General features: G+C 42.4%; 2 protein-coding genes across 3 annotated transcripts in view; both read right to left on the bottom strand.

The window, feature by feature from the left end:
- ADSL (adenylosuccinate lyase) overlaps positions 1-398 on the bottom strand; it is a 16,154-nt gene extending 15,756 nt beyond the window's left edge. For both annotated transcript variants that reach the window (XM_026038308.1, XM_026038309.1), the window contains exon 1: positions 242-398. In XM_026038308.1, the coding sequence (XP_025894093.1) occupies positions 242-397 (156 nt within the window). In that variant the 5' untranslated portion in view covers position 398. The remainder of the gene's footprint in view (positions 1-241) is intronic.
- A 15,053-nt stretch (positions 399-15,451) lies between these two features.
- Positions 15,452-59,257, bottom strand: TNRC6B (trinucleotide repeat containing 6B). Its single transcript, XM_026038264.1, has 22 exons — positions 59,176-59,257; positions 56,249-56,270; positions 53,921-54,268; positions 46,430-48,757; positions 45,319-45,477; positions 41,387-41,565; positions 40,137-40,211; positions 38,871-38,916; positions 32,386-32,534; positions 31,038-31,208; positions 29,127-29,252; positions 27,956-28,087; positions 27,346-27,447; positions 26,834-27,020; positions 26,367-26,501; positions 25,973-26,149; positions 23,649-23,795; positions 23,282-23,377; positions 21,004-21,273; positions 20,492-20,562; positions 18,762-18,901; positions 15,452-17,289 (listed from the first exon to the last, which is right to left on the bottom strand). The coding sequence occupies exons 1-22, from the start codon at positions 59,230-59,232 to the stop codon at positions 16,899-16,901; spliced, it is 5,508 nt and encodes a 1,835-aa protein (XP_025894049.1). The 5' UTR covers positions 59,233-59,257; the 3' UTR covers positions 15,452-16,898.
- Between the last annotated feature and the right edge of the window lie 12,832 nt (positions 59,258-72,089).

The raw sequence follows: 72,089 nt of genomic DNA, 5'->3' as shown, positions 1-72,089 counted from the left end.
GCGGTGAGRGTGATGTATCAAGGACTGTGCAAACTGAGCCTTCCAACCCCCTCATTTTTCCCCCTTTCTTTCTTTTTGAAGGTTATTTCGGTGAGCTCTCCTTCCACCCAACCCGGACACACCTAAGGCACGGCTAACCCTCCCTCTTCCCGAGCGAGGGCCTCAGGGAGGCGCCGCTCAGGGAGCTGCCGCGGCCGGTGAGGGGGGGCAGCGCCCAAGGCCCTGCCACGGGGGCCGTTACCTTCTCCGCCTGGGCGAGGTAGAGCCAGAGGCGGCGCCAGGTGCCGAACTTCTTCCTCTCGCTGAAGTTGAACGCCATCTCGGCGCTGGCGTAGCGCGACACGAGCGGCGAGCGGTACCGCGCGAGCGCGTCCTCCTCGGCGCCGGGGGCAGCCATGGCGGCGAAAGCGGCGCGTAACGTGCGCGGCGCGTAACGTGCGCGGCGCGTAACGTGCGCGGCGCGTAACGTGCGCGGCGCGTAACGKSCGCSGCGCGTAACGGCCGCCGCGCGTAACGGCCGCCGCGCGTAACGGCCGCCGCGCGTAACGGCCGCCGCGCGTAACGGCCGCCGAGAAACCGCAGCGGCGCCCGAGCCGGGAGGAAAAGGCGGGCTCCGGCCCCGCCCCCCGCCGCCGCGCCCCCTGGCGGGCGGGAGGGGGCAGCGCAGAGGCCAAGCCCCGCCCCCCGCCCCAGAGGTGCAGGAGGGCACCAGGCCTACACGCATACATGTATTACGCGTATATATGTATATATGTTTGTATACATACACATGTGCATACATATATGTATAAACACATTCATTGGCATGATATAAACATGTATGTGTGCATATAGTTGCATGTATGCACACGGGTATGTATGTATGTATATTTACACACGCTAGGAGTGCTCTCAGCATCAGCTATCACTGCCCCATGGGAGCTGAAGGGCGGGACCCTCAGGACCCGCCTCGCTACCCCTYGGGCTCACTTTCCCTCATGTGCCTTTCCACTGCCCACCTTGTCCTCCATGCAGGACATGAGCTGTGGTATTTCTATAAATCCCAGCAAGGAGCAGGCCAGGATGGGGGCTCTGGCATGGAAACTCCATAAAATGCAGCTTTCAAGGGCAAAACATAAATGTATACATTATATATATATATTTTTTTCAAGTAGTATGTCTTTTAACACACAAAATGAATCAATGAGGCAAATCTCATTTGCCTTTCCAAGGTGCATGGAATGGGATCTTTTGCAGCAGCAAAGAGCTTGGATTTGGGACCTTCCAAATTATCACAGAATCACAGAATGTTCAAGGTTGGAAGGGACCTCTAAAAATCATCTAGCCCAACCCCCTGCTCCAGCAGGGACACCCTGAGCACGGGGCACAGGGCGGCATCCAGGCGGGTTTGGAAGATCTCCAGAGAAGGAGACTSCACASCCTCCCTGGGCAGCCTGTGMCAGGGCTCTGGCACCCTCACAGWGAAGAAGTTCCTCCTCACATGGAGATGGAACCTCCTGTGTTTCAGCTTGCACCCATTGCCCCTTGTCCCTTCTCTGGCCACCAATGAGAAGAGCTTGGCCCTTTCCTCTCTACATTCCCCCTTCATGAACTTATACATGTTAATCAGATCCCCTCTGAGCCTTCTCTTCTCCAAGCTAAACAGGCCCAGTTCACTCAGTCTCTCCTCATACGAGAGATGTCCCAGTCCCTTAATCATCTTGGTTGCCTTCCGCTGGACCCTCTCGAGAAGCTCCACATCCCTCTTACACTGGGGAGCCCAGAACTGCCCCCAATACTCCAGGTGCAGCCTCACCAGGGCTGAGCAGAGGGGCAGGATCCCCTCCCCTGACCTGCTGGCAACACTCCTCCTGAGGCAGCCAGGATCCCATTGGCCTTCTTGGCCACGAGGGCACTGCTGCCTCATGGTTAACTTRGTGTCAACCAGGACTCCCAGGTCCCTCTCCGTGGAGCTGCTCTCCAGCAGGTCAACCCCTAATCTGTAYGGAGGCCTGGGGTTATTCCTGCCCAGGTGCAGGACCCTGGACTTGTCCTTATTGAACCTCATGAGGTTCCTCTCTGCCCAGCTCTCCAGCCTGTCCAGGTCCCTCTGGATGGCAGCACAGCCCTCCGGAGTGTCGGCCACYCCACCCAGCTTGGTGTCATCTGCAAACTTGCTCAGGGTGCATTCTGTGCCCTCGTCCAGGTCATTGATGAACAAACTGAACAGCACCGGGACCAGTACTGACCCCTGGGGGACACCACTGGCCACAGGCCTCCAATTGGACTCGGCCCCATTTATCACCACCCTCGGAGCTCTGCCRTCCAGCCAGTCCTCGATCCACCTCACTGTGCACTCGTCCAGACCACTCTCCCGGAGTTTCCGTATGAGGATACTATGGGAGACGGTGTCAAAAGCTGTGCTGAAGTCAAGGTAGACAACATCCACGGCTCTCCCCTCGTCCAGCCGGCCAGTCATCCCATCATAGAAGGTTCGTCAGATGTGACTTCCCCTTGGTGAATCCATGCTGACTACTCCTCAACACCTTCTTCTCCTTCGTATGCCCGGAGATGCTCTCTAGGATGAACCGCTCCATCACCTTTCCAGGGACGCAGGTGAGGCCGACYGGCCTGTAGTTGCTCAGCTTCTCCCTCTTGCCCTTTTTGTAGACTGGAGTGACATTGGCTCTCTTCCAGTCCTCCGGCACCTCCCCTGCTCTCCAGGACCTCTTGAAGAYGATGGAGTGCGGCTGAGCAAGAACCTCGGCCAGTTCCCTCAGCACTCTTGGGTGCATCCCATCGGGGCGCATAGATTTTTGGGTGGCCAGTTTGTCTAAGCGATCCCTTAAATTATGTTAACAGGATGCATGGCCCAGCTGTGAAGGAGGCCATGGCCTTCAATCTGCTCAAGCAGCAGCCCAGAGAGGTTCCCAAAAGTACAAGGTGTCCGAGGCCTCTTCCCTCTTAAACATCCGAGCTTGGACTTACCAGCAGGAGTCTGATCTCAAAACTGGGACTAGACGTGGCAAAGAGAGATCAGAGTCCCCAGGAGGATGCAAGTCCGTGYGTGGGGCCGAATGAACGTGCAAAAACCAGACATATTAAATGCTTAGCAGCCAAACACATTTATTAGTCTTTTTTTTTCTTTTTTTTTCCAGGAACCCAAAAATATTTTGTAGTTATAATGTAAGCAACTGAGTTGCACATAATACAATCATATCTTTCAAAAAATAAAAATAAAATAAAAACAAAAAGCTGTTTAAAAGCCCAAAAAAACCTTCAGAAAACTTATATATGTATTACACCATCTCTCAGTTTCAATGAAATGACGACGACTTAATTCCTTGTTACTCTTAACTTTTCACACTCCAATAAAACATCACCCTTTTGTTTGTTTTTTTTTCTTTTCTTTTTTTTTTTTTTTTTTTTTTTTTTTTTTTTTTTTCTAAATCCAGCATGAGAAATACAGTACCTGCTATGGCAAAAATACACATAAAATGCAACATTTCAGCTTATTTGTACATTAGTAGAGTTTAAACATTTTTTTTCTTTTTAAGTGAACCAGTGATTTTAAGTACCACTATACTAAAAGTAAAATAAAAATATAGAAAAGGAGGAGAAGGGGGGAGAGGGCAGCCAGCCATACAAGAGCACCTTCTAAAGTGCTGAGTTTCTGTGTCCATGGAAAACCCAGAGGAAAGGAAGCAAGTTCAAACATGTGAGAGAGGATGGGATGGACATTAAGATGAAACCTGGATATGCAAGACACTGTGTCATCTCTGCCTTCTCCCCGTTTGTCCTGTATCTGCTTTTTCTACTGCACACTGGAGAAGGAGGGGAGAAAGCAGAACTACAATAAAAGTTTAGCAAAGAAGGCGATTTCAAGTATGAGAAAAAAAAAAAAAACAAAAACACTTAAAGGTAACTTGCAATTAGCATCAATATATGCAGCCACTATTTGTATTATTACAATGTCTGCTTCTGGGGGACAGTGTTTCAGGCAAGAGGACTTTTGCTGTACCTTCCTGTTACCTATTTATGTGCAAAGTAGAAAAGCTGCCTTTTCTATTCCAGCCATTTTGGACATCACTGATTTTCTGCTCTGCAATCTCCTCCCTTTATTTTTTTATTTTTATTTAAGAACGGAGAAAGGTGKCAATATATTACCAAGAAGATCCAATGAGATGATCCCATTTCTCCATTCCTCTTCAAGAYCCACCTTCTCCCACTCCTTGCTAGTAATAAAGAGAAATTCGCCCAACTTTTGATGCCCACCATTAGCCAGTTTCCTGAACAGGTAGAAGGCATTTACCTTTGTAAACATAATCCCTTGTGTTTGTGGAACTCAAAGCAGCATTTCCTATCTCCATCCAAGCGGTGGAGACGAGGATAGATCAGAACCCTTCCCCTCACTGCTTTTCCTCCTATTCTCCCTGCCTCCCCACGAGAAAGATTGCATTTGGTTACTCCTGTTAGGAAAGAAAATTTTTGGTTCTTTGGGGGAAAATACCTAACGTTGAATTCAAAGTAAACATTACCGAGTTGACATCAGCAGAGTCACACTGCTGTTTGTTCTGTTTTCTGTAAGCAAAAAAAAAAAAAAAACCAAAAAAGCCCACCAAACACCCAACGCTGTGCCTCAGATGCTCTGCGTGTTTCAAACAGGGTATGGCAGAAATCTAAGGTAGATAAAGATACCTAGATGTGTGTACGTGAATCATACAGGTGCACACGCATCACTTCAGCCTCATTCTCTGCAGAATCCCTGTAGATGTTTCCCCCGGGGGGTAGCAGAGGTGCAGAGGGTGGCACATGGCAATCTTGGATCCATGTTCCTAAGGCCACATGGAGCAACGCAGAAGGACGGAGAGGAGCGGAGCGTGTGAAGACAGGGGCGGTTTCAAATCCGCAACTGAAACCACATCTCAAGATTTCCAAGGCCAAATTCCAAAAGGCATGGGCTCATATGCACATCCCTGAGACACACATCCAAGAAAGAAGGAACAGAACCATGCGATGGGAGAGAGGCGGACGTAGCAGARGTTCCCTGACAGCTGTGGGATTTACCCAGCGAAGACGTCTTCCCCCACCACCCTCTCAGAGGTTCTGGGAGAGCTGTAAGGCATTTACACGAGCAGCATCTATTAGCATTCCCTCTGTTCCTACGTTTCATTAGCAGGTGATGGCTTCTGTGTATTGTGGACACTTCATCTTAAGTGCCTCTGGTAAAACACTTCCAGAAATCACTTCAGGGAAGGAGACAGAAAGTTACAYGGCCCTTCGCTCCTGGAGTGGCGTAAAGCAGCAAGCTTCTTCATATTACAGTCCCGAAGCGACGAAACACCATCTCCCTCCGTTCCCGACGGCAGGAGAAGATGTGTCCACTTGGAGGATGACATTACTAAGACCTATTTAATGCCAGGGAAAAGCATACRAACGGATTCCAATTTGGAGATCTGTTGAAAGCAGCAGCATGTTCCAGGTATTCCACTTATTGAAGTTCAAAGTCTATCAGAAAGCCTATCTAGAGAAGTGTGACTTGCGTAACTATGAGGAAGAGGAGGAGACTGGCATCAAGAGAAATGAGTATGAGTAACTGAATCTCCAGTAACTTCTGTTATGTTCCTTAGGATCTGAATGATGGCTTAACTGCTGAAAAGTCCTAGGATCTCTCCTTCCATGCAAGCAAAAATATAWAAAAAAAAGAGCTTCCTTGCTGTAAAAACTCATGTAATACTTCTGTCATGCTTTTCATCTTTAAAGCACTTTATAAACATGAACTGGTTGATCCTCACAAAACCCCTGTGAGGTAGGTATTATCACCCCATTCTACAGGAAAAAAAAAAAAAAAAAAAAAAAGAAAAAAAAAAGGCAAAGGCAAAGAAGTTAAATGACTTGCCCAAGGCCAGAGAGGGAAGAGCAAGGGCCAAGGTTAAAATTCAGGAGTTCCAGGCTTCTGGTCCTGTGCTCAAAAATCACTAGTTCTGTTTTTAGAAAGGAAAATAGTATCTGGAAATAAGAATCCATTAAGTTTAGAAGATAAGATTCAAATGGTTACATCAAAAGGGGAAATGTACCACGAGGTATCTTTGTGAAAGAGATTAAACTTCAGATTTTTTTTTTCTTTTCCTTTTTTTTTAAAAGGCAATCTGACAGAGTGGAACCCTGATAAGATCACATCTGCAAGGCAGGCACAGATGCGAGAGTGATCATCAAGTCTATTACTTATTACAGTACTGTGAACGTCAACAAAAATAAAACTGCTGAATGCAAACACTGAACGCAGGCAGGATAATCTCTCAGTTTMTGATATTGTATCTAAGATAATGCCAAAATAATGCAGGTACCATGGTAGTCCATGGACAAAGAAAAAGTCAAGTCAACAAAGGGTCCCTAGGAAGATGAAGAGGGCACTGATGCCTGTGTCTTTGAGGAGATGGCTCCTGGAAGCTCAGCAAGCTCCAAGGAGCACATGGAAATCATGACGACTGCATAYTGGAGGTGTGAGAAAACAGATCCTTTCTTGCCCTTTACGGCACCAACCACTTTAAAGTGGATGAGGATCATTGCTTGTGACAGGAGAGCCTCACCTACACATCAGCCTCATTTCCTAAAATCTCAAGCACTGCCAACATTAATGCTTAGTCTTCAGTAGCAACACCAGGGGACAAAGCGCTGTTAGCTGTTGATGCTGAAACAAGTTCTCCCAGACTTGGCTTTGATCAGGACTAGAACGGTAAGCACCCCCTCCATCGTCTTGTCCATAGCTGTGCTGCCACTACTGAGCTGTGCCAGAAACAGCAGCAATGAAGACTTTAGGGAAAGGAATGTGTAGACATCAAAGACTTGCTGTGTTCCAGTTCTCCTGGGAGAGCGCGAGACTGCTGTAACGGACAGCGAGGAGTAAATCCCAAAAAGACGGTGCCTACGGACGGCACTGTGGTTCCTGAGCTTGACGGGGGCCCGAACCCAGGAGGTGGTAGATAATTTCCCTGGTAGAGCTGGTGTCTCATTCACCCTATGGGACCCGGGTTAACACTGCATGTCTAGGATACACGATCCCACAGAAGTTTTAGAGCCAATTTTGTTTTGCAGTCGACCTTAGTTTTCCAAAACTCTGCCTAGTTACCAAGTAGCAAACTTCCAAAAAGAGAAGTTCCTATGAATCTTCAAAGTCATCATCTCCCCACTTCCCCAGACCATAAGTGGATATACCATGGACACAGAAACTCCTGAACAATTTAGCAAAACTATCTTCGTCCCCTACGCCCCCTTTGCAGAATGCATAGTTTACAATTCACTTACAAAATAAAGAAGCGATGCTGACCACATATGGGACCTTTTTTTTTTTTTTTTTTTTGAAAAAAGAACAAACAACCTCTTCTTAAGTTCAGTATCAAAATTCACATTTGCATAATAATACATTTCAAGGCCATTAGAGAGGAATGAGAGCGAAGCAAAGAAAACCGCAGAGTCTCCCCTCTCTTTGTCTTCCTGAATAGAGCTGAGGGGTTCCCCTTGGAGCTTCTTTTCAGGGTGGGAATTACAAGGGGCTACAGCAACAGCTCTTGATCTTGTACACCTCATGTTTTGCGTAAGATGAAGAGGTGAATTATTAGGAAAAAAAAACAAAGGGAAGGAGACACTGCAGATTCTCATGTTTAGCTACAAACAGCTTTGAAGAAACAAAAGATTACTTCAGATATTTTTCTCCTTTAAAACACTTCTACCTCACCATTTCAAAAACTTTTTTTTCTTCTGTGTAATACCCTGTTCATTTACATGGCAACATTTAAGTGTGCTGGAAGTTGAAGGGTTGAAAAAAAAAAAAAAACCAAACATTATTTTTTCCTGTTTCTCTTATCAGGACATGGACAGAGGGTAAAAGTGTGCCTGCACCCGCTATATAACAGAAGCTACGAAACATCTTCTCTACATGTATAAATTTGTCGCAAACATCACTGTGTTTCAATTCTCCAGTGCTTACAAAAAATAAAGCCACATGCGCTCACACTCATGCACACGCAAACGCAAAGAGAAGCCACGCAGTACGTACACAAAACTCAACCCGCGGCTGCAGACTACCCTAAAACTATCGAGAGCTTCTGTGCATCACACGACGGCCCTTCTCCCCCACTCACCTCCATCTCTACCACATATGAATACGTATTGTGCAGCGGAGAGCCCAGCCCCAAGGTGCCACTTGCCAAAAGGGACCAGCAGGCTGGCACCTCCACGTGTGACCTCTTGAAAGAATAATTTGACCACTGTCTCCCCTYCAGCCCAAGCGGTCTCCTCCATTAGACAGTCACTATACTCACAAAGGCACATTCATAAATACCACATTTAACTTACTGCTTGTAAAAACACAGAAGGAGGAACACATTAAGCGCTTACACCCCAACCCATCCCTACTGACCCAGCAAGAAGCATCACAAGGACGTGTCACTTGGTGAGACTTCATACCTTTAGAAGGTACATATTAAAGAAGTCTTCCAACACCTCTTTTTATTTTTATTTTTTGCATAAATGAATGCTTTTTTTTTTTGTTTTGTTTTTGGCTTACATATTTTGGAATACAGCACACTCACTATAAAGCTCTGTTGTAAGGCTACCCCCTAACGTAAGGCTGTTCTACCTTGGCTTGCATTTTCACTTCATTTTTGCTCCTTCTCAATACATTCCCCAGACAAAACACCCTCCCCACCCCGAGTCAGCGCCTTATAGAGAAAGGGTTAGCCAAATCCGGCCGGGAGAGGGAGGGGAAAAACGCACGTAGCATCATAACCATGTCACTAAAATAGATATTCTACCAAGCTATGCAACCTGCTCTCACTGCTCAACAGTAAAATGATGAAATATATTCACTTATGGTTGTGTTTCATCTGAAAGAAAAGTTTCCACCTTGACTCAAAAAAAAAAAAAAAAAAACAACTAGAAGAAACAAAAAATACACATTAAAAAAGTGAGGAATTTAGTTCTGCACATGCAATGTGCAATGATGCACGCTAATACCCAAGATGAGGCACGTACTCTCAAAAAGCATCTCTTCCTAAGCACTGCCTCCTTGTACTGGGCATCCATGCAAACTTCTCCAATCTCTTTTCTTCTCCTCTGTCCACCATAGTGAAGGTTTGCTGCAAAAATACTTAATGCTGGCTGGCACAATATGGTCCTTTTTTTTTCTTTTTTTTTTTAAATTTCTTTCTTTTTTTTTTTTTTTTCTTTCCCCCCCCCCCCCCCCCCCCCCCCCTTAAGAGTGCTCTGTATTCATTTACAGAAAGGCTACTGGAGTCGCATCAAAAAACTCCCTTTCTCACTTCCAAAAGTTAACAGGAGCCCTAACACTGCTCAACGTCACCAGACCCGGCTGTCACACGCGCAGGGTGAAAACGGCTCTTTGTGGAGGGCGCTTCATTTGCTGGGTGCTCACTCCCCTAACACAGGATTGCGGGAGATTCGGGAGAGGGAGGAACCTTCCTGCATAGCTCGACGGAGGCGACACGCCGCGCATGGCAACAGATGCTGCCTGCTGTGTGCCACGGGTGAAGCTGCCTCGATCCCGGCCTGAACCACAACCTGAAATAAAGGCTTCAAAGCCAATCAACCCCATTAGGAGTTGTGGGCACTTTTTGTAGCGTAGATGAAACCTTTAGTCCATTCGCCTATCACAACTGCAAGCTGTAATTACTACATGGTTTAGAGCCGCAGATATACCACAAAAGAGAGCTGTGTTTTGAACAGGGCCCTGACTCGGTTTTAACAGCAATGTGGACAGACTCTTCAATCCTACACAGCTCTGCTTGGCCAAACACTACGGAATGCACCTGACTGGCTCTTACTACCCACTGCAAGGAAGCTTTGGTAAAACTTCAGCAACACTGGAACTTACAGTGCCCGGACATGTAGGCAAAACATTGTGAGGGACCTAACAAAACAATGCTAAAAACTGATTTCTAAGTTAGGCTCCTGCTGTTCAGCGCAACCAGCAACTCTGCTCCAGCATAATTTAAGCTCTGTGATTTAAGTTTGGATGTAAATTCAGCACAACTGGGAAACATGCACATTTCCCTCACTACTGTTAACACCTTTCAGCAACACGGGGCAAACTAGTACTGGAAGTGAAGGAAGAGAAAGARAACTTCTGTTTTAGACTGCTGTATTTCCATCACAGCAGGAACAGGTTATATAACCTAACAGTATCAGGCAATGGGGTTCTTAGCTCTGCAAAAATAGCAGGAAAAAAACTGTACAGAACTGAAATGGTATTTTGTGGACAATGAATTCAGACAACACAACAGATTTGGTAATTTTTGGTTTGGGTTCAGGATCAAAGTTGCACTTCAACATTTTTTTTTTTATTTTTTTACAACTCACATCAACTTAGTTTTCTTGATATTATTTTCCTGCCCATAAACATGTGCATGCATATTTACAGTAAAGAAAGCTGCTTCGGCTGTAAGTGAACCTCACCTCTTTACAAGGTGAAGAAAATACTCTGCTCCATCAGGACTTGTGCCCTGAAAGGCTAACCATCTACCACAAAAACAGCAATCTGGAACACTTGAGAAACCTGGATGCTAAGGCTGCATAATTTACAGTGAATGTGATATATGCAACAGAGATCTGCGTGTTGCATTGAAAATAAAAACAGGTCCTCAGCTACTGCCCGAGGCACTAACCCAGTTAGGGTTTCCTTGCACAAACAGCCCTTACCCGAGCAGCACTTGTTTATAAGGTGAGCAGGACTAAGTTATGTGAGGATTACTCCTGATTTCTTGGACCAGACTTGGCCAAATTTGGCCATTTCAGATACATGTAGACTATTCCCACTAAATGTTAACAGGAAATGCACGCACGTTCATGGGAGTATCAATCAGAGGAAGGAGAGGAAAAAAAAGCCAACTGAATATGAAGGTTTTATTGTTATTTAAACTTTGAGGTGATTATTTCACTCAAAGTTTGTTGAAAATATCCTGAAGAGGAAAAAAAACACATTTGGCTTAATATTCTTGCTCATTACACAAACCTTTAGGCCACTTAACATAAAGCAAAATACAAAAAGCCTGAGGAAAAAGGAAAAAAAAACCTGACACCTTGTGACTGTAAAGAAAACTTCTCAGGACTGCTGGGAAAGTGTCCAGGTCAAACATTAGAAAACACTGGGAAAAGATGGCAAGTCTTCTAACGCATATGATACTGAAACTACTTTCCAAAGTAAATTTTACAGGTCTCAAAATAGGTTTTCTGTCCTGCAGGGAAGGCGACTTCATTTTTTTTCTTGGACTTCTTCTGCTAAAATACTCAAATGGAACAGAAAAACAAGCAAACCTATTAAAAATCAGACAGCTGAATATACACTGTGTGGGTGTAGGCTGATAAAGTGGTTGATAACAAAATACTACCTTAGAAGACAGATAAAAAGTATGTTACAAATTAAATAATGATTAAAAATGAGGAAAAGCGCAGGAAAGCAGAAAGCAACTAGAGAGCATGCATAAATTTATATTGTATACTGTATAAATTTGAGAATCAGAAACAAGAACACAATTATGACAAACTGTTCTATGTTTGTGGCTTGGGAAAGTAAAAGTGTTTTTTTCTCTTTTTTTAGTGAACGATGGGATGTTTGATTTTCATCTAGGAAGAGAAGAACACCGTCTGCTCCAAGATGCATCTTACCCAGCCTCTTTTCCCTACCTTCTTTTCAACATCATTTTTAAACAAGGTGCTGCCACTTATTCCCTCCCATGAACAGTTTTCTAAAAGCCCTAGTACCCTAATATCAATTCCTGCTCTCCTTTTTTGCTCATTAGGAGCTCAAACAGTAGCATACTACTTATTAAAATCAAGAAACAGCTGTCCTGATAGGAAGAGTCCAGTTAGTGCAATGTTCAGAAGTTGTTTGCGATGGTTAGGAATGCCACGACCGTGAAATACGGTCAACAACCACGTACCATACCATGATTAAATACACTTTGGAGAAGAACAGAACTACCAACTATTCTGTTTTTCTGACTTGAAATGGGAAGCAACAAGATTAATGTGGCTTTGCATCAACAATTTAGGAAAACTATCACCGAGGAGACAAAATCCCTACATTCACAGGCCTGCTTACTTAGAGAAAGGAGGAGCAGAGTGTTTCAGACAGAGGTTTGGACCAAGTAGGTTCCTGAAGTTTCAGACCACCAATACCTCAGCAGTCAGTCACTGCTAACTTCCAAATGACACCAAAGCTCCTGGGCTCTTTCTTTCCACTGAATTGTACTATTTCCTCCTTTATAGGACACTGGTGATTGACAGGACACAAGCTCTGGCAAAGCACGGATAATTAACAAAGCATTAAAATTAACTAAAATATTTAAAACCAAACCCCAAAYTCCTTAAACAAATCCTCCTCTACTGGCCCATTATAGGATTATTTTTTCTCTTCAAATTAGCATCGGTTTTCAACACACGTATACGCTCAGACATACACGCAGTGCAACACGAAAACACTGAGCAACTGATATGAAAAGGACAGAAACTTGGCATTTCATTACTTTTTTTGTTTAAATAACAAAAAGTTACCTCARCTACTGTTACATAGCTCACTGCATGACGCGCCTCTGCAGCATGTTCTTTTTAAAGAACTGGTACATTCATTTCCATTAAGCRACTATACTGCCTCCTTGCCTGGCCTTATCTTCCTTCCCTCCTCCGTCGTGTAGGGCATGTGGGTGCATGTAACAAGGCACTAAAGCGGTTTTTGTGGTTTTAGCCTCACCATTGCAGGCAGGGTAAGCCCCTATCCCTTAGTGCTGGGAGACAGAAGTCAGCCACGCCAATACTGAACTCTGCAGTTCAAGGCTACGAGCCCCGAGAGCCAGCAGCAATAGGGTGAACAGAGGAGTTTAACAGATATTCCTCTCGGAAAACAAAATGGAAAACTTGTGAGGAGCGAAAAATGAAGAGGAGCAAGCAGCAAATCTCCAAGTGGGGAACAAATCTGATCAAATAGCTGGAAACATGGAAGTTGTTTGATAATGTACATTTCAGTCTTTCCTTATTCTCACTTTTTTTTCTGTACTGAAAAAAACAGGATAAAACTACTTCATTATTGGGTTTTGTATTAGCACTGGTTTTCTTTAGTACTACTTYAAAGTCATATAAAGCACCATCCTGTATTTCCCACTACACCTCCTCGCTGAGGACTCACTCAGTTCAGCTAGACTGCGTTTTTGTTACATTTACAATTTCGTTCCGCTGTTAAAAAGGTGCTTGGAAGTTTTAGTTTGGAAGGGAACAAAGTGATAGATCTCCATTCACACACTTCTCTCTTCTCCATGCAACTGCACGCATCTGCATGAGTAACAGTGCACTGACAACCCTCTTCTCCCACAACTTGTTTAGCATTACAATGAAATTCTGTCACTGATATTGAGAAGGTTTCTTAATGTGTTTTAATTCATACAGTCTTTAAAATTCTTGATCCCCACTCTGACAGTAACATTTGGAGATTTTTTCTTTTTTTTTAATTTTTTTAGCTTTTTTATTTTAAAGTAAAAACTTTCAAACATTTTGAAGATTCAGGAACTTGTAAAAGTTTATCAACAAGAAACAGCCATCTATCTAGGATAAGATAAGGTTAAATTAACCATCTTCAAAAACTGGCTTCCTACCCTAGAATTCCTGAGAATGCTTGCAAATTTAAAGCAGGAAAATAAAATGTTAAAATAAAAACACTGTTAAATGCTCCCAGAGTTAGTCTTCATCTAAAATATATATATGCACTTTTTGGTCTTTTTTTTTTTTTTTTTTGTACGTTTTAATTTTTTTTTCCCTTTAAGCTTACAATGGAAGAACAATTTAGCTTTTCTTTTTTTTTCTTTTTTTTTTTTCTTTTTTTTTTTGTTTTATATATTTCAAATCCCTCATTATGTCTTGTAAACAAGAGGGGCTCTAGCACCCGGCTTTCACCGTAGTATCGCAATGAACTCAACTAACCCAAAGTGCAGGAAAAGGGACCTTAGGGCAGGTTGGGAGAGAGAAGTGAGGGTGGAACACAGCGAGGAACCAGCAGGTTTTAGCGAACCACGCGACAGAACGGATACTGGCTTCACTCGGGCCAAAGGTGCTTCCCTAGGAAGTACTGCTGGCACAGGGCTTAATAAAACCTACTCTGCGGATCGGAGCTCGGCTGGTCTTCAAGCAGAGGTTACCAGAAACGGAGCTGCACGGATGTGCACGTGGCAGGGGAGCGAGCTAGCAGGAGCTGGAAGAGCACGTTTTGTTTCACTGTGCGCGGCGGGATGAAAGGGGGAGACATGGTAGAAAAGTATATTCCCAAACGGAGCCATAGCATGCTGCGCGCTCCAGTTTACTAAACAAAATACAAACCTACTCGTACTTTTTTGTCACGTAACACTTTGCATACAAATCTACAGGCATGTGTAAATGCAGCATTTCCCCCAGTCAGCCTTCCTTGTGACGTTGGGTTTTACAATAGATAAGATGAATTTAAAAAAAAAAAAGAGCCATGGGCTCCCTCGCCCGTCCCCCCACCCCGACACACACTCCCACACACTCGGCACACACTCCCACTCAACCTGCCTCGGCTTCTCCCCTYGCAGCCCACGCTTAGCGTTACATGTTTCAGACATCACTGCATCCTTCAACGGGGATGCTGAAGGGAGGGCCCCGTGCCCATCCTGCCTCCCCTGGAGCTCATGCAGACGCAGAGCTGCTCCCGCCACGGCTCGGAATGGACAAGGTCTTTGCTGGTACGGAATCACCTCGGAGAGTGGAACCGCCAGACGCCGCTACGGGGAAGTGCTAGCACTTGGGGGGAAAAATGTACCGGCATCTCTTTGCCCTCTTCTTCCAGCCCCCCCTTCCAAGAAAAAAAAAAAAAAAAATCACAAAATTAAACATTGCCCTGCTTCGTGTAAATGGATGTCCCTTCAAGTCTGCTACAACTCTGTTCACAACAAGCAGTGTCCAAAGTTTTGTTCCCAGCGCACACAGGCACGCACACACTGGCTGTCACTGTGGATTACAGGTCATCCCTATCCTGCCCAGAGTACTACTACACTGACGCTAAAAAAATAAAAGAAAAAAAAAGAAAAATAAATCAAAAAACATAAACAACCCCCCCTACCCCCAAGACCTTTCCTTAAATACAGAAATTAAAAAGCAACAGTAAAAAAAAAAAAAAAAAAAAAAAAAAAAAAAAAAAAACAAAAGGTGCAATACTTTTTTTAAAAAAAGTCTTTGCTAGTTATATACCTGCCTAAGCAAAAAAATCACGTACACAGGAAAAAAACACAACACAGAAACAAAAGGAAACGTTTTTGAAGTACACACTGGTTTAAGAACATTCGTAAGTAAACGTTTCTGTCAGTGATGGTCTGGTGCTGTAATACACCGAGGCCTGGCACAGGTAACGCTCACCGTGAAGGACGCGGAAAGGAGTTTGCTGCATGTGCTTTCAGGAGATGAGGCAGGCAGGCCGGCCAGCAACTCGCTGACACCTCTGAGTTTTGTCAGTTTTAATACGAGCGATACATCAACTGAAAGGCTAACTGAGCTGGGCTGGAATCTCAGGCTTTTGATGGATTCTTCAAGAGTGAACATGGGTGCCTATACATAGGTTTAGGGGAGAAATGAGATACTTTTTTTTTTTTTTGTCTTAAAAGGTACTGAAGCTTGGAAGAGACTGAGTAAGAACATTTGTCTTAGCCGCACAAAAATGGCAATGTCTTCCATTCTCCTCTTTTCCCCTCTTCCAAAGAAAAAAGAAATGGCTTGCATTATATAACAAACATTCTAGGGTTCACTCAGTACAAAACCCCCACATGCAGACATAAATAAATAAATACACTGCTACTCAAAAGACAACATTGGCTCCCCTCTCACCAAATCCTTTGGATATGGCAGTGTTCTGCTCTACCACAGGGTTAGAACGAGGGCTAGGAAGCAACTACCCACGCAGTATGATCTGCAAACTTGAGATAGCACCCTGCTAAAATGAATTTAAAAAAAAAACCCTACTGACAAATTTTAATCCAGCCCAACTGGATACTGCTTCAGCCACAGGGACTCCACCGTGCCTGTCTTGCTGGCAGAGTCAAGACACGCAGATGGCCAGCCAGCCCGTAGACCATCAGCAATGCAGCGTTTCAAGATTATATATATAGAGAAAAAAATGCACACACACAAACATGTGCACACGCACTCACACAGAAACAAGCACACGTGGGCAGTTACATGTGCCAGAACACACTGGTACTTTTCAACCAGCCAATCACAAAGTGTTGGTTTTTTTGTTTTTTGTTTTTTTTTTTTTCATTTTGTCTTTTTTATGTTTTTTTTTTAATTTTTTTTTTGTTTTTTAAAGTGAGGCTCCGTCAAGTCTTCCCCTCCCCCCACCCCTTTTTTTTTCTTTTGTACCCCACCCCTTGCCCCAGCCCAACATGGTAGACCTAAGGACGGAAACACACCCAGTGCAAACAAAGTTAAAAAGCTATTTTTTTTCAGTATATATGTTTCTTAGCAACAACTTCCGTATAACATGAAAAAGTGAAAAACTAGAAACTAATTTTTTTAATTTTTTGTGTTTAAATTTAAATGGTATGTGTACTTGCTTCACATTGTCTTTCTAAGTTGGCGTTCATGATTCAAGTATTTCAAGAGTGATATGTTCTCTTTTTGGATTCATATTCCAAACGAAAAAACTGAAGATATATAAGGGAGGCAACTATGTGCTCAGACAGTCTGTCAATGACCCACCTTTTTTTTTTTTTTTTTTTTTTCTCTCCGTGTTCTTTTTTTTCATTTTATAATTGTATTTATTGCAAGTTGAATAAAACGAAAAGGTCAAGTTAGTGCTGCTGCTGTTCCAAAAAAAGGTCACGAGGTCAGAGTTGAAAGTTCTAAGTTCAGATTGAATCCGACCCTCCTCCCAGAAGGTCTCCAGGTAGTAAGGGAGCAGGGCTGCCCATTCTGTGTGGATCCTCTACACTCGGGACCCCCCACAAGCTTGAAGAATAGTTTGGGGGCCCCCACAACGAAGCGCCAGTGAGATCACCCCCACTGCTGCCGCCGCCGCCACCACTGCTCCACTGCCCAAGCCCTGTTGACCCACCAAAGAGATTCAAAGCAGGTCCAACTGGATCTGTCTGGTTCTGTCCCGTCTCCAGGGATTGCCAGCCTGCCGTGGGTGCACTTGGGGTTGCTGCAGGTGTAGGGGGCTGAGCTTGTGCCAGAAAGCGACTAACCTCTTCATCTGTGGCAAACTCAGCCAGGATGGTAGTGTTTCCCAACACACACCTAGGGGACGAAACACACAGGAATTAGACAAGAGTCAAAAGGTTTCCAGGCCCTGTGGCCTTGAAAAGTGACTAAGGGCTAAAACCAGAGCAGAAATTAGCCTGAAAAATCAACAAAAAAGCCTGCCATTTTTGAAAGTGAAGCCAATTTTGCAGAGCAGAAATACTTTCCCTTTCTAAGGGGAAACCCTCCAGTCTTCTGCTGTTATGGCTGAAGCAAAAACTTTCTGAATTTAAACTAATGACCTGACCAAACATAAAGGCAATAAAGGGGTATAGAGAGTGTAGCTAAAATGGGAGATGCACATATGCCACCTTTCAAACAGAAGAGATCTCAAGGAAAGGTTTAAAAGTCCATGTAATGCAAGGCAAAAGATCTCTCTAGTTAAAAAAACCCTAAAATTTAAGTGTTAAAACTCAATAAAAAGAGTAAYAGGAAAAGAGGTAGGGAATTCCTGTGTCATAAATTCACACTTTTTCAAAAGAAGCCAGAGGAGGCTGCCAACTTCAAGAGGCTTAGAACAGGAAACCTAAGATTTGCASCCTCTCCAGAAAGCCATTTCAGGTGTAACTCAATTGTAACTACAGCAGATTCCCTCACACGTGGATTACGTGCCTATCTGCAATGCGGCAAGGCCTCTGTGAATCAACATTAGCCCTAAAAGAAGTGTTACACATGGGCAAAACATAGTGAGTTGTGCAAAAACAAGGGAGTTTTCAACTAGATGTATTTTAATTAAAAGAATGTAAATGTTTCAGTATTTACATAGGGCAAAATTAATTTTGCATTAAAGGTGCTTAAACCATGACCCACAAGGCACTTTGTTCAGGGTGCAGATTAAGTGAATAGTTCCTGGGATGGTATCCCACTCATTACTCCCAGTTAAGRCAGATTATATTTAATAGTTTAAAAAACCTGCATCCTTTCTTACAAAGATATTTACTGCTACAGCTAGGAAAGCTGCATGACATAATGAACTGAAGCTGGAGATCCATCCAGCGGTCAAAAGGGGCATTTGGTTTGTGAAAACACGTCTTGAAGAATGATCCACATTTTGGGGCTTGAGAGTATCTTCCCTTTCATATAATGAGTATTTTTTCAGAAAACATTGCCCCCTTCCTAACAAAAGGGAATCAATATTTTATCATCATTCACATTCTGATTCACAGTRGTGGAGGGGAAGACTGCTTCAAAAATGGCTGTTACGCGAAACAACTCACAAGCTTTGATAAAATGGCCAAAAAGGTGCAGCCACTTGCACACTGGTAACAACCCTGACAACTGCAACTTCTTAGCTCTGTATCTGCTCGTTTAACCTAACAGAGGACACCTTTGTTTCTCAGATTCCTCTACTGACGAAGGAAGGACTCCCTTTCCAACAATGACACTTGGAAGTGGTTTCCACAGCATAGCTCTGGAGAGGCATCTCGCACTTCATCTAGCAAGGAAGGAGAGAGGAGGGGATTGCTCACATGTGCAGTGCAGTCTGGGCCTTGGCCGCCTCCTGTTTGGTGTTGTATCGGATAAGGGCCGTGCCCTGGGTCAGGTTCAGATGGAATGTCAGCAGTGGGCCATGCTGCATGCAGATCGTCCTCAAGGTTGACCCATCGATCTGAGGAAGAACAGCCAAGGACAGAACACAGGTTTGTAACCATTTCTCCAAATCTCCCTCCATCTTAGCTCAAAACACCCGCAGCAATTAAGAGATAACTTCCTCTCTGAGAGGCAAATGGGTGAAGGGATTTGCACCAAAACAAACACATTTGTTCCTCTATCTCCAGCACTCTGCTTTCAGTAGAATTGAGATCAGCCAATAGTTGGAATTCTTTTGGTAAAAAAGGAAATCTCACKTCTAAAATGAGGGCTTTTTTTTTGGTCTTTGCGTTCTACAAAACAGTAAGTCATCGAAACAGTCAGTGATTTGTCTGCCAAACCCAGCAATGCTCATTCCTCCTAAACTAATGTTTTCATAGCAGCTGTAGCCTAGATTCCTTCTGCAGCAGTAACAGCTTGTTACCTCCAGTACCTGCTGTTCTCCAGTACCTGCTGTTCTCCCAGGGCTCTTGTATGGGCTCTCCTCTTGGTGTGCCACGGGAACACGCACTCATGAATACAGGGCATGAGTGCGGATACTTAAGGAAGTGCCCCCTTCCCTTTATCCCTCGAGTAGTATAACGCCTCAGTGAGGAAGGAGCAACTTGTTTGTGGGTACAGACATGGCCATGTTAAAACAGAGAAACCAAAATGAAGACACTATCCCTGAACTCACCTTCACTTTTAGTTTTCCTCCTTTCCAGTGGACTGTCCCCACAAGTTATGTTATGGAAGAGGCATAATCTAACTATATTCCATTTCCTTATCAACCTAAATGCCTGCAAAATACATTCCTCTTCCATTAAATGATCCCCAAAGAAGTATTAAATCATCCTGAACAGGCAGAGTCTTCAGAATATGTTTCTACATCACACACTGCTCTTTCCTTCACATCAGAGGACCAGTCTTTCTTAAAGGGAAAGCAGGTTGCCATTTTGTGTCATCCAAGCATAACATGGATATCTTAGTCCTTCCCTTCATAGTGATATTTTCCTAGACTGTTCTAGAAGCATAGCATATTATCCATCCGAACAAGGAACTCTCTGTCTAGACCTCAGGGCGCTGCTAATAATCATATAAGGCTTTTCCTAAGCCTTGAATACAGACTAATTGGGATGGTTGAAACCAGGATCTCCATAGAATTCATTCTGAATGGAAGTAAAGTCTGAGAATACTTGTTACAATAATCTAACTAAGCTGCTTTTGGCAGGAGCTCTGGAAACATTCTGTGGTTTCACTATGGAAACACCAAAGTGAAAACCGGCAGTTACGTTAGCTTTCTTCAGGACTATTTACTTGGGGATGTTGTCAATAACAGCTATAAGCCATTCTACATTACCCTCACTTCTAAGAAAAATAAGCTTGGTGTTTCAAGTAATTTCTTGCAGTTCTACATAATGAAAGGTTGTGATGGTCATACAGCAAAAAAATGAACATCATCTTCGAGTTAGCTGACATGATTACAACAGAAAAGCAGACTACAGTCCAGTTTAATCAAGAATTACATCAATTTGCTTTTGTTAAATTTAATTCAGATAGGAGCAGCTACATCTCTCCATCTCTCAGCAATTGGAGCAAACGGGTTCCTGGAGACAATAATAGAAAATACCTGTGGAGTGAGATTGTGAAGAACCAACCAGTAGCTAGGACGAACTGAGCCACCATCACTCCAAGTAGAAGCTACAAGCAGAAGAGAGAATAATCAATAAAAACTTGATAGAAAGAAAAATCTTCTCCATTGCAGTTAGGTTTTCCAGTCTTGGACAAATCCAGCTTAGCAGCCATGCAAACAAGGTCCATTTTTTAGTTCTGAAAACAAAAACACATCTTCACATTTCAAATCAAGATTCATTTTTTACTAGATTTTATCCTCTAGGAACTTCCCACCCAGAGCAAGCACCTGCCCAACCCCCTTGAACCCTGAGAGGCCAATGCAGCAGAAGCTCCCTCCCAGGAGTTCCCAGCCCTCTTCACCCATCACCCCCAACAGATCCTGGGACCTCCTCCCCCCAGCCCCATCACTGATCRTAAATATCCATTTTGAGAAGTACTTATTTTGTTTCCTTTTACCAGGCAACTGTAACCTTCTTTCATCCAAACCATGAGTGCTGTAAAACGTACACTCCTCAGCTCTGATCAATGGTGATAGCAGGTGATTCTTCTCACCAGAGGCAAGCCTTGAGTCCTGTGCCCCCCAGCCCCTGACCGACCGGGCTGCTGTGCTGTTCCATGGAGATGATGGTTTGGGGTTGGTCAGGCCAGGAGGCGGGCGGGTCAGCCCTGTAGTGTTCCTTGAGGAAATATGGTTTTTCCACATCTTGTTGGAGAGATGAGTGGGATTGTGTCCTATGGGGTCTGGGGACCATGTTGATTTGTAATCACTGAATTTTGCTAGAAGATGAAATAAATGGGACGAGTTAGTGAAACTAGAGATTCAAGTAGCCTTCAGCTGTAACTATTATTGTAAATCTAAGCACATTCCTGTCAGATACAAGCACAAAGCACAGAATCATGCAGCAGTTAAAACCTGCCATACCAAAAGGAAGCCAAACAAGCCAAGTCACATACGGTTAATCTTTGGTCATCTGAAACAGATCATCTAGTTTTTGGGCAGCTTTATGATAACATATCAGATCATAGTATATTCAAACACTAAGAATAATCACAGTAACTTCTATGGACATATTATCTTTCTTCTTAGAACCTCATGATTCATTTGAGAATTCCCTACAAGACTGGGCAATACTAAATTAATCAAACTAACCTTTTCCAAGTCCCATACTTGCAGAAATCTGGAGACCACTCTTGGCCTACAAAGCTCATGTCTGCCTCATGACACATACTTTGTTACAGGATGAACTCTTGTAACAGGGTTACATATTATATACAAAACATGTAAAGAAGGCTATTCAACTGTGGCAGCTAAGTAATATRTGAACTTTAAACAATCTTGATGGGATATACTCAATTTACATGAGAAAACATTACTGGATACCTACTGGCCACACAGCTTGTATCAAGAAATGAGCATATGCTTCATTTTATGTTTGGATGACTACATTTCATAGTGGCTCAAGTATAGATGGATAAGAGTAATCATCAATGGCAAATAGGCTTTAAGCACTAATGTATGAATAACATAGTCAGAAGTGCTTCAAAATTTTCTTTTAGTAGACCCAAACAGTTTTATGGATATGTTAATTCCAAATCCCTACTTTAAGATGAACTGTTTTCCAGCTGTAAAGTGCTTTTATGCAGTTTATCTAAATGAGAAACAAACAGGATCTGTGCAAGACAACAATCTGTTCGTCGTATTCAACTATGACTTTAATCACTTCTAATCTTTCCACTTTTGCTTTTGTGCTAGACATAGTTTAGCAGAGGTAAGAACCTGAAATAACGGTGCTCCTCTGCCTGGGATGTCAAAGAAATCTTATATGCCATTATAACACTGGATAACATAGATGCTGCTTCAAACCAAAGTCACCCTAAAAAGTGGTAGCTTGGACGCTGTGCTCGAGGGCTAAATCAGACTTTCAGCACATTTTGTGTAGATACTTGTTCAACATGTGAACACAGCYGTTAGCCAGTAAGATGGAAAATAAAACACACAGCTCAGAGCTGATTCTGTCCCAGCCGATATTTCCTGTTTTTTCTACCTACACACAACTTTTCAGTTTGAAGTACCTGCCAAAGACAACCATGTCTCAAGAGAAAACTGGCATTTCCAAAAGGTTGGAAATCCAGTGGATTGTCTGCAGCAAATATTTCCAGCTTCCTAGTCAGAAGTGTGTGCAGAGCCYATTTTTCAATATAAAGTTTTGGAGATCTCCTTACCAAAGATGCAAGGCAGACATCTAAGTTACTGTTTACAGGCCACCCGCCAAAAGCAAAAAGACTCCCTAAAACTCATCAAGTTTTAGGGAATGATGAGCGCTACAAAAAGGGAGGCAAAATCAGCCCCTTCACAGCACTCCAGTATTCTAAAGTTTGAAGATAAATACGGAATTGAGTGATAAGGCAAGAGATTTTAACTCACACATACAGTAGCAGGCATACTAAAAAAAAACTTATGACTGTTTTCTGACATACTGAGATTTCTTTTCTTGTTTCATCTGCTGCTTGCTACTATCGTGTTCTTTAATCTGCAAAGCCAAGAACTTCGTATCATGGTAGTGAGTGGGATCTTAGCTTGGCTTTTTAACACAGCTACAGCAGAGTATTTTACCATCAGGAGATGGTAACTTACGGGATTAGATACTCAAACTTTTACATCAGAGCTGCCTTAGAAATCAAYGCAAGATTAAAATATCCAAGGTGAAACAGGAATGAGAAGAAAGAGTAACTAGTGAACAAATGGAAAATGTTTTTGTCCAGGTAAATCTAGGAGGCCGCATACCTGAAGTGCTATGAACGTTGGTGAAGGAATTGTCAGAGGCACTGTAGGGCCAGGCACCAGGTGAAGGCAGCGAGGTGTTGAGGGAAGAATTAGACCCTATCGAAGGGAAAGGGAGAGAGAAAGAAAAAAGTATGCGAATGTTGCAGAGTCTCAACAGCAGAGTAACACTGCTGAATCTCCAGAAAGCCATGATTGGTACCAATATCATCCTTTCATGTGCCGCACAACTCCTGTGCCAAAGGGCACAGGCTTCCTTTGTAGTTAAAGRCAACTCATTCCTTGTTCTCCTTCTGTTACGACAGGAGCATTGGAATATTCTTGAGCATGAGAATGACTTAAACGATGGCATGCCGGTTTGCTGCGTTACCTGTGGTGTTGTCCCGCAGAAGTTGGTGGTCAGTATCTACAATGGGAGATGTGGCTGTCCCCCCCAGCACACTTCCAGGGGTCACATAGGGGTCAGACTCAGGGTCAATGTTTTGTATACCTTTCCATGGCACTCCTGGTTGGAACTCTGGGACAGGTAGGAAAAAACAATTAGACGCAGACAGGGGAATGCCTTCTCCTGGGGGTTAATTGCTGAGGAGATTTTAGAAGGGCAAAAAAATTGTCTACTACTTTCACAAACAAATAATAATAAGAAGAATAAGAATAGCTGTACATTTGGTTCAAATAATTGGCACAGTAAGAGCAATGCTGGGATTGTGGTATTGCATCACCAGAAGAACCTCAGAGGAAATGTAAGAAATGCCCTACTGGGTCAGAACTGCGGTCCTTCCAGCCTACTATGATGTCTCCAACAGTGACAAGAGAGAGAATTCAAACCTAGCCATTTATTGGCAGGCTTCTTCTCTCAAATCCTCCTAGCATCTGCAGGGATGCAGATGACAGGATGTCAGAAGTACCCTGGATCTGCCAGCATGTGCTTCTGGGCCTACTCTCCATCAATTTATCTAAGTCCTTTTTGAGCCAGCTAGTACTATCTGCTTCCACAGGCTCTAGAAGGAACACAGTGCCGAACTGCACCACTCCCTGTGGGGAAAGAAAATGCTCTCATCTATTTTAAACATACACTCTTTTACTTAGAGGATTTGCACCACAGTTCTAGTGTTGCAAAATTTGGGGAGTAACAATTCTGCACTCCCCTTATCCACTGCTTCTATAACTTTGTAAACCTTACTCACAACTCCCAGCCTTTAGTAATACTAGAAAATAATCTAGGATAATAGGTGTCAACACTCCCCACAGTATGAAGCACCAGCACTGCACCAAGACTGCGATCTGCTCAGCTACTGTCAAAATGCTGCAATTCCTGGAAAAACAGGATTATGACACAGCTCGAGTTCTAAGATCTTTTCTGTTCTGAGATCAAGAATACACAAACACAGCAAGATGCCCCAAATTGGAACTGTTTGCCAGAAAAGAAGTTATCAAGATTGTTTTGAGTCCTGCCTTTGTGAAGAATTCTAGAAGCTGGTGACACTGAAGTGTCTAGCAATACCTTACCCAAAGAGCAGTCAAACTGACTACAAATGCAACTGCTTCCTATCCTGGATATAAAAGACAGGGCTCCTGGTCTCCACTTGCCATTGAAATAAGTCTCACTGTTTAGGCTGCGTAAGGAAAAAAATCTTTCCTGTGAGGGTGACTGAGCACTGAAACAGGTTGCCCAGAGAGGTTGTGGTGTCTCCATTCTTGGAGATACTCAAAAACTGTATGAACACAAGCCTGGGCATTGTGCTCTAGGTGACTGCTTGAGTGGGGAGGGGGTTGGACCCAGTGATCTCCAGAGRTCCCTCCAACCTCAGCTATTATGTTTGTGTGATTCTGTGCCTCGTCCCATGGAAAGAAAAAAGTCACAGTGCACATTCATGCACTTTCAAGGACATCACTCTGGATTTAAGGAATGTTTATATATAAAGTTATGTGCATGTTCAGATATAAATATGCTTTCCTAGATACTCAGTTTTTTAGTAGACAGAAAAAACTCTGCCAGCGAAACTCAAGAAGAGGAGAAGAATGTGCTACTGTCTGTAACCCAAAAGCAAGAAACTTCTAGCCAAGCCACAAGATTGTTGAGAGGTATTAAAACGTGGTAATGTTCTTCTATCCTTTATGTAACCAGCATGAACCACAGCAAACAGCACGGCACAAATATTGTACTGATAATGCTGGCCAAAAAAATCTTGTGCTTGCAATGGATCATATATCTGGACAATGCTCAGAGGAAAAGTTCAAGCTACACCAAATACAAAAGGTCAAAATAGAAAAATTCTGTTCCCGGCTCTCTCTCTCTCACACACATACTTACACCTTTTGCTTTCTTATTCTATGTTAATCAATCTAATTTTTTGCACCCCATGTCAGTGAAACACAAGTGAGGTATGCTATACAAAAGCATTCTCATGTAAATTTTGCTAAGTGTAAGTCACAAAACTGCAGAAAATGTGTTCATTGAACAAAAAAAAAAGTCAAATGCTATGCAGGCAATTCAGCAGTTAGTTTGTATTTAGTTTAGCAAATTTTTAATGGAAACATAACCTTTAAGTCCTAAGGTAACATGCAAGAACTTTAACAAATGAGCTAGGCCCACCAAATATTCTCCTTGCCGTGATTATCTGAAGAGCAGGGAATAAGAGCTCCCAAGGCATCTACTGTAGAGCTGGGATACAGTTTCCCCTTATGYAATACCTGGAGGCCAGCTGGCGTTGCTGGATTTGCTTCCAATCTTGTTTGTTGGTGGAGATTTGGCAGGTAACCAGCTATCGCCAGCAGGGCCTGCGTGGCCGCCGAGCGGGTCGCCCTGGATTATGTCGAACTGGTTGTAGGGCGATCCTCCGCGAGCCTTTCCAGGGGGCACTATTGCACCTGGGCCACAGAGAGAGAGACACCCACTTGCAGGAAACAGAGGGAAACATTCGGGAAAGATCATTCTAAAAGCACAACTCAGATGAGTAGAAGCAAGGAAAGGCAGTAACTAGCTCAAAGCAGTTTCACCCAAGCCTTTTCACCTCTTGTGAGGTGATATGGCAAGAGCACCCTTATCAAGGCTCCACTCCCAAAAGAGCCAACCCCCTCCTCTCACCATTTTTGTGCATATTGGCATCTTGTGAAGCCACAGAGGGCAGCCCTTCCATCATAGTCCACTGTTTGAAGCGGGATTCTGTTCCAGCCTCTTTCCCTCCCACCATGCCATAATCCATGCCACTCGAGCCAAAGCCTGTGAAACACAAACAGAGACCCATTATCGTTTGTTCTTCTTCSTTCAATTGTCCTCAAAGATGGAGGCACCATGAACTCTAAATCGGGTAAATGTAACAATAGCAACTTTCATACATGCTTGTTAAATCAGAACGAACCCTTTACTTCATTAACAGTTTTGGTTTCATCCCACATAATTTTAAAAAATCCTTTTTTTTTTTCAAGAGTTGACATATTTACTGCAACTTTCCCTCTAGTACTCACACATAAATTACATGTTTGTGGACAGAACTGGCTAATACAGCAATACTAAGAGCAATGCAGGAAATGTCGTTCCACAGTTACACTTACCTGAACCGTATCCAGGTATTTGCCCTTTGGTCTGTAAATCTGAGAGACCCACATTCAAAGGATTGGGTACCATGCTGTCTAAATGTGGCTTAGGCCCAACAGGGTGGGATGGGGAATGCTTCATTCCAGGCTGTCTCTGCTGCTGCTGCTGCTGCTGCTGTTGGAGGGCACTCACCATACGAGCAATCTGCAAAGAATCACAGAAGGGTTAAGGTTGGAAGGGACCTCTAGAGATCATCTAGTCCAACTCCCCTGCTCCAGCAGGGACAGGAAAGGAAGAATGGGAGCAGAAGAAAGGAGCAAGGAAAGCAAAGAAACAAATGGATCTTTATCCTATAGTRGAACAAAGAATTCCAGTGAAAATGTGAAGATACAGTCCTGTAAGAGAGATTCAGTAGTGCAACTGAGCACCAAAGAGACTGTGTGGCATGACTAAGCCTATCACAGTGTTTACAGCAGAGTTTTCCTAGCACACTTTACACTTCACAGGGCTGACAGAAACAGTGGCATACCTGTTGCTCTTGCTGTTGTCGCACAGCTTGAGATAACTTCCTCTGGCTCTGTAACAGCTGCTGCTGCTGCTGTTGCTGCTGCTGAAGGAGGAGCTGACATGCCTGTGAGATAAGTGGGTTGGAAGGGTGAAAATACAGAGCTCGTCAGGTGAAAAATAATCATCAGGAGCTAGTCACAGCAAGTGCTTTATTCAGAACTTAGGTAAAGATGAACTGCTYGGCATTCTTCATAATGAAATAAAATTAAAACATCAGGAAATTACACTATCCATTACCTTTTTCTAATTGCATATCATGTAACAGTACTGCCATACCATGTGATAATGTTACTGCAGTCACTAAGACTACAACTGGAAACTTCATTAAAAAAAAAAGAGGCAAACAACTATTCTTCATACAAAAGCATTGCTGATGATCATTACCAATCCACTCCAACATTTACAATAATTACATGGGCCTGTTTACATTATCTGCTTGYTTCTAATAATTTTCCATTAAAATGAATAGGACTTGTACAAAAATAACACAAGTTCAGCAGAACAAACCAGAATTACAACAAATGCCAAAAGGAAGCAGACACTTCTGCCTCACAAGATCCCTAGCTACTTACTAATTGAAACTGGGGAATCTGTGGAAGCTGGCTCAGCATGGCAATCTGTTGTGGAGAAAGCTGCGGCCCCATATTGAAAAGACCTGGATTCAAGCCACTGTTGGGAAACTGCTTGAGCATGGAGGCCGAAACCTGCATGGAGAACAATTACATTTCCTCAAGGAAAGCACTACTATGAGAAAGAAAGATAAAACACAAGTATTTGTATAAAGGAACAGGTATGGCACCGTTCTTAGATGGTAATCTGGGAAAGACATTACAGACTTCCTAACACGTCACATTTACACATGCACAGTCTACGACTCGAACAGAATGGATACCTTGATTGACAATACACAGCACTATGTGTGCAGATACAGACGCATACACACAGAAACGCCTCTTCCCCAAGCAGTCAGTTGCTAGAGACTGGACTGAATTAAAATCTTGATAAATCTGTGACTAAAGAGTAATCACAGTACTGCCTTAGCACATTAAAAGTGCACTGCTTGACAAGGAAAAGAAAGGCATTCAGGCAGTCCCTGTAGCAAAGACAGAATGCCTAGCAGAAAAAGTTAATCTCTGTATGCTTGTGAATAGCTAAGTAAAAGATAGGAGTAGGTGAAGAAAAATCCCCATTTTCTCCTCTATACTTRAAAGTTACACAAGCAGAATATTCAGGTGTATCTCCAAGTCTTTGCCAAGTCCAAAGCAAAAGACAGAGCAGAGGAAACTTGTGCATTTGGAGAGCCTGATCTTAAAATCTGGAATATAAATACAACATGCAGCCCTTCATCAAGCCTCTCATTCAGGGGGCAGGAAACACAGGACAAGATTGCTTGAAAGAAATAAAGCAATCTGTCGCCCTTCAGAAGAATGTTCAGCTTTTACATCATTTTCTTTTTTTTTTTAAATTATTTTTCTTTTTAATATTGTGTAAAAGCCTAGCTAGGACACAGATTCCTGGGTCTAYTTTGAGGAAAAATAGTTGTGGTGAGCATTTATAATTAACCGCTTCGGAATGAGAAAGAGGCAGCTCACCTTTCCGAGTCAGTTAAAAAAGAAAAGCTCTAAATGAGTTTTAAGCAGTATCTACGCTTTCAACCTGTAAACACAGAAGCAACTTTGAGAGCATCCTCTGAAAGCTTCAGCTCTGTATTTTACGAGTAACCAGTTACTTTTAATTCCTTACCTGGGGGGAAAGAAACTGGGGAGGCACTTGCGCCCGGATATTGGGGGAAGGATTTAGTGGCTGCACTGGGGTGTGCATGCCTCTCGATTGTGCTGTGCTGTTTCCAAACAAACCGTGATTGCCACCCTATAAAATCAAAGCAGTAGTGAGAAGTCACATCCTTCAGGATAATGGATTTCTATGCTATTAACTACATGCAAATAACAGTAAGGCAATATTGACAGAATATCCTTGTGACTACCAAGATGTCTGTCCTGTCTTAAGGGTCCTGGAYTACGTTTCCGAAACGTGGGCTGCTCTTCCTTCACATTTAAAGAGTTATGTTTATCCATATATTTCAAAGCACACTATGAAGTGGCTTATGTTTTGTGTCTTGCGCTTTACAGGTTGGGAGATAGAGACAGAGAGCACAAACAACACGCTCAAAAGTATTTTACTTCTTTAAAGGTATGCGCGGTAAAGACYGTGTCAACTGAAGTTTCTGACCATAGCTTTGGGAAAAAGTTAGGCACCAGTTTAGGTTGCCAAGACGTAATTCAAGTGCCTGGTACTTTTCTCCTGCAAGGCCACTCAGTCTCTAACTAAAATCAGAATTCAACATTTTCATTAAACAGGACAATTCCTCTTCAACCCTTGTGCTGTGAAATCTTATGTGTTCCAGTATTCTATGTATGCTACCCTAGAATCATTGCCCCCAACATAAATTGATCTTTCTCCCAAATTACGATTCTGTGACAGTCTCCTCCGGAATATTTCCTATTCTTGCATGGCAGAATTTCATTAACTTCACCATCCTTCCACTATAGAACTGTATTATGCTTCACTATCCTTCTTCAACAGAAAACTTCCATTCTGCTTCCATATGGGCAGCCTTACGGATTCTTCATTCACCTCCTTTGCATCTCTTTTCCACAACAGTTAATTTACACCTTCTCTTTCAGAAGCAGATGAAGATGTCATATCAAAAAACGCAGGAGGAGAGATAAAGCAAAACCACCAAAAATCCAAGAGACAAAATCTAGAAAGAGCTGATTGGAGTCAACTCAATTTTCAGTTTTTTTTGAGAGGCTTGAAGCTGTGGCTACATTTTGAGTACTCCCTAAAATCCTRCGTACCAAACCCTAGAATAGGTCTGTAAACTTCAGTCTTGATCTGATGTTCAACACTTACTATGTCACATAGAAACAGAGAGACAACACAAAGAAACACCACCATGTTAGGCATGCAACTGTACTAGCTAGCCTACTTGTAATATTTGGGTTCTATTCTTTCATTTCTTTGCATTCCTGTAATGTTTTCTCAATGCAAAATATAATAGCGAGGCAGCGATACTTCCAAACTACAAATTAATGTCTCYGTTTCTTCCCCTCTCCATACAGAGGTAAAAAAAAAAAATATTGCTAATTCAAGAAATTTTAAATACTGTTAACTTAATCTCTCTGTTTGAGGTGTGGTAAAAGCAGAAGAGAATAGGAACAATACAAAAGGAGTGCACAGTTTTAAAAGCACATTTCTACATATAAGGTCACTAAGTAGTGTCTGGGAACATTCAGCTTTTGGTGGTGGCAGTATGAAACAATAGCCCTTAACTAAATTTTTAAACATGGAATTAGGATATAATTATAGTTCTCCACTAAGGAGTTGCCTGAGTTCTACTGACCAGCAGATAAAAGCATTCCTAAAATCTTCCATTGCACTGTGATTCTGGAAGTAAGAGGCCAACAAAAATCGATGAAATACATTTTCACAATACCAAAGTGGACTAATTCTCCGTGGCCTGATATATCTGAAACTTTCCTTAACGTTACTCTCGTTCATTTTGCAGGAAAAGAAACGCAAGCAACCAACTAACCGGGATTAAGCTCAGGTTGCAGCCATATAACAATGCATCTTACAAGGTGGCCTGCTTACTTGTCTAGCAGCGAAGTTTTGGGGACTGAGCCCTGAGCCGATTGCCCCAAGGCCGACGTTGGATAGTGTGGAACCAGAGGGAGACAGCTTGTAGCTGGGAGAAGGGGAGAAGGGAGAGCAGGGAGCCTCATCCCCAAGGCACCCATCTTGATTGGAGAAAGGCAAAGTCAGCTGAAGCAGCAGTTAGCCAACAGCAGGAGGTGGTTAGTGAAGCAACAGAACGTAAGAGGAGAGAAAGAGGGACGGTGAGTGACTAGGAAGAAGCAAAGTTAACCTGTAATAGCAATTACAAGGACAAAATGCCCGACTCGACCGATCACTCGACAGTTAAGCTTCTCGGATTTTGGTCCAAGGAGATTGTTTCTTTTCAAAAAACACAAGATTTTGAAAAGTTTGTTTCACTAATAATGTTCACTTCTGACAGTGGTTATTACTACTTCACAAATAACCAAATATTGAGTTCCTATTGTTTGCATGCACCTACCAACATAATGTATGTTAAGAGTGCACTAGCTCTGCTAGTAGTATGTACTCATTAAACCAGCAGAGGGAGTTCACAAAACTTGTTTTGGTCTGTTATACCAAAATGGAGGAGTTAAAAGGGTTTTTTTTTTTTTTTAATTAAACTTATTAAAATTTTACATTATTGAAGATATTTTTTTTTATGTAAGGCACTTAAATTATATTGGAAAAAAAACCAACATTTTGAAAGCATTAAGACACTCTCCAATTCATACTGTGAAGCAATTAATATCTGATAGTAGTAAGGAAAGCTTCTATTTAAAATAGCAAGAATGTGAAGGAGATGCTACCATAACATACAACAAATGTCACAGAGAAACAGATGTCATACAGAAGCTAACAGTGCATGGACATACAGCATAAGGAGTTGCACAATTCAGGAAAGCTGYTTCCAATAAATCACAGACATGAAAGCAGAAAAAGCTTGGAAGACTGTGATTACAAATGTTTATTTAGATCTAAACCAGTCTTCAGAGCACATAACTATRATCAGTAGCCATAAGGACCATTATGATGGCCTCTATACTAGATTTCATTTCTACTGTTTACCTTTCCAAGGAAGGGAAAGAAATTTCAACCTCTCCATATTAGAGAAATCTGCTCTAGAATAAAAAGCCTTATTCTCTCCAGATATTCCGATTGACTTATGTGCATTTGACAGCTGTGTTTCACATACATTCCTTCTACAAATATAACCTCCATCCCCCTCGGTTGCTGGATTTGTTCAAAGTTATTGCATTTTTAGCACTTCCAGAGGAAATATGGTAAAAGCTGGGACTTTGAATGCAGAGGTTGATTTTCATTTATCCCTAGGTATTTCTCTCACCTTCTCAAAATAAGGCCCACTATCTGTGGTTCCCATGTCTTTGGAATTAGGTGGACGGAACCCAGATCGATCCTTTCTCATTATGTCATTAAAATCTCCCAGATTCATGGCTCGTTTATCTACATCAAACTTCTTATCTGGGAGACCACCTACAAAGAAAACAGAAGAGAAGGTCAAATTAGTGTCAATCACTGCTGCCATCTTCATGCCAACAGGTTTGGAGCCAGAAAAAAATATTCTTAAAATCAGGGTACAAATCAGATTTGGCTTACAACTTAGCATAGCTGCAGGTGCTGAAAGAATAGAACAGGAATTTTCATTTCTAAAGGCTGAACAAGCTAATTTACTTTAGAAAACTTAATAATGAAGTATTTATCACAACTTATTTATGTTTAAATATAAACATGTGCATTTCTACAATAGCCTTGTTGAACTACTGAGATTCATTCATGATAAATTCTTGATGCCTTCCAAAACTTCACTATTMTAGGGAGACCATTATTTAAGCTCTCTACACATGATGCTTAACCTTTACTAGGCTTGGTGTTAAGAAAGAATTTTGAGCTATGAAGTGCCATACAGTTGATCACCACTATCCTACAGTCACRAGACCCCAATTCCTGAACACCAGCAGATTTAACAGCAATAACAAAAATTCCCTCCAGCAAGAAACCAATTTTTTCCCTCAAACTATAAATAATGATTATACAACAACAGAGAGCCTTTTCAGACAGCTTAAATAATTGCTTAACATTGTTCAGCAAGAAACCCGCTGAAACATAAAGTGGAGATGTTAATAAGAGACTCTGAACAGGAAATCAACTGTCTTTGTAAGCATAACATCAATGAAGTCCTGACTGAGGAAATTTTCTACCTCACACGCTGAACTGCTGCCAGGAAACAATTGCTTTGCAAGATATGGCTGTTAAAAGAGGGCAGAAGTGTTATGTTGTTCTGGTGAAATAGATGAGGACACCTTCATTTCAAGTAAGAATCACATGGGAGAAGTCAGCTTGATTTATTTCTTAAAAAAGAAACATGACTGGGCCTAGCAGCCCAAATGGTCAGTCCAAAACCAGCATGGAAAACACATCACAACACGGAACCAAGACCGATGAGTTTTGCAGTAAAACTAGTTAGTGATGGGTATGCTACCCTACTGCTGACAAACCATTAAAATCCTCATCAAATGGAGCAGACAACTCATCACTCCAGAATCTCCCAAACACTGATTTTCTCAGAAAAACTGCTCAAATGCAGCTTCTCTTGTTAATGACCAATCATATCATACCTTAAGTTATTCATGTCATTAGGTCATGTATTCACGTAATCATGTCATGACTATTCATTGTCATACCTTAAGTTATTGCGGTGGTCCTATGAAATCAACCATGAAATATATGTGTGTGTATTTGTGTGTATATATATTTATAAAAGAATATGTATCTCTATATAAAGTTGATGCAGCTTCATCCTCTCAGATGCCTTCAAACTGTTCATCACAAAAACGACGACAGATCACCTACATATCTTGGCTTGTAACACACTGGAGTCACCTGGATGTGCTCATCCCGCCCTAACAAGCTAGAACAGGCTCTGCAAAAGCGGCCACACAAACTACCCAGCAGGTCTCAGTCCTGCATCTAACCATCACATATTGCAATATTTACATCAAACCACTACACACAACGCCAACAATGCACTACCGAAAGGCTTGTCCACTTTTATTTTAGACTGGCAGACTTGTCTTTCAGTAGCTTGAAAAGAAAGCAAAAGGGAGAAAAAATTGCATCACCATTTCATAGGAAACTGGGTCAGTGCCAAAACACAATGACTAAGCACCAGAAATATCCTTTTCTCTCTTTAGTTATCCCAACGACCCAATTGACTCCTCAGACACTACTGAATGACGCCTTTAAAATGGCTTGTTAAATTATACACGAAGCTTTAAATATCACCTTTAGAAGCTTCAAGAGCAGAAAGACCACTTGGAGCGGAGGCAGCTGCTTATATTCCAATACAGCAGGGCWTTTTAGGCAGAGAGATGATGGCATTCTTTTACTCTGCTCACAGAAAACTCTAAAGCAACCTGGAAAATCATAGTGCAATCTGTCTTCTGGACTTGCTAAAAAAAMCTCAAATGAAGGTGGCGTGAAGACCAACTTTATCTTACATAATACAAGGARTCTATTAAAAACACCAAAGTTTGGATCTGCCCTCTGCAGTAGACAGGAACATTTGTGCATGAACAAGTACACTGGAAACTTAAGTGCTCTACATGCAGAGACGTATAAGAGCTTAAAAGAGCAACTGTCTTTGTAAGAGATGACGACCAGTTCTTAATTATTTCCCCTCACTACTAACAACCACGAGGACTATCACATACACAAATAGGCAAAATAAACAAGACCATCTCAAATGTTTTCTGCACAAAATTAAGACAGGTTAAATGCTTGACTTTTTTTTTTTTTTGTACATTTGTCATAAAGTTACATTGGTAATATGAGCTTAGACATTGACATGCTACATCTGAATGCTAAATGGGATTATGACTTTTTAATGAATCTATAATAGGCAGCAGTATAAATTAGACTTGAATCAGTAAAATCTGGAAAGGAATTTCCCAGTCCTTGTGGAGGACTTTGTGAATTCAGTCATCTGCAGAAGTTGCAGTTAATACATTAAAAACAAARATGGTTGTCAAACAATGAAGGAAATGCGTATGAAATATGGAGTGGTCCTGACAGACTACTTACTGTTTTATCAGACTTTGTGCCTCTGGACTTTTATATTGAGAGTTTTCATTTGAGAGATAGAGAGAGAAAAAAAAGTATCCTATTTTTGTAGTAAAACAAGCTACAGGCTAAAAGGATTTGATAGAAAGCGGAAGCAGACCCCCTTTCTCCCTTTCTCTAGCATGCTATTGATCCAGTTGCTTTCTTCTCTTGCTCCAGAAACAAAACTGTCACCTTGCAATAAAAGCACCATTAATGTTTTTGAACAAAGAGCCTGAGACCAACAGAGCAAGAACTACTTGTTGCCAACTGGACCTATTCTAGGATGCTTGGAACAAGGTGCTCTGTGTATACCAAAGCACAAGTATTCTTTGATTTGCATGGTCTCTAAACATAGATTTAACTTCAATGTGCATATATCTTTGCACTGGAAAAATATCACATTGGAGTTATTTSGTCAGCAGAGTCTCATATCGTGCAGTCCTAACCAGATGAATGACCTGCTTTGCAAGCAAATACAACTTTGGACCTTTAAAAGTAGATATAGTAGAAAAGTTGTAAAACTTTCATAAGCAGCAGCCAAGAGCCAAAAAAAACCCCATAACCTGCAAATAGAGAAAATAACAGTAAAGCCTTAGGAAGATCTCAGTTGCCTTCCTGTGCTTTTTAAATGGAATAAAGATAAGAGCCATCTCTATATAGAATCAGGGATGTCCCTGTAAAAGGTAATGGAAGAACAACATATCAAAATGATTGATGCAATCTTTCAGCACCACTTCACAGGGTCTTCTGGAGTGTCGGCCAGCTTCCTCCAGAAGGTCCAGTAGCCCTAAGCCCCTTAGAGCAGACAGGTCTAAAGGATCCAAAAGCTTCATTCAGAGATAAAGAACTGAGAGTCCTATAATCAGTATAACCCAAACTACCATCCTCTTCATTCTACTACCTACCTTACTACCATCCTTTATTCTTACTAGCAGCAGTATCTGAAGGCAGATGAGAACCAAACATCCAAACAGGAGTTTTACCTCCACCTAAAAGACCCTTAGGGACGTGACATGAACAGAGTCTAAATTCTAGAGAGGCTCTATGAGGTCAAAGTGGAGAGATCCAAGAATTCTGATGCTTTCCCCAAACTATGCTGCATTACAGAACAGCATGCTTTTACATCTCACTGGCATCCTTAACTATTTTAGAGAAAGAAAGCAAATTTTAGAATAGTGAACCTCTACAGGAGTGATACAGCAAAACAGGGACAGCACTGACTAGATTTTTGCCGTTGCCTCTTTTTTTAAGAGCACAATATTGAAATGATTCAACTAACAGCACTAGAATGGCAGAAGCATGGCAGAAGCATGGCAGAAGCAGAATGCCATGGAAACAGCAATTACAGCACAACTGCTAGTTTTAGAGCAACTGCTTCCCACAGTTCCTAAAAATCTAGTACTCAAATAAAAAAAATTACTAACTACGATTCATGTTGCCTGCAGTTGCAGGACATGAACTTGTATCATCTAATTTTTTCAATACTAGTGCAGACCAGGTTCCAGTTTGGTARAACAGCCCTAGGAAATACACAGTCTTCAGTGTCTCTAAACACAACTGGCAACATAACAGACCTACACACAGCTGTTTCAAAGAATGTTATATGAAAGGTCTCTCTTCAGAAGGCTGAACTATATCATTAAGGTCACTTGTTATCTGAATGAACTGCAGCAACAGGAGTTGCTGTACGAATTGCCGTTCAAGTTGCTGCACAAATACAAAAGTATTTGTATAAAAATATAAAAGCTCAACATGAAGATTTCAAATTCCAATACAAGCTGACCATATTAGTTACCTTGTTTATTATGTAAAGGGTACATACACCAACAAGCACATTTGAGGCAAGGACCTGCATTTTCTTTTAAAGTAATGGTCTCAGTGACAGGGAACGTAAAGGCAGACAGGTTATCTCAGATATACTTGCACTCACACACAAAACTGGACTTATTTCAACTAAACTAAGGAGCTGAAGGATTCAACTAAACTAAGGAGTGAAGGAGTCATGAGATAAAACTTATTTACCAGTAATTTTAAATTTTCCACAATAAACCTGTGAATATTTAGACTTAAACTCAAGTGAACTAGATACCTGCACTGCAAATTTCAGGAACTTGTATGAGAAACATCCCTTAAAAATATCTTTTCTCTTCACTACCCATGCAGAAAAAGGAGACTATTATCATTTCAGATTTTTTCACTAATTTGGAAAAAGTCCAACTCAAAATATCAAAGAAGCTGGCAAAATAGTCAGACTATAAAGCTATCCCAAAGCATGCTCAGTACAAGGGGTGAAACAATCTTCAAATTGCTAGAAAGACAGGATACATTGCACCAAACTGTAGGTGCCTACGACAGTGGAAATAGATGACTTGTGGTGAGCCTATGGCCAGTCAAACCCAAACACCATGATTTCTTAGGCAGGTAACACCTCAGAAGTAAAGAGGTTCAATTCCTGGTGTTGGCTACAGTAATCTTGTATCATAAGACCCTGTTACTGTTCTAACTTACCAAAACATGGTACCAATTTTGGCACTGACTTTGCAACTAACTGTGCTTGGCCTTAAAACACCAGTTTAGAGGGACCCGGGCAGATTCCACAGGTCACCAGAACTACTTCTGTTGGTTCTTCCTACATGACAACACAGGATCATGTGCAATTAATTCGATGGGGAATACAGAAATGTTTGGAAGTGCCGACACTACCACCACCCGAATAAACACTGATTCTATCAGCCACCTCTGAGAGTCCCTTGCATGAACAGGAAGAAAAGCCCCATGCTCTTTGCAAGTATCAAAGACTATGCTGTACAATTAGGTYGCCTGCATCTTCAGGGCAATAAACAAAAAATCTGAGCTGAAGAGCAGATATGGATCATCTCTTTTTTAATATATACCTTTGGGATCCTGCAGGGAAACAAGTAGCTCAGCTGGCAGAAGATTTCCAAAATTTGTAGTATTTCTATTTCAATATAACAAGACAGAATATTCAGAGAAAGTTTGGAGAAGAACAGAATGCAAAACTAAGACTGATTTCAAGATCAAAAATGTATTTCTCTAACAGAACTGCCTCTAATAGGGGCAGGCCAAAGAAGTTAGCACAAACTGACAGGTGATTAACAGGGACCAAGCAACACAAAGAGGAAGCTAGACCAGATAATCCAAGTGGTCACTTCCAGCTTTCCTTAGGGGACGTTCCACGCCATCCATCTTACTAAAACTCCGCACTGTTTGCAGTGAGGCTGTCACGAGTGCAGCACGTAGCCCTACCCAGCAGTAACTCGTACTAGGCCGAGGCAAGTAGTTAAATAAATCAACAACAGAAGACRCTCCTCTCCCTTGCTTCACCCCCAGGATGCTGTGATCATCAGGTGTCCTACCAGCTACCYAAATCAGTCTTTCTCTTCCTATCATGTAAGAATGGACCCTCGTTTCCTTGAAACAGATGGGACAGATATAAACTACATGGATCAAAACAGTCTCAGAGGATGTCTCTTCCTCAGTATCTCTATTTTATCCAGGTATACTCYAATCTTGCATATCAGCATCAACTGCGTATCTTTTCAAAGCTTGCAGCAAAGACTTTTCTGCTTTTATGAGTAGCATCAAAACAGTAAGGATCAAGCCTTTCCAAAGCACAGTATGTCATCTACACTGAGCGCTCCATACATGGTCTCATACGTGAAATGCATTAAATTATATTGCACGCACCTACAGACAAGTCCATCTTACTGCCTGGAATGTCCTCAGTTTGACTCTGAAAGAAAGAAAAAAAAAATCAGTTCTGGCTTCTGTGCAAAGCTTAGGAGCGTTTCAGAAAACAGCCCTTGAAGGATAAAGGAGAATAAGGGAAGAACATGCTTGTATCAATGCAAATTTCACTTTAAATTAAACCGGAGTCCTGACTTTACCCTGGACAAACCTCACCTTAAAACTGAGTGGCAAATCTTCTGAAATACAACTGGACATATGGACTCATGCAACAGACAGAGAAAGATAGGCAGACAGCTGCTCTGTGAAATGAACCTCTGTCCTCATGTCCCAGTGGTCAAGGGATGAAACACTGAGAATAGCGGCCAAAACGACAGCTCATCCTCATGACCCGTCAAGTCGTCAAATCTTGAAACGCGCTGCCAAGTTATTCTTCAGCTGGCAGCTGAGGACAGGGTGTTCCCATAGCTTTCAGAAGCAGCCATGGTCTAGCAGACTGAACTTGAGCCAGTCGGCCAACAGCCACTAGAAACTAATCCTAGCCATGTTGGTGACAGCTTGTCTGGCCCCAGAGCTCTTTACAGAACCTCTGCATTACTCTCTTTTGCGAGCCTGCGTTACACAGAACTAACTCCTGCTCTACAGGATTAAGGTTGGTATAGTATTTTGAAAGTATGCTGTTTTCATGACATTTCAGAAATCTTTATTTTTATACACAAATATCTTTAAGGGACTGCCTTGCAGATGGCTTTTTCCTCTCTGTGATGTGTCATTTATTTATTCAGCTTACCAATAAATCCTCAAGTGTCAGTTAATAGAAGGCCCTGTTCATTCTAAAAAGGGCCCCACAACACATCACTTAAAACATACGGAGACAAGACTCAGGGCTGTAACTCTCCTTTATTGACAGGTGACAAACTCAAATATACACGGAGTGCCTTGGACAAGTCACAGACCTCTGCAGAGCAGCCTGGAGGACAGTGGGACAGTGCTCCAAAAAGCACTTCGAGAAGAGAAGAAGGTTGGAAATAGAGAGGAGGAAAAAAAAAAAAAAACAATTTTTTGCATTGTAACTTTAAAAATCAAACTAGATCTTGTTGATAAACTTTTCTGATCAGCAAAGGAGTCTGAAGATCCAAATACCATAGATATCACAACTCATGTACCAACRAAACCGAGATAAGCAGCACAACAGTTATACACTGCAAAGTAGCTGATGTTTCTACAAARTTGGAATTGTATCAAAAATAATATAAATTCACTTACTAGCAATCCCATATTTGAAAACTGCTTGGATAAAGGGTTCATCCATGAATCACTATTTCCTCCTTTTAATGAGCACTAAAGAAAAAAAAAGACAAAAATATTTTTCTGAATATTTTTTTCCCTTTTTCAAATTTTATCTGGGCCCTGGAATGCAGCAGTACCAGCTGAAAATACAGGTACCACAAAAAATTTATCTCCTGAACAAATTACTTGTTTTTTGCATGGTGGGAAACCTTTACAACATCAAAATTCCTCATACGACTGTTCATTGGTATCCTGAAACGGATGTAGAAGGTTTATCAAACGTTCACTTTCATTCTGTAATTTGGAAAGCAGTTTAATACAGTTTAATACATTCTTCAACCTGTCACATATAGAAGTCTCTCTCAGCTTTTTCCCCTTCAGCGTGATGCTTTTAAACTTGCACTGCATATGCCTGGCTCTCAATTTGTCCTTACTGTGATTTACAAGTGTTCAAAAACAAGCCAGAAAGCATCTCAGCAGAAAAGATCTGATAGGAAATTTACCCAGGGAATTGCTTCTGTGGATCAAACAAAAATACAAATATGAGGAAAAAAAAGGTCCTAAGAATCATTTTTGCGTGTCAGAAATGATAAAACTCTATACCATGTCACGACACTGCTTTAATGCCCTTGAACACTGCTCTGCACTGGCCTCCTGACTTTGTCCTGTGGAGGAGTGGCCAAAGCAGCGTTTCTGTGACATTTATGGCATATCCAACGTTAGCATCCCGGAGAACTGCGCTTTTTGGCTGCTGCCAAACTCCTGCTCCTGTTTGGGGCCGAGGGTCAACAACAACAAACATGAAAGTCAGATCCAAACCCAGCAGACAGTAAAAATAAAGAGGACGGGAGCCAAAAGGGACTGGGAAAGCTCAGCTCCAGCAGGCTGCCGTGCAAGGAGCAGAGGAGCAGCCTAAGGCTGACAGATGTGTCAGCAGGAGAGGAGCAGTAGCCTTGGGATACTTATTGCTCAGTTCCATTTGGTAACAGCTCTGCAGTCTACATGCCAGGAGAATTTGTCACCTGCTGGCAGGTTTATTAGTCATAACAGGCATAATGCATTAAAACAAATCCAGAAAGCTTACGTTTTTCACAACACTGCACCAGGTACCTTTAGAGTAGAGTTCTGCAGCACCATTTAAAATGAGAATTATTACAATGCTCCAACATTATCAGTCATATTGCTTTCAGACAACACGGCTCTTCTGAGTCACTCGAGTGTTTTACCTTAATTTGTGTTTTCTTTCCTCCTTGCCCCCAGCTTGTTGAGTTGTGGGAGGAACTGCTTCCCTGAGAGCCTGCTGTGTTCCAGACTCCTCCCTCCTCCTCCTCTTCCCAGCTGGAATGCCGCGTTCCTGTCACTGGCCCATCGCTCTCTCCCCAGCCATCTTGCATAGATTTAGAACCTTTTGGAAAAYGGGGAGAAAAAGCTCAAAAGCAGCCCACAGTTCACAATACCACACACATTACTTTTATGTTTCATTACACACTGACACCTCAGCATCCTAACCGAGTTCCAAAATAGTGTCGCTTTTATAACAAGCAGTAAAAACTTCCACGCGTACCCCCAAAATTCAAGAGATTTGGTGGCACGTTAGCATGCAGTATTTTGAAATAATATTTAAGCAACATAAGGCCATATTGTCCCCTATTGTCCTTGAAGATACATTATCCACAAGGACTTCTTCTCTTCGATGCAGCTACACTCGGATTCCTTTGGAAGGCAACCTATTAACTTCTCACATGTCCAAAGACACCTGAAGAACAAGGAAGATGCTGAGGATTTTGGTTCAAGAGGCTTCCTTCAAAACCTTAATTYTTCCAGTGCACATTCTGGAAGAAACCAAGAAACTTGGAAAACCAAGACAAATTTCTGTTTCTCCAACCTCTCTTCAGGTTTCTCTCTGGAAATYACTGCCGCTGATGTGTAGGAATGGTTGGTAACACTACTTACAGAGTGACACTAATCTAGGGACATTAGATGAATCTGCTCTAAGAACTCACTACTTAAAAGTGCTGAAATCATTTTGTAATAAAAACTATGCAGTGTTTTAAATGATTAAACTTTTAAGTAATATTAAACTCTTCCATGAAATTGTTAATCCCCAAAGAATCTTTGTTTTTACAACGGAGCAGACTCTGGGAGAAAGGCCCTGATGCTGCTCCATGGCATCTGGCACCAGGAACAGCTTAACGTGCAAACCCCTCTCAACTTCTGCTCTCAACCACGTCACTAGAAAGATATATTGGTACTGCTGYTGAAATGAAGATACCATTACCAGAAAGCTACAATCATCTCATCATATAAATTCAGACGAAGGATTTTGTTTCCTTGTTGGCTTCTCCTCTTGCTGTTAAGAGTCCCCTAGTGCCAGCTGTCTGGCAATTTAAATTTTTAACCTCTACTGACAAGATAACATGTACTCAAATATCCATCTTGCCAACTGGTAAGTGTTTCTTCGTGCTGTAACTCCTCATGCTGCGTATTTCTGCTGCAAACATTTACGTTCTTCAAAAAGCATTTCTATCATTACCACCTTTTTCCTAACTAAGACTAAACTTCCAACTAACTAACCCAACTAACAACTTAGTCTGGGGTCTGAACCTGGAAGCCAGAGGTAAAGGTAACAATACACTCTAAACAGAAAAAAACCTGAATATAAAGAAAGTCAGAAAATATAATTTTTCTAGGAGGAGAAACTGTACCTTTATTRTACTGAAAGCATTTCAAGGCAGTTTAAGAGACATCTTAAAATTCATCATGAATAACAACTCAGCTATTTCACAAGAAACGTAACTTTTTAAAAAGATACTCAATTGTGTTCAAAAGCTCAGGGCTGCTTAGGAAACACCTACCCTGAGCACAAAGATCTACCTCTTGACCCTTTAATTGCACTACTTGGACAAAAAGGCTACATTTTASGATTGCACCTGCAGAGTCAAGAGCTTAATCTGGACTACCCTTAGTCAAGGGTAGTCCATGCAACTTTAATTTACTTCCGGCCACAACGTTTAAATATAGTTTTATGATCCTGGTTTTAATTGCATGACCATACAGTGTTTTCCTGCAGGACACCTCTCAGACCTGAGATTCTTAAGTAAAGAAGGCTTCTTCATATATAACATTCCTGCTTCACTTCCTGCAGAAATGTAATTACAGGTAATGACAGAATTATTTTGCACCTGTGTTTGCCAGCACTACAGAGGGGACAGGATATTGTGTCCATGGCTTCCACCAGCATTAACAGCAGGATTCCCACCTTGATTCACCCTTCCAAGGCTATGAACAGATCASTCTCCAAGAAGTTCAACTGAGCCCTCTCTCTCATGCCTCAGGTTTCATCACCTCTAGCTCCTTCTACTAAGCCCAGGACTCCACCAAGGACATTCCCAATCTCAATGACCTCTAGGCTCTATGTTTTTGGCTTGGTCTCAGGATTCTCACTCGTGCTACTTCCTCCTCTGAATATATACAGAAAACATCCTTAAGAGATTTTTTTTGTCTTGCTTCATCCTTTATCTTCTTTTCCAAAGAAGGGGAAAAGAAGATAAGCACAAGAGTGCTACTCTCTTGTCCTTCTCCTTGCTTTCAGCTCTATATTATATCTTTGTACTCTTTTTGTCCCAGTTTCTTCTGCCAGATCCCCTTACTCCACGGAACAATGTTCTTTCAGGGTGCCAGTTAGAAATGGGCTGAGAGGGCAGGCACAAGAGAATGAGGTTTCCAGCTCTTGTGATTTACTGCACCCCAACCTTTAACAACCACGGAAGGGAAATGCCTATTTTACTCCTCTGGAGCAGAGGACAGCTCATGTACAAAACAGTGTATGTGCCATCAAGGGACGAGGCAGCTTCTGCAGCTCTGCGGCTACGTCACACAGGCAGACTGGTTAGGACAGTCAAGTGACAGCATTACTTTAACCAGATTAGCAAATTTRTACAATTTGCAGTGCATCATTATTGTTTCAGAGGCTCTTATTTTGGCTATACCTACATGGATTTTTATAAAGTGAATATATATACTATCAACACACATGCACACATCTAGAAAAAGTCTCTCATCCTGAAAAATATCAAGATTGTGCAAGATGCAAAAAGCACTAGACTCATCCTCACAAAWGTGGTGGTGTTAACACTAAGGAAACAACACACTGTGCATTTTGTTTCATAAATAGACAAATAATTTAACTAGGCCACTAGCCAATACACGTGAGCAAGATCAAGAGACATCAGCATAGAACATTTCAGCACAAACATTACAATGTTACAAAAGTAACTTATAACTGGAAAGAATTTTTATAGTCAGTGTTATCAGTCAAGTGCACTCAGAGCTGTTCCTGATCAATATTTCCTAGTAGAAAGTTCATATCCAAGCATTAGTTGGCTTTGATGGTGCTATGTTGTACTGGCAGGTGACTSGTTTGGTTTGTTGCACTTTCCTTAAACACAAGGAAAGAGAAACTCTACAGCAGCTGCTATCACAGCAGGAATGATCTCCATAAAAATGAAACCAAATACAGTAATATTTTAACCTTCAAGCAAATGTTTTAAGTTCAATGGGATCTCATTCCTGGAGAATGCAGCTACAGTCAGGTAATATCTGGAAAATATTTGGCCATTTAATTTCAGACACACARGGAAGTTCATATCAGCTAAAGAGTCACAAATTTTCACACCTGTATGACAAAAAATTCCAACGATTTTGCTGCAGCTTTCAAAGCCAAGTTTTATTGCCAATAAAGCACAGATTACTACGTCAGAGCCTCCAGTGAGGAATTTGCCTGTAATTCCTTTTCTGATGTCATCAGGAAAGATAATTTATAACGTAACAAATTTATACTCTAATAGGTGTGCAGTCACAGAGCAAAGAGCTTTGAGAAATGAAAACACTTCCTCACTTAGATTCTCTGACGTTTCAACACCCGCAAGAATCACAGCTGCCCATTTAGCAGCTTACTGCAGAACACCTTCAAAACAAGGTTCCTATCACCTGCAAGCAGTTAATCGCTCATTCCCCCCAATATCTTCCATGACATTTCAAGTTGCTTCTAGGCCTTGGATACCAATTCCTCCATGACTGCTTGACCTATATTAAGAAGTCAAAACACTAAAAATCTCCAAGACCATTGCAAAGGATCCGGTATCTGGCCTGTACTCACTAGGTTTCATGGTATTCGGCGCGTTGGAAGGTGCATTCCCCCAGCCTGTTGTCGATGCTGCTGTATCATCTACTTCACCCCACCCGGGACTGGTTTCGTTGGGCTCACCCCAGGCGGCCGTACCGTTATCTGGAGCAGGCGGGGTGCTTTTGCTCCAGACTGCGCAAAGGAGAAAGAGGTTTCGTTACAGACCGCTCCCAAAACGAACTGCTCGCTGCCACGCAGCCCCGCGTCCTTAAATGATCACTTGGTTCTCTCTCTCTGCCGAGGAGCTCAGGTTCTCAGCAGCTTGGGCTAAACAGAACGGACACCCGTCCCCGCCACACGACGCGGGCTCTGAACTCTAGAGATGAAAAGGCAGAGGATGTCACAACCAGCGAGATTCTTTTTTGTGGGTCAAGCGTGAAGGCTGCATCTAATCCCGCTCTATTTGGTGAGTTTTGGGAGACTGGTTATACGGATCAGACTATTCTGGGTTTTCATAAACTGGGAAAGCACAAGAGCATATCTGAAGTATGCAGTAAAATGAAATGCTATTCTTTAAAGTATGTCTGAGTCAGAAGAGAAATTACATAATGACATCTTACTTTATTTCCAGGGTATGAGAGTTTTTCTTGTCCTTATTTCAAAGGAGACAATATTTTGCTAAGCATTCTTTAAACTATAGCAGAGCCAAACTGAGCTAATAAACTGGATTTGACTCGTTCAATTTCAAGTATTAACTGAGCTCGCTCCAGAGCACGAATCTGTTGACGGAAAATTAGTAACGAAATTTCCCCTCATCTTTTTTAGTCTTTAAATATAAAAAAAAAAATGTGAGAACTCAGTCTGTCCTTTCAGAGTACAGACTGAATATGCAGATTTGCAAGCTAATAAACATTTTCCTCACTGGCAAGCTGAGTAGTACGAGCTCCTGCAGCACAATAAGCAGAGGATTAACTGGTTCATATTTTAAATCCTTCAGTACAGAACCAAATATTCAAATAAGAAATGTGTTTTTCTTTATGAAATGAAACTATTAAGGAACTCAGAGCTGCATGTGCATCCCTCACACACACAAAGGTTACTTGCCCAAATAGAGATCTGCTGAAGAAAGGAAGGAGACAGGTACCTGATGCTTGTGATTTGCTAGTCATCGGAGTAGGCAGGCTCTGTTCCCGTGGGGCCTGTCCTCCTTGCGAGTTCTTGTCCCACAAGTTCACATTCTTGTAGTTGTAACTGCTAGGATCTCCCCACGCTGAAGTGCCATCATCAATATCCATTTTCCGACTGATGGACTGTGGAGAAGGTTCTTCCCAGCCACTGGGCTCCTCCTCTTTGGGGGCAGCTGGCTGTGGTCCGCTGTTCCAGTTTGGGTTTGGAGGTCGCCCGTTACTTGGAGTCGGTGGCGGTGGACCCCAGGAGCCAGAAGCCTCCTGCTGTTGCTGCTGGTGCTGTTGCTGCTGCTTGTTCCAGGAGTTGGGCTGTCGACCCGTCTCGTTCCATGTTGAAGTTCTTTTACAATCATCCCACCCACCCTTTGAAGCAGCGCTTGCATTTGCACCATTACCCCAAGTCCCAATCTCGTTTTGCCCACCTTCACCCCAACCAGACGCTGGCTTGTTTCCTGCGCTTTCCCAGTTACTATTTTTAGTTTGGTCAACTTCCTCTCCCCAACCGTTCTTTCCAGAAGACCATCCTTGATTAGGCTGCCGTCCACCCCACCCCTGTTCCTTACTAGAGCTCTCATTCCAAGAGGAAGACGATTTTTCTTCYGGTCGTCCTCCTCCCCAATTAGAAGAATTGGGGTTCTTATAATCATTCCATCCTCCAGTATTTTTGGGGTCCTTCCACTCTGTTGGGGTTGAGAGCTCACCCCATCCAGACTTGATTTGATTGCTTTGGCTGGGTACATCGCCCCAGCCCCCTGAGTTCTTTGTCTGTGTGGCAGAGCTCTCCCACCCCTCAGTTCCTTTATCAGACTTCCCCTCGGGCCGAGGCATCTCTTCAATATCCCACACGGTATCTTGCTTAATTTGAGTTTGGCCCCAACCAGTGTTCGAAAGCACTCGGGGGTCCAAATCAGTCCTGCTCAGCAGAGTCTGCAAGACTGCCTGGCAATCGGGGTGCGTGGGCCTATACGATCGGCGCCCGGAATTGTGACTGTCGCTGCTTCCTGCTTTGTGGTTGCTTCCAGTGCTTTGACCTCCAACCTCACTTCCTGCAGAGCTGGAAGATCTTCCCCAACAGGGAGCCTGGGAATTGCCTTGGTTTTCAGGAAGAGGGTGGCCTTTTTGATTGTCCCATGCTCCAGTGCTAGAATTTGGTTGGTTTGGACCACTCCATTCTCCAATCTTCAGTTCATCAGACCCAGACAGCTGTTTCCATTCTCCCTGAGAGACCCCAGATGTCAATTTGTTCCCTTCACCCCATTTGCTTTCATTTGCATGCTGAGGGCCAAAGTTCCAAGACCCACCACCCGTAGACCGGTTATTGTTATCCCAAGAATCACTTCTTGACCCATTCGGTTTTTGAACAGAAGCTCCTTTCCAGGAGTCCTCTCTATCCTTTCCATTGTTCCCGTGGTTTCCAGAATTGCTCTGTCCAGAGACTGTGTCAGTTCCAGAAGACCCCCTAGCTGTACCCCAAGACCCAACACTCCCAGTCTTTCTTTCTCCAGTGCTTTGTGAAGGGGTGTCAGTGCTCCTGGAAGGGTTCCCCAAGCCCATTTCAAAGGGCATTCCCTTATTCTCCATAGGGTTTGGTGAACTTAAGTTCAAGGAGTTAGTGTTTCCATTTTTTGGTCCATCAGTGTTATGAATTTGAGCCTGTTCTCTGCCAGAGACAAAGTTAACACCCGCATTTTCCATCTTTGACTGCTGTTCCCTAGAGGTCTGACCTACTGTGCTAATCTGTGCATTGGAGCTACCACTATCAGATTCCAAAGTCCCTTTCCTAGAATTGCCCTCTTGAACCAGCGCTGGCCAAGCAGATGGGTTGCTATTTGGGTTAAAGTTGCTGAAGCCAGAACCAGGGCCAATTCTATCTTGTCCACTCAAGTTCCTCCAATTTCCTAGTCCATTGTTACTCTCGGCAGCAGGGTTGGAAGATTGAACAGATTTAGCCTTGGGATCAGATTTCCAGGCCCCAAGACTACATTCGTTTCCAGCGCTTCCAGACTGGCACTGGCTTCCTTTTCCTTTGTTACTAGTGGTGCTTCCTGGCAGAGTGTTCTTCTCCAAGCCAGGGTTCGAGGCACTGTTGTTATCGGTGGTGTTTTCGGAAGAAGACTCAGCATCTTTGCTGGCAATACAAGGCCACTCTTCCATGTCAGACCCGTCTACAATCACCTTGTCCCAGATGTGAGTTGGGATGGCGTTGGTGCCGCTGTTGGAGGAGGCTCCAGGACCCCAAGTGGAATTTGCATAATTTGAAGCAGCAGCACCTCCAATTGCTGAATCTAAACAACAAAACAAAGAGGCCATTAATATTCAGCACTATTTACAAGAACTGGCCATCATATTTTTGACGCTGCTGATTGCTGTTTCCGTTAATAAGTTAATCCTTCCCTCAAAGACGTGTAACCAATTTGCTTTGGAAGAACATCAGGATGGAAATGCTGTTAAAAATACTGATAAAAGCTCATTTTAACAAACTACCCACAAGCACTTTGTGGGCATTTAAACTCACTGTTGACTCATTCCTCCTGCTAACAGCCCAGCTATTTAAGTTCAATACCATGACTGCAGCTCTTAATGAACTTGCATGGTCTCAACTGCCACTGGTTAGAGTCCTTTCAAAAACAAGCTTAAAAATCATTCTATTTACAGAATAAGAATATAAATGCAAATATACTTGTGAATATGTGTGTGCAGTCAAATATGGCTGCTATTGCTGATCTGAAATTCAACTAATTCACAGAAGAACTAAAATTTATTAAAAAGGAAGAAATGAGGGTAGTAAGTACCTAAAGCTGAAGGCATCTAACCTTCTGTTCAGATACAGCTTGTTTTTTCAATTGATTTTATACTAGGAATTTCTATACACCGTTTATAAAACAAATAGATTTTCCCCAAATTACTGTGAGCCAAAACAGTTACACAAACTACAACTTCTGTGTAGTWGCAGACAAGCTGTATTCAGCATGTAATTACCCCACATTTATGTCACTGCTATATTTAGGCTAGAAGCTACGGCTTGTGATTTTGTGAGAGCAGCTACGCTGATCTCTCTGCCGCTGATGGTGGATAGTAAGAGCTCTCACTTTGMCTCCTGCCTCTGACCAGCTCCATCACCTCTCCTCTGTGGCAGATCTGGTGGCTGTTAATGCCCTTGAAATGAGTAAATTTTATTTATCTGCTACCCTAAAAGAAATAAATACAAAAATATCCCCACAGAACTCCCCTTCTTGCAAGGTTAGGTTTTTGCTGGCTTAGCATACTGCACTGGGTAAGCAGCAAGTCCAACGAGATTTACAGTCATCCTAAGGGAAGTGGTAGGAAGGAAGACAAGGAATAAGACCTTCCCTTTCTTTTATTTATGGTGAACTATTCGTATGTCTGCTTTAGTTGGACTTCAACTGGGTAAGAAATCTGTATCGTTTTAAACAAGATGTAAATTAATACAGTGCCATGGGGGGAGAAATCTATGTTGGTGCTACAACATCACATTGGCACGTGTGCAGATGTTAGCCCTGCCGGTTAAAAATAGTGAGCCAAGACACCCTTGCCATCCACAGAACTGGCTTTAGCCCTCTGAACAATTTTTGCAAGGCCATTTGTTTACTGCTTCACTGCTGTGCTCTACATCTGGTTCTACTCACCTTTCTACACGTTTTTAAATCCTAAAGTTTATAAAACTGCCCTCACCACAAATGCCCAGTAATGAAGACTAAACACGTCTTTTTATGAAATTATGTAGTGAAACCTAATGTATTAGAGTCCTATTTCGTTACTCTACCACACCAGTTTAGCTTATTTTGCAGAGCATGAAGTTCATAGTAACATYCACATCAGTATCACAGCAAATACATCTGAATACATTTGGGTGCTACTAATACTGGCTACTAATACAGCTGAAGACAARCTCAAAGGACTGCAGGGTCTCTGGCTCTGGAACTCGGCATCGGCCGCTATGATTCAGCAAATGAGGCTGGCACAGATGGCCCAAAGTGAATCTTCATAGAGGTGCCCTCAACTGAGCATTCTTAAATTTCATTTCTGTGAAGATATTCTGAGACTTGTGTTTTTGCTAACTCAGTGTACTAAAATGCATTTTAATGGACCATTTTGTAGAACAAGCCTTGCCCTACTATTCTYTGAGGGTGGCAAAGTCTTGGCAATTGGCAATTTACAGTTCTGCCCCAGTAAAGAGTGGTTAAGGGCTCTTGGCTCTTTAACTGACTTCCTTATTAATAATAATTTAAAAAAAAAAAAAAAAGAAAAAGCACTGAAGAAAAACAAGTTCCTTATCTAACTACTGTGAAATAAGTTACCAGTGAATGTCTACATTCAAGCATGAAATTATGAAAATGAAATGAGGGAAAGTATTGAAATGGAGTCCTGAAATGATGAGCAGCTTTGCTGTGAAAGGTAGTGCTGATACTTGGAGGAAAGGTGAAGYCTGATGTGTGTTTCCTCAACAAAATTTATGTTTAAAAATTCGCTTAAGATTCTCTKGTACATCCTGAATATCAGCAGTCACTACAAGAACAATGTAACACCCCCAGCCCACCCCCCTTTGCATTGCTTACAAGACAGTGGTAAATTTGGCATCATCTTTTGGGAAAGAGGGGTTCTGCCATCACACAGAAGCAGAGTAAAGATCTCATTTCTGGGGAAAAAAAATGCATGCACGGAAATCTGGCCYGTGAACAGCCAGGATCGTGGACAAGCTTATTTCCATGGGCACTTGGATGAAAGTCACACCTTATTTGTTAGCCCTGGCTTCCCTCTTTCCCAACTGCTCATCCCATTCACAGAACCACAGAATCACAGACTGGTTAAGGTTGGAAGGGACTTCTAGAGMTCATYYAGTCCAACCCCCTGCTCCAGCAGGGACACCCAGAGCACGGGGCACAGGGCGGCATCCAGGCGGGTTTGGAAGATCTCCAGAGAAGGAGACTTCACAGCCTCCYKGGRSAGCCTGTGCCAGGRCTCTGGCACCCTCACAGGAAAGAGGCTCTTCCTCATGTGGAGATGGAACTGCCTGAGTTTCAACTTGTACCCACTGCCCCTTGTCCTGTCACTGGCCACCACTGAGAAGAGCTTGGCCCCTTCCTCCCTACATTCTCCCTTCAGACATTTGTACATGTTGATCAGATCCCCGCTCAGTCTTCTCCAGGCTAAACAGGCCCAGCTTGCTTAGTCTTTCCTCATAGGATAGATGCTCCAGTCCCGTACCTCCCCCACCAAATGTACTCCCACATGCCAGTATCTGCATCTGAATTAACTGTGAGTGGGACTGGGATCCCAGCCAGACTTAAATTAGCATTAAGAACACCCTGGGTTCATTTTAAGACAGGTCTGCTCCCCAGTCTTGTGTGGCACAGACCTGTGCTTGGATGGGGGTGGGGAAGGAGGAAAGGCTCATATTTTTCTTGGCTACGCTCCCGACTAAGGTCAGACTAAAGGGACTAAAGAGTGGCATTAAAGTTGGTACACTCAATAAGATACAACTGCCTAATGTCTTAATCTGTCAAAAACGCAGTGAATTAAATGAAGGCAGAAGCAGGAAGATTGATAAAAATCAAGCCTCAGACTCAAAAAATAAGTATTAGGTGTTGAGCTTGTATTAATTACAAAAAAATCAAGGGGTCTCCAAAACACTTCCAAGAAGCCCTCAGGCAGAGCATCCGGCAACAAAAATACTGCTGTCTGTGAGGAGATTCGGACAATTTTCAGCGAATGCTTCAATACTATAAAACCTCCTTCATCAGGAGTCACTACAATCACTCTGAAGATAATATTAAAATGACACAGTATTGGGACTTTATAAAAAGAAGATTCAAAGATTTTTATTTTTCTTTCCCTTTCCATTATCTTTCAGCTGTTGTATCAAAACCAGCCATCTCTGAGTGGTTGGTTTTTAAACTGATGATCTAAAATTTATTTGGCCTTGTAACTTGAAACTAGCCCTCCTTATTAAATAAGGAACATCACAGATAACAAGACTTTTTAAATACAAGACAAACTAATTTTTTAATTTTCCTAGAATCTTTCTTAATAAACACAACCATCCCACTTGGTTGCTTGATTCTAAAGTTCTACATAATCTCTTGAGTTTTTTCTTCCTAAACTGTACAGAATGTCAAAATTTATGCTTCCCAAGAGCATCCTACCCAATAAACCAGCAAAATTTTTAAAAAAGGAAAATTGAAATATAACTTTTCCCTACTTTGGACTTTAAAAAAACAACCACTACCATCACAAAACAGACAACCGCCCCAAACACTTAGTGATAAGACCTGAAGCTCTGCTTGAATCCTCTGACCAACTAAGCTTTTCCTCAGAAGGCAGAATTGCTGAGTGGAATTTTGTTTGTTCTGTATTATAACTTAAAAAAGAAAMATTAAAATTATGTTTTAATGTTTCTTTTTCCTGGGACATTTCTCTAAAACAATGTCCTAGTTGGGAGAAAAAAAAAAAGAAAGAAGCTATCTATTTTCTCATTCTCACAAATCGATATTAAAATTAATTTCTTTTCTGCAATGCAAAGCGAGAATATTCTCGCAATATTCTGTTATTCAAAAAGAAAACTGGAATTTAAAGGAACTACTCTTTAGATTACTTAAAACTAAGGATGTGCTTGAAGAAAAGCTGTGTTTTATAAAGTTCCATCTAAAGAACAAAAGCAAGAAAAATTACCAAAAAAGGAGTACAATGTTATTTCATATCGATGAGAAGTGATCAACGCTCATCATTTACAGATCTGGTATCTGCAGGGGCTTCCTATAAAACTTTCAAAACTTCCACGTGTATCTTAAGAAATCAGAGTGAAAAAAATGCAAGTCTAAGACCTTATTGTGGTCTTAGACTATTAGAACATCCAATTCTCAATGCTCRCATGTATGTACTTAAAACAATCTTTTCTTCTTCTTGTCCCATCTGGTAGTAAAAAATTACATCCAATGCTACCAGCAACAAGAACCTATACACTAAAGCAGTAACATTATGCGCCAGCCTGATAAAATAAGATCTATGAAACCTGCTTTTCAGCTCACGTGTGTGGGAAACGATTTCAATCGATCGCAGCCTGCACAATATCAACCAATCACTGTAATAAGATAATGTGCACTACAGAGGGAGATAAATTAACTCTACAGCAGAGCGATCAGCAGCGTCTTCTGCCTTGCAACAACACGGTACTTGATGAAATGCTGACTTGCTCTCMTCTAAGGTGGCAACTTTGGCGATGAAAAAAGGTAAGAAATTTGAAATAAAGCCCGTGTGCTTCCTTATTTTCAGACYGCGCAGCATCAAAACAGCACCCGAAAGATTTCCAAAAGGAACGTGAGGAGTTTTATGACATAAATTTGCACCSAACCCCAGTGAGCCGCGTGTAGCTCTATCCGTACACAGGCGAGACATTCCCTTGCTCRCGCCGTCGCCCTCCAGCCCCGTACCTGTGGCAGTGCCGCTGTCGCTCTGCAGCAGCGCTCCCGGCACCGGCTGTGCGTTGCTTGCGTTGGCTCCCGGTGCCGCCGCCGGGGGAGGAGGCCCCGCTCCGCCCCCGAGGAGCATGCAGGATGGCGGCGGGGGCTGCCCGCGCTTCAGTAACACTTTGTGGTCCTGCTGGCAGCGGAAGCGCGGCGGCACCTCCCGAGGCATGTAGCGGGCGGCGCTTGGCGGTTGTCCGTTCGGCACTGCCACCCTCTTGGCATTGTTGCCACCATTGACTGGTGGCGATGGAGAGTTGCCAATGGGGCTGGCAGCCACTGGTTGGCTTAGACTTGGTTTCGTCACTTCGGGCACTGGAAAACAGCAAGGAGGAAAATTGGAGGTTTTCTATGTCAGCTGCAAGAACTCACTGAGGATCTTTCCTCTTGTAAGGCCTTTTTGTCTCTGGAATACTACACAACTTCAATCTCATCAAATACTTAATTAAAGAAACAGGAAAAGTTAATAGCAGTAATTCTGACTTCTGAAGTAACTTCTGAATTCCATGAGCACCTTTGTACCCCTGGGTGAAACTTTGGGTTCCACAAGTATTTCACTCTACATTTCCAAGGAATTTGGGTCTTAAAGTTGGTAAGCAATGTCACAGTGAACAAAAGGGAGTTTTAAATTCTAAGCAGTCAATGACAAATACAAAAATAAATGTAATTGTTATGTTTCATCTCTGTTCCCTGATATTCATTTGGTTTAATAGGAAAGTTGGTGTATCACCCAAACGAGATCTGAATTCAGATCTCTCAAGTTTTCTACTTGCTCATGTGGTGCTGCAGCCACTGCCAAAAGAAAAAAAAAATGAAAGAAAAAGAAAAAGCAGAAAAAAATATTCAGAATACAGAGATAACAAACATGAGTTCTGTTTAATGCTCTGAAATGAGCAACAGCCTGACTCTTGCCAGGCCCAATGTTAACAGGCCATTGGCCTTGGTCTGCTGCATTAGTCATACCTCATGTCTCTTAATATTGTATAAGATGAACTCTGATTATCTCGGTGAATAAAACAAAAGAAAATTCATCTCAAAACAACCCAAATGCACAAAACAAACAAATCACAACCAAAGTGGAACACACACTTCTTCCTGAGCGAAATGACACAGTCCTCCTTGCTATCTGTAGATAAAAGGGACTTACCTCCACACCAAGGCCCAGTTTTACAAGATCTGTTCTTGTTGCCCAAGGCTTCTTGCTGTGCCAAGCTGAAGCTGGTAACATATCCTTTACTGCCCTCCAACTAGTTCTAGCTATGCTGTTTGTATTGGGCTTGACAAAACTGTTCCCCAGCTTGTTACCAGGTGCCTCTATCAGCCAGGACAAACTGCCCCTGAAGATGGTTATGTACTGGAGAAGCCAGGAAAAACAAACACAGGAATCTTTGAGGAGCTAATACCTTCACAAAACTGAATAAATTTGTTAAAAGGATTCTAGAAATCTTGTGTTCCCTTATTCTCAATCTCCACAGGCTTTTGAAACAAAGCAAAAGAAACATGGGTATTACCTACCCAGGTATGTATAAACCATAAGAATTTGCTCTGATATCAAATTGAAATTGAGCAAAGAAAGCTCAATACCTCTACTAAGGCCTCTTTGAGAGGGATGACTGGAAAGGGATGTCTAGCAAATCTAATCAGAGTTACTAAACACTATCAGTGACAGTTTGGGCTGATAAAAGTGAGACAAAACAAGGCAGTCTCTCTTTAGCAACCGTATCATTCCCAGAATTCATTTTGATGAAAGTCTTCTGCCTTAGTTCTCCTTTGCTAGTTCTTTTTTAGCGCCAGTTTACTTGTGTAAYTTTTAGAAAATTTACAAGTCAAGATTAAGGATATTTTTAGATTGGCTGAACAAGTGAAACACTCTTGAGGTTCATTCATTCCTTGCGCTTCATCTTTTGAACTTTCAGGTATCTGCACTCCCTTATCCCTTGATTGTCTTTCCAGAAAAGAGTCAACGTCATTCATTTTGGTACCCACCATAAGCAGCACTTTCCCAATCTTCCACTTTTGCAAGATAGCAAATTCAGAGTGTAAAAATCAAAGTGAGGCTGAACTTTTCAGCTAAGCTGTTTTATTCCTCTTTTAGGATTCTGACACTGACAAAAAGATTGTAATAGTTTCGCTCTTCATTTTTTCCTGAATATTCACCTTTCTCATCGTGACTCATAATGCCCACCTTTTCCAACAGCTGTCATCAACACTGTGTCTCTGCTCAACAAATAAAACAAAAAACAAACAAGAAAAAAAATAAAATGCAAAAAACTCTTTATAATCAAAGACTCTTACCTTTGGTTTTTTGATCTGTGACCTGCAAATTAAGAGTAAGAACATAAATAAAGTTTTAAGAATGCCAAAATACAAACATTGAGCACATTGAGCAGGCTGCACTACATCATGATGGCAGCTCATTAATGCAAGATTTGTGTTTGTTGAATGAAAAAAGATCAGCTGCTAAACTAGAGGTCTGAAATGTAGTTCTAAACCCGAACTAAGTTTTCAAGAACACTCCAGTTCCTATAGCCTCTCAGCCTGATGCAAATGCCTTGTTCAGAAACTGCAAATTACTTCACTCGTGATGATTTTGAGGATTCAGCCCTTCCCAACCCAAATGCAGATTAAGCCACACAAAGATGGGCTACCCCACTACCTCGCTCCCAGATTCTGGAGGTGCAGAACTGCAGCTGAAGCGCAATAAGAGGTGCCCTCTGTGTGAGAGCACCCGTACAGCCCATCTTTGTGGCAACACAACTCCYGCAGGGCAGCGCAGGTGAGAGCCACAACCTGCCTCTGCGCCCCCTTCTCATCTTGCTTTTCCCATAATATCATCTCTGACGGGAAGGAAGCCTAGGCACGACTGCATTAACTGCCCCAACGACAGAAAGCACCAGCAATACCTACGGAGTGCCACCTTCACAAACCTCCCRCACGCAGTAAGTTGGTTCCTGAAGGGAGCCATCCTGCTGGCCAGCGTACTCAGTATTTGCTTTTGCTCTACCTCTCTACTCCTACAGTGTGACAGGTCTCCAGCTACAGCAGAAACAAAGGCACTGCCGGCGTATTCTCTGGAATGGTTCTATGCCAGCACGTGTTGAACCTGTCGATCATGAGCTCCACTGAACACCCAGGGAAAGGCCCTAAAGGCCATCATGTGTCAGGCTCTGTGACACCTCTTCTTAAAAGAAATCGCTGAACTAGTCCGTAATTCTGGAAAGCACGAGGATGGTATAGAATAACGAATGCACAAGTAAAAAGCAGTTTATTGTTTAAAGCAACCAAGCCAGAACTCTTTTGTATGGTAAAGAACAAAAAGACAAGCCCCTCTGAACTGCTCTGACATCCCTGACTTTGCGAGGATACTCACTGCAATCCGCAAAGCAGAATATTCRTCAGAATATAAAATCTTAAGCAGCGTAGATGCCTAGAATTGTGATCCATACGTCTCCCAAGACAACAAAAAACATACCAATAYCCACAACAAGCCAGAAATCAATTTTCACTTCACTAGTTAAAAAGCTTGTAGGTGTCAAGTTATGTCTGCTTTTGAATCATGGTTAAAATTCTGTTATGCACTCAAAGTGACTCTGATGCTCCACTGCCAGGAGAAAATGAAGAAAAAATACTTCAGGGATCCAATTTTTAGATGTCTTCATCTAAAGAATGTTGATAGCCTATCAACATTACATTTAGTGAATAGTAAACATGCTCTGGGAAAAAACAAATCTCTTCTTGGAAGAACCCATTTTATCCAAATTTTCATGAATTACATGCTCTTGAAACAACAACTACAGTTTCCTTCAGGAGAAAAAAATAACTTGTCTACACTTCATCTCTCACATAGTCAAAAGACTCTGTTCTTGTGATTTTTCGGGCCTAGGATGCACAAGTTAACAGAAAGCAGCACTGTATCTCAGACCTACAGCCCCCATCTCTCCTGTCAGCACTGGCAATCCTGAAGTAGCTAAACTGAAATGAAAGGTGGAGCCAATCTCAACCTCTCAACAAGCTGCAGAACAGCACCTGGGACACCAAGCACAGGAATTCAGTCTACCAACTTGCTGCAGTGCTGTTGGCAAAGCATTTTCAGCATTCCAGGAGATCTAGACAAAAAGAGCTTCGTTTTACACAAACTCCTCATTCCAACACACCTGACTACCAGCACTATCTGAAAAAAGATACGCTCAAATCATTTATTAACGTTGAGCAAATGCTACCACAATCACTAAAATCAAATGCACACACTCACGTTTTGGCCATTTAGTTGCCTGCTTCCCTATTCCTAGATAACTTTTTTAAGCATTACTATTAAGTTCAGTCTCCAGGAGATTAACGTATTTACAGTGTTTACCTTTCCCAAGATTTTGGCAAAGTATCATAATGTGCCATCACACCGAGTGGCTTGACATGAAAGGGGCCGCCAACCTCCCTTGCATTGAAGTAAGGCACCGACTCCTCCAGCACTCACAGCACAAGCATCAAGGTGATTCATGCACCTTTCCAAACCTCTGTTGTACCCCTGCATATCAGCATACAGCCCTCAAGCCCCTAGTCTTTACTTACTCAGTATAAGGTGCAGTCTCTCCTCGCCTTGCACATGCTCAGCTGAAAATTATCATTCATTTTGATTTTGTATGAACATTAAACAGCAACAATRAAGCAAAGAAACTATGAGACAGACTGAAGAAGCCTTATTCGCTAGGTACTAGTGTTTTACCAACTACCCTTGGGATGAATTAACACAAAAGAAACAAAAGAGACTCAAGTCTCTGACAATACAATACAAGAGAACTACACTTGCTTAACTACACTTGCCTTAAACTCATCCACTCAACCCAGTGAAAAAAAAATGGTTTTAAAAATCCCCTGCATAAGCCAAGATTAAGCTGGCATAAAAGAATGTCAGTTACTTACCAGCTTCTCTCTGCCAATATCTACAGAACGTAACACAGAGTAACATTTGATCTTTAATTAAAACAACAAATACACCCTTAAACTACAAAAATAAAGTCTTCTGCTCCCAATAATACGGAATCATTAAGACTAGAAGAAGAAAAAAAAAAAGAGCAGAAAACCTTTAATGAAGTATCACTACATGGTAATGGATTCCATGCATGTTGGAGTTTTTAAGTTGAAATATAAATCAGCTAAAATCTATTACTGACCACAACACTACTTAGGCTCAAAATGGATAAGAGAAATCAAACACCAAACCATACCTTCTGAGCAGATTCCTTCTTTTTCTTATCCTCTTTTTTCCTTTTCTTGTCTTCCATTAACTGTTCTTCCCTTTCTTGCTCCTTCTCTCTGCCAAAACATTAAAAGAAACTGGTGTGAGCACAATCACATTCTACGGGCAAAGCCACATATAGCGTCCCCTCTTCCTCCCCAAAAAAAGTCAATATAGCAGATTTTTCTGATTGTCAAACTTCATTCAGRGTAGAGGATTTCAGTCAAATTGACATTAGAAAACAAAACATCCACCACCTAGGTCAACATGGTCACTATCAGGCCACCTGCTGCGTAATGGAAAATTCCTTTATTCAGTCTAGGTCTCTGCAGCAAGGACCCTATATAAATTAACTACATGCCCAATACTAGGAAACATTAGGAAGACATTTTGGCCAAAGTACCCTTTTAACTGGATTGTGCTGTTATTTAATGAACAGACTCATGAATCTTTTCGTATGATAAAAAGTTGCAATTTAATATAAGATAGTTTGCTCTGATACGACATTTATCTTCACAGAAGAAAGAGATGATTCTATTGCCTGTAACAGTGCCATTTGTAAGAGATTAGAAGTGTCACATCCAATCTAAAACGGCATTTTTTATACAAATCAGTAATTGAATTTCTAGGCTGTTGCATTCACACACAGGATTTTCAGGACGAAACTTATACCTTACTTTCTAGAGAATCTCATCCTGTTGCTATGTTTTTCATCAAATATGAATGCTTGAGAAAAGCAATTGGACAATTTCCTACGCATCTGCCACTGGGTGACCTGTTTCTATGGTCAATCACATTTCCATTAATTGATTCTCTTCACCTCCTTGAATCGAATTAAAATCCCCAAGATTTCGGGTGACTTGGAGAACATGCGAAGACTGAGGCAATTCATGTATAACGATGATCTGAGAGATGAGGCCCAGGACTGGAGAAAGGGGATATATATTCTACAAAAGTTAATCTATATAAATCTATGATCTTTCAGACCACAGTTTTAATTTAGATCTATGAAGACTGATTTGTGCAGTTATATCAAGGTTTTAATGCACAGATATCTGTACCACGTTACTGGGGCAGGAGAATTTTATTTCAACATGGTATGTTGACTAAGTCTGTCAATATGATTAACAGCTCTAGAAACAAAATTGTAGTTCACGCTAGTGCAGCGCTATTCACAAAAATTATTCTTAAGCCAAATCCTTTTTTTTCCCCTCAATTTTAGTTCACAAATAAGAGCCAAGCTGGCTGTATTGCCACATCCACACTTTTTTTTTTCCCCCTCTCTATAATTTCCCCCCCACTGCTGGCTTGCATCACATTAGGTAATATCCTGATTTGTGTTCTCACCACACACTGCCAAGCTAGTGTGGAAATACACATTCACGTACCTGATGATCACTTTAACTCACACAAACACAGATAGTCTGAAAGGCTACAGAGCCTGGGCCAGAAAGGCCTTCAAAGAAGCCCAAGTACAAAGGTTCCCATGGCTACTGATAACACGAGCAGCCCCACAAGAGGCTGGAACCCTCCTTGGTGGAAGAGCAGCAGGACAGCAAAGGCCAGGAGGTGTCAGCGCTGCCATCCACACACTAAGAGCAAGTGCACTTCGCTCGCACGGGCAGGTCTGGTCTCCCCTTACCCACCACCTGAAGCAAGCTTCCTAGGCCAGGTTGATCCTTGCTCTTTTCTGTATTCTGGAAGATCTAGGAACACCTCCCAACCCTACACCGTGGGAAGGAAAAGTCCCCCACGCTTTATGGCGTAATGRCATAAAGCACTTGGGAGTCGGTGCGCCTTGCACTGCCATGGCATCACGACAAAAACTTCTGTTTTCTTAAGCCAGAGATTGCAAGCAGTATGAACAAATACTTTTATTGCTCATAATAAACACTTCTTTTGTATTTCTGTATGTTTACAATACTTTATCGCTCATATTGCTCTCTGCTGTTACCCACATCTTTCCTATAGCCTCAGACCATACCTCTGCTTTTACATCTCCGCAGCTCTTTGGTGTTGCAGTGTCCATTACAAAGGTACTAGTTCAAAACAAAACGAAAAACAACAAAAAACCTCTGAAATCAAAGCTGACGCCAGGGTTTACAAAGTCAGGCAGTACTAATAATAAAAAGAACTGAGGAGAGAAGATGCAGAGCCTGAAATTAAATCCCTCGTTATKGCCACCTGTCTTTCCGATGACAAGCTTGGAAAAGGGAGATGCTGCTGCCGCCGCCGCTCTTAGGTAACTACGGGCACCCTGTGTGGTTTGGAGGGGCTGCCTCTCCTCCCTGGTGTGTTCTTAGCCATGGGAGTGTGATACTCCACTGGGCACATCTGTCCGACGCTACAGCAAAGCCACMAAGGGATCCTTGCTTGGGAATTCAGGCCTCAATTCCCAACATATCTGAGTTTCTGACGAGCTGAAAGGGATCTCAACGYGTGGGCTCAATGGTGCTAGGACCAAAAAGGTCTCGACCTGACACAATGGAAACCCCACACATGGGAATTAGGAGTTTATTCCCTCCAAGAGACAGACACAACAGAAGATTCAGGGATAGGGACAGGCTCATAACATAATGTTATGTTCCAAGCTCATCAAATTAGGGAGACAAGAGCTCAGCACAACTTTGAATATCACTGTCTTCCCACTTTCCCTTTTCCCCTCATTTCACCTTTTGTACTTTCACTTTTCTATCAAGTTTTTCTTTTCAGTTGTATGTGAGATCAGTGTTTCTTGCCCTTTACTCAAAGGATCCCTTYATGAAAAAGACTTCTGATTTTTGGCAGTGGCTCAATGCAAACTGCAGGGACCAAAGCAGACCAGAGGGGAGAGAAGAAAAAAAAAAAAAAAAAGCCATCTTATGCATTCCAAAAAATTTAAGATGAACAAARCTTTGTCACCTATCTCCTCAGCAGAAAGTGCTGCCAGTCGATATTCTACCCTTAGCTAAACAACGATTCTTTCTGACCCCCTCAAGGAAACCCAGCTCCATCACGTGCCACCAGCTGCTTACAAAGACACGATGGACATGGGGAGCATGCGCTGGTGGGCGCAGCACGGTACAGAGGGGGATGGCTCTGCTTTCTGTTAACGGGGAAAAAGCTGTGGGAATAGGGAGGCAGCACAGGGCCRAGGAGGAAGTCTGAGAACAGCCATCAGCAGCCAGCTTCTGACCCTGGTTTTCTTCCAGAAAGTGTGTGCAGTTTTGAAAATGCTACCTAATAACTCTGCTTTTAATATTCTCCACAAAATCTCAGAAGCAACATTTAAAATGTAACGTTTTATTTAAAAATATCCTTAAAACAAACTATCGTGGAATTTATTTGCGAGCATTAAAAATAAGGCACATTGACAGCTAACAAACAAGCAGAATCTGTAACTTTTACTTCACGATTTTATTTGAAAGACCTCCGTAGCTGTGATGCCRTATACTCAGTACCTTGTTTAAGAGCTTATAAAAACTTCATAAAGTTCTCATATATAAAAACTTGAAAAGTTCTCATAAAGACAAAACCAGTTATTTTAGGGAAGAGGAATTTTTCTTACTAATCAATTTAAAAAAAAAAAGTGCAAGAAAGGTGTGAAATAGCTGTACACCCAAGCCGTTAGCAACCCAACGGCATCCGCTGCCCCCAGCACGGGGCTCAGGGAGCCTGCCCTCCTCAAGCTCACACCCCGAGACCGAGTTTCCCCAAACAATTTACAAACTTTGAAAAATGCTGATTTCATACAAAACCCTAACTAAGTTTTCTGCAGAAAAYCCTTCCTTCACAACCCCCCTTAACTGTGGGGCGCAGGGGGTCGAGGCCGGGCAGGCCGCGCCAGCCGCGTCCCCGCTCCGCCAGGCCAAGGCGCCGGGCGCTACTCGCCCTACCTGCACTGCAGAGCGCGCGGCACACACAGATAAGGCGCCACATGTGACACCWGCCCACACGAAGAGACCCTCTAAGATCCCCCCTCAAATAAAGGCACACAACGACACGCCAGAAAAGCGAGTTCCTGGAAGCTCAGGAGCGGCTCTTGAGCGCACGCGACCCTCCAWTCCTTGGGCCACTTCTCAGACACTAAGGTGGCAGCAGCAGCAGGCAGCTCCTAGGCTGAGATGCGGTCTGGACAGCGCACGAGAATCATCTTCCCTCCTCCCTTTCCTTTCTTCCACTACAGGTTTCTCTAACAGAACACACGGGGGACTTTAAACTTCCACCGAGAAGGGTCTGCACGCACGGACCTGTCTCATTTACAGGCAACACCTGAGCTATGAACTTGAATTAATTCTTTAATACAAATACACCCTACTAGTGATGCAAAGTGTAAGCACAGAAGTACTCGAAGTATTTCAAATGGGTCCAAATTCTCATGCTTTGGGGATTAAAACAAGAATTTAGGCCACCATGAGGTAACTGACCATTTTTTGAACTTGGTCAAGACCTCAAGCAGGAGGAGCTTCCAGTGAAGGGCAGTGACTCCTCCAGCACCTGCAGCTTCTTCTACCTCAACATGGGCACAAGGGAACCTCCCCCTCTTCACAGAAGAACCGYGTTAAATTGGTGGTAATTACCCAAAATAGCAGTCCTAACATGGGACCCCATTGCTCCCTCCAGATGGCCCTCAGTTAAAATGGTCTTTTCTTACTGCAGCAAAGAATGGTGGCAAAAAATACAAATAGCCCCAAACACACACGCACACAACAAAAACACCTTTAGATTGAGGAGGGTCTTCAGGTGACCCCTTAAAAACAGAGCCTGAAATTATTTTAGACACAGGAATTCTGATGTGCATAGGGAAAAATACCATGGATTCCTCAGAAAAGCACCCTGAAAACCAGAGCATAAAAATATATAGGTATATGTGGATAAGTATATAGCATAGTAAATATCAAGCATCCCCATCAAATTGCACACATTTTTATGCATATATTAATATAAATCTCCATAAATATATTACCTATTTTAACGTACACAACATGCACTTCACTCTTCATATCTGAACAGGAAAACTTCAGAAAACGCGTTTTTAACGGGCTCTATAAAACAGCGTTTGCAAAAGGCAAAAGTTGTTTGGCYGGGCAGCCGGTCAAAGCAAGCTGCTTTTTCCTTCTCTTCGGCTGAGAGCCAAGGCAACGTCACTGCAAGTTTGCTTACTTTAAATAGCATATCTGGAGCAACTGATATGCCTTTATCGCAGCAAAACATCAGTAATTTGAAGTTGCTGTAGAAAATAACCAACTTAAAACACCAGCACACCAAGCTCACGAGTGCTGGATGTTTTTCTTCATAGCCCTTATAGACTATTAGTTAGAGAGCCTTGCAAATACCATGACATTTTTTGAGGGGTATTTTATAAATGTGTAATAAAGTACAGTAATAGAAAAACAACTCTGACCATAAACGGGTATTTAAAGAACTGCATAGCATTAGCCCCACAGTGAAACAAATGTATATAAATTAGGTTTTTTTCCTCAACACTCTRGAAATTGGCTTAATTTGAGTTTAATTTCAGCTTTATGGGTAAATAGCCTCCTGTCAGAAGGAAAGTCTTAGATTTTATAAAACAAGAACTTTTAAAAATTAATATTCAGCATTTCTCACTTGCAGTCCTTTTGCAAGATTACAGTTTTCAGCTGCACCAGTTCTGTATATTACAAGAATGACTCCCAGGCAAAACTCAGAAATTCCCTTACGTTACCCCCAGTTGRTAAAATGAAAAGTTTTATTTGAGAGCTATGAAGCTCACGAATTAAAGAAGTGAGTTTTCTCCCTTCCTTAATCTCCAAATGCTCCCAAAGCCCTGCAGGTCAATAATTACTATTTCACAACATGCGCTAATGCTTAGCAAAACCAGTGTGCTTGGAGAAATCTAAACCATTGTAAAAATACAACAAGAAACGGCAGAAACATTCAGTTAAAAACTTGCTTGCAACCAAGAGCCAAATAATTTGTTATCATAGTCAAACATTAATTCACCAAGGCACTGTCTTATTCACAGCCTCAAGGTCCATAAACACACCAGCTAATCTAACATTTTCCAAATCATTCCTGCAGACACCTCCATTATTTGTAATGATTTGCCAAGAAAAGTATCTTTGTGGCTCCGAAAGCAACAAAAACGTCTCGAGCAGCAAGTGCCTGATGAACAGCAGAGAGCACTAACTGGGAGGCAGCCACCACAAGAAAATCTCCAAAATAGATCCAGCCTCGGTCGYGGGGTTGAAGAGAAACAAGTCAGGTTGTTTTGACCACGAAAGGGAAGACCCAGGCAGCCTTAGGAAACAGAAACAAAGGACAACCTGGCAAAATGTTCCCCTCCATGTTCTGCTGCTCTCCAAGCAAAGTCCTTTYGCTCCTACAAGCAAAGAGGAGGTAGAGGGAGGCTTGGAGGGGGCTACTGAAYTGCCCTTCCCCTCTGAATGTGAGGCGACGACTTCTCGCTGCCCCAGCCAAAGGGACCAAAGTTCTCCCCACCTCGCTGTGCATGCAGGAATACTTTTGAAGGGCCCTCCTTTGCCATACAACATGGGGCTTGGAATGAATGCGGGCTGCCTGGGAAACACGCCAGCCGTSAGTTAAAGGGCTGCTTATTAGTCTGTGGGAGCAGTAGACACAAGTATCTGCCAGCGTTGCTTTGTATTAGAAGATTAGAGCTGGAAACTCTTCTGGTTTTATTATCACGAATGGTTCACATCTTGGGAGGGGAAAAAAACACAAACCCTTCAGTTGCAAGTTAGCAAACAGAAGTTACACAGACACCTCTCCACAAACAGCACTCCAAAATTTTCTTTTTTCCTTTTTTTTTTCCTTTTTCCCAGCCAATTCATCTTTCAGAGCACAAAGGGAGGTGTTGGGCACTAGATGCACGACACTCCTCCTGATTTCACCATCATGGAACCACACCGGTTCAAGGGAGCTCTAAGGCACCTGCTCTAAGCCCACATTCAAAGCAGAGCCAACCACTCTGGCTAACCCATGCCAAGGTTTGCCAACCTGCACTGCATTTTTTAAACCTCCGTAAAATGCAATCAGAATTTCTTCTTCTGAAATTAGCACRCTCGCTGCTTCTTGCTCTATCCCCGAGCACCCCTGCCAGGCAAGGCCTGGTTYTCCACATCCTTCCCTTAGGCAGCTGAGGACAGCAGCGTCATTCCCTCCTCCACCTGCTCTTTTTATTCCTGAACCAGCTCAGCTCCCTCAACGTCTCCTCGTGCACGAGGCGCTGCAGCCCCTGACTAGCCTGGTGGTTGTCTAAAATGCCAGTATCTTTCCCAGACATGGGAGCCCAAACTGGATAGCGTATCCAACATGGTCTCAGAGGTGCCCAACAGGGCACTTTCCTCGGCCTGCTGACCACATTCCTGCTAATACAGCACAGCATGTGGCTGGTTTCCTAACTGCACAGGCACRCTGCTGACCTGTGCTCAACTTCTTCTCCATGAGGACCTTCAGGTTCTTCCCTGCAGAGCTACTTTCTAGGCAGCCAGTGCCCRACCGGTGCTGCTGAATGGAGCTATTGAGCTCCGGAGGGGCAGGCTTTGCCCTTGCCCTCTGCTGAATTTCACAAGGTTTCTGTCAGACCGTTTCTCCAGCCAACAGAGGGTCCTCTGAAAGGTAGATCTACCCCGCTAGGTTATSAACTCAATTTAATATCACCTAAGGACGTGCTCAGGGAAGGCTCCATCCCCCTGCCCAGGTATTAATAAAGACACTGAACAGAACCAGCCATTGCAGGGACTCCCATGGGAGCCCACGCTGCCCTATGGACTTTGTGCTGCTCACCGTAACCCTGCAACTCCGGCTGTTTGCATCAGGAATCCTATTAAAGCACACACACAAACACAGGCCTTCGTTAGAGTAGAGCAAACGCGWATTTCTGTATTTAACAGCCCGCTAAGTGGGGCACGAGCTGTAGAAATCTCTCCTGCAGGAAACAGTGCGGTGGCCGAGCTGCACGAGCTGCCTCCCCGTCCGTGCCTTGGCGCGGGCAAGGCTGCATTTTGTGCCCTGGGGAGATCCCGCGGGCCAAGAAGCCCCAAGTTTCCCTGGCAGCTTCACCAGGGCCACCCCGGGGCTTCAAATGAGTTACAAATTCCGGGCTTTTCCTTCTGCAAAGTTGAGGAGCATTCCGGCCATCTTAGTAAAGCCTTTTTTAAAAACTACGTATAAGAAACTACCCAAAAAACCCTCTTCCTTGTGAGTCTTTTGACGGCAGTTACAAAGAAACTGGGAACTCCTGGCTGGGGTGTAAAAGCCAGTGGAGCAGCTCGGTCCCGTCTTGGATGGTACAGATGGCCACCTCAAACGCCAAGGACAGAATTCTTGACATTGGCAACAAAATCCCCCAAACTTTAATCTACCGGCCATCTCTGGTAACTTTGCCACAGCGCTCATAACAATTATGACATTTGTTTTAATGTCAGAGTATGACATTTTTGGGGAAAAAAATACTAAAAGCTATAATACAGTTTAATTAAATGAAGCATTTTGTGCTCGACACATTCGTGGCAGCGGTACAGGCATTGTGCGCTGCGGGAAACYCAATCCTACAGCGCCCTTCAGGAAAAGAAGTAGCTGCATTTGAAAACAAACAAACAAACTCCAGCACTTCCCATGTTATAGCAGCCAATTCTGTGTTCGTGCTTCCCAACCATTAAAAAAAAGAAGTGCGAGCACTTTTAAAAACGTAACTAGAGAAGATTCTAGGAAAAAGTGGAAATAATAAAGCTCTACATAATGAAGTGTTATGACTAAAAAGTTACAGTTGTAACTGTAACAGTTATAGCTTAAAACTTTTGAAAATACTGGAAGTTCGTTTTTGTTTCTGGGCTGTGGCATTTGAGGATGGAGTTCGTGAAGGGAATCCAAACACATACGAAGGAAGCAGTTTCTGTTTAGTGGCTTTTTTTTTTTTCTTTTTAATTACTGGWAGAACAGACAAAATCAAGTACCAAACAACACAATCCTTCTTAGAAGTTGTCCTTGCTTTATTTTAGCACAGCAGAGCCAGTGGCTTACTCTCTTCGGTTTCCAAAGAAAACCTCTTAACTCGCCTATAGGAGTTATTTATCCAAGGAAAACAGCAGCCTGAGGAACAATTTACATACATACAGACCTATATAATACTGTAAAATTTTGCATACACAGAGCTTCGGGGCACCGGAGTAATGAAAATAACATTTATCAAACTATAAGTCATCGCCTTAATTATACCAAACCAAAACACTAAAGCAGCAATGTATTTAATTTTATCAGTGGGAAGTAAAGAACAAAGCTCCCACGCAAACAATATTAATATTCATCCCTTATAGGCAAAGCTGGAAGAACCAGCAACTTAAGGTTACTTGAACTTGTGATATAAAAGAACTTGCTCGGGTTTTTGGCAAAAGTTACTTCAGACTCGCATCTTCTACTCCAGTCACTGCCTGAGGCAGTGTTTATTTTTTAACAGGTTAAAAAGAGATCATTCAGCTTCTTCCTACAAATATTTAGTTACTGAGCTCCAGGCCAGTCACGATGTAGGAGAGAATCYAGGAGGAAGACAGAGGGCAAAGCGAAGCAACACCCTGAGCCGGGCTGGGAAGCGCTGCCTGCGTCTTGCCAAGTCACATCCTTGTGTGCTCCGGACATGCTGAGCACGGCTGTTAACTACAAGGTGCCCTCCATAAATTAAGGCTTGTAACTAGCATCACAGGAAGAACCTTTAGAATGTTTTTTTCCCCAYTGTTGTTGTTCTTGAAGATTACAAAGGGCTGTTTCACTGTATCTGGAAGTTGAACAGACACGTGCACGTATTCCCTATTCCTTTTAATTGTTATGCCATATGATTTTGAGCTAAGACCTAAACCAGGAATAGAGATCAGCAAAAAAACGTGCTACATAACCAGACTGCAATATAGCCAGAAAAAGACCCATGTGCATTTTATTTGAATCCATGACAACGTATATACAYAAACCCAGACATATTCAGGTATAGCTTACTTTACAAGGCACCGACCTACCCACTCTRATACACTTAAAAATCAGTTTCAAAATTATTTGAAGCTAGTTATGTGATCTGCTCAATGAAGAAAATACAAATATAGCATCTTGTAAAGGCACACAAGTAAATCTGAAACTATGTATTTGCATAGCTGAAGTGAAGCGCATTGTATAATTAGACAAACTGTTAGGCCGGCTCAAGCTCGAACAGCTGCAGACTCTGCAAAAAGTTCAGAGGCATCTTGTAATTTTAACAGTAATTTAGCAGTATGTGATCACAACCTCCCTCTTTGTTAGGTGAGGAAAAAAATCTTGCARGAGGGTAATACCTATATTGTTATGTAATCATTGGCTCTATAGCATCCGGCTTTTGGCTATCCATCCTGGCACTCACAAAGCTCAGACACAGTGTGTGCAGTCTGCAGCAAGAACCTGTTTACCTAAATACCAGGGATTAGCACGAACTGAAAGGAGTGGGTTCTTAGAAGGCAGGCAGGCTCGGATGCTCCCTTTGCAGGGAGTAGGGCGTGCAGATCTCTGCCAGGCAAATTCAGGCTGGCCTAAACCAAACCCACGCTGCTCCAGGGTGCTTTGGAGTTGGCCTGAGCACTTGCAACACTCTGCTTGTCACCTTCTCCCCCCTGCTCCTGTCTCTCTGATGGTAGCGCTCCTTCGAAAAGGCCAGTTATGTTTAGCAGCTCAGTCAAGGTATTTAMTAGTTTTATTCCTTTCAGACTGCCTTGGGACAGCGGGAGGCTGCTGTTCAGCACCACCTGCTGCAAAAGGCAGCGCTTTCCCAGGTGCCTTACCGAACGAGAGACCGTGCGACCTGCTCAAGGTTACAGCGTGACTCAACGGCTCGCTCCGCGTTGCAGCAGGGAGCCTCCTGACTCCTCCTGTGTCGTCGCTAATAAAATACCCCATGGGACACTTACCCGGTTCCTTTCATCACAGGATGTCAGAGGCCTTTATAAATATTAATTAAGCGTTGCAGCGACGCTAAGTAGCATGCAAAACTTAATTCTGCACATGAGTAAACCCAAGCAAAGAATAAATAAAAAGGTCGCAAGTCAGCAGCAAGGACAGCAAAAGGCTCTTGCCATTTAGGAGCACGGCACTAGACATAAGGACATAATTAACACTCCGATTGCTATGGGAGCAGTATGGCCTTTAGTCACTAATACTTTTAAAAAACCTCACTAGTACTTAAAAAAAAGCTCCATATTTCAGAAAAATATCTCATTTTCTTTTCTAGTAACCTTCCTGCAAGGGGATGAGTTTTCATGCTAAGTTCTTTGGTCCGTTGAGAAAATKAACAAGTGGTAACAAGGTTAGACAAGTTCAATATGAAATCAGATCGCCCAAAGTGATGTGCTCCTTAACAACCATGTGCTCCAAGAACTAGGAAAATGAAATGCCAATTTCTTATAAGAACTCAATATCCATATGCAAAAGAAATAACACCCAAGCCCAAAAYGAATGTCTTCAGCAAACCCTATCGTAGTTACTGCTTAATCACACAGCTACCTGCTCTTACAGCTTCAAGTAAGAGTCTCACAAACATCTCCTGCTACAAATATTACTCAGTTACAGCTACATGCTCTCTCCAAAGACCATGGTCATCAGGAGACACCCATCTATAACCCARAGGATATAGTTCCAACCTGAAAAACGACTGCTCTAAAACCCACTAGTCAATCTGCTTCTGTGTACTGCCCTTTTAACAGGTTTTAATGGCTTTTTTTTTTTCTTAATAGGCCTGTGAACCTACAGGGGAGACACCCTAAACAAGAGAAGTAGGAAGTTACATATTTCAGTGCTCCAACACCAGTTTGCCTTCCCACCATAACAGCCCATAGCCTTTTGCTTGTTGCTTTTAAAATACAGAATAGGTTTCTCTTCCGACAACTAAATGAATACTCCAAGACAGGACATCAGCAAGTAGCAGGATTTGACTCTCCTGGCCAGGAAGACAGATCCTGCTGTTATAGTTGTATTGCAGGTCCCCCTATACCACAAAAGCAGAGAAAGATTCACCCACTATGGCTCTGATACACGGTTTTCACTGCAAATGCACTGGGTCACCTTGAATTCAAATTTCTACTTAGAGCTCAACTCTGTAAGTAGAAAACTCAGATCACAGCTTTCCATTACTGGTCTACTACACATGTCCTGTGGCCAATCTCCTATTTCATACGGGATAATAACAAATTGATATGACCTGTACTGTTATTCAAGCATTATGCATTGAACACAAGACGGAGGGGTTGATGTGGTAACAGACAGACTTCAATGCTCAACTGCCTTGATGTTTCTGGCACCATCATCTCCATGCGAACTCAAAACCTCTGGCCTTCACGTGAAATTCTGAGAAATAACAACTTGGCACATATGGCCAKGAATAACCATTTTTCTTTCTTTGTTTTTAATGGAAGAGTCGGGGAAAAAAATCCCAAGAGAGTAGTTCTAAAACACCTTCCCTCCCCTTTGCTGTCTCAAAGTAATCCTTTAAAGCCAACAATCCCCAAATCGTAATTTTTCTGGATTAAACTGGCCAGCTACATTCTGGCCTTCACTAAACGGAGCCCTACACTAGAGCTACAAAACACGTGACCTTCATCAGAAGGGTCTGCAAGATTCTGATCTACTCCTTATAAGGCAGGCAAAGTTCAAGACCAAACACTGCTGAGATGTCCAGCTGTACCTGGAACCTAAAAACGAGCACAGAGACTTGGGTCATGTGAAAACCAGCAGTGACTGGAGCACTAGGCAAACAGAGCTACCACACACATAGCTATTTGGTAATTAATTATCTACATTGGGAAAAGCAAAAAGATGAGAACCTTTTGTTTGGACACGGTACTTCCAAGTCTGGGTTTTGGCTCTACCGATGAGTCAAAGCCGTTATTCAGTGTGTGTGACCAGTTCCCAACG

This window comes from Nothoprocta perdicaria, unplaced genomic scaffold (genome assembly GCF_003342845.1).
Source record: "Nothoprocta perdicaria isolate Ctin4 unplaced genomic scaffold, notPer1 scaffold_206, whole genome shotgun sequence".
NCBI classification, from domain to species: domain Eukaryota; kingdom Metazoa; phylum Chordata; class Aves; order Tinamiformes; family Tinamidae; genus Nothoprocta; species Nothoprocta perdicaria.
This window is presented reverse-complemented; position numbering and strand designations above follow the sequence as displayed.